This window comes from Passer domesticus, chromosome 11, assembly GCF_036417665.1.
Source record: "Passer domesticus isolate bPasDom1 chromosome 11, bPasDom1.hap1, whole genome shotgun sequence".
NCBI classification, from domain to species: domain Eukaryota; kingdom Metazoa; phylum Chordata; class Aves; order Passeriformes; family Passeridae; genus Passer; species Passer domesticus.
The window spans coordinates 625,589-696,717 of record NC_087484.1 but is presented as its reverse complement, the minus strand read 5'-3'; the positions used below and the strand labels follow the sequence as shown (position 1 = coordinate 696,717).

The 71,129-nt window shown below is 49.1% G+C and overlaps 1 protein-coding gene and 3 long non-coding RNA genes across 4 annotated transcripts in view; 1 reads left to right on the top strand and 3 right to left on the bottom strand.

Annotated features, from left to right (window-relative positions):
* Positions 1-15,507, bottom strand: part of LOC135278490 (uncharacterized) — a 21,451-nt gene extending 5,944 nt beyond the window's left edge. The window contains exons 1-2 of the long non-coding RNA XR_010345988.1: positions 15,406-15,507; positions 791-863 (exon numbers count right to left, since the gene is read on the bottom strand). This is a non-coding gene — a long non-coding RNA (uncharacterized LOC135278490). The remainder of the gene's footprint in view (positions 1-790; positions 864-15,405) is intronic.
* Positions 15,508-43,710: 28,203 nt separating this feature from the next.
* On the bottom strand, positions 43,711-49,288 carry RAP2B (RAP2B, member of RAS oncogene family). The gene has a single exon (XM_064385006.1). The coding sequence runs from the start codon at positions 49,053-49,055 to the stop codon at positions 48,504-48,506; it is 552 nt and encodes a 183-aa protein (XP_064241076.1). The 5' UTR covers positions 49,056-49,288; the 3' UTR covers positions 43,711-48,503.
* Positions 49,289-50,080: 792 nt separating this feature from the next.
* LOC135278487 (uncharacterized) lies at positions 50,081-52,365 on the top strand. Its single transcript, XR_010345986.1, has 2 exons — positions 50,081-50,484; positions 50,671-52,365. It is a non-coding gene; the product is annotated as an uncharacterized LOC135278487 (long non-coding RNA).
* Positions 52,366-61,582: 9,217 nt separating this feature from the next.
* On the bottom strand, positions 61,583-62,953 carry LOC135278397 (uncharacterized). The gene is made up of 2 exons (XR_010345916.1): positions 62,763-62,953; positions 61,583-62,392 (listed from the first exon to the last, which is right to left on the bottom strand). It is a non-coding gene; the product is annotated as an uncharacterized LOC135278397 (long non-coding RNA).
* Between the last annotated feature and the right edge of the window lie 8,176 nt (positions 62,954-71,129).

Sequence of the window (71,129 nt, the reverse complement as noted above, 5' to 3'; positions counted from 1 at the left end):
GGGAACCAGCTCCCACCCCAGGGGCAGTGTGGGGTGACTGTGCACGTTAAGGCAGAAAACATTTACACCAAGAATAGGAGGAAAGTGTGAACACCAGGAAGCCATTCAGAACTATTACTCATTGGTTAAGTTATTCCCCAGCTTGTAGTTCACAACTGCTCCAAATCAGAAATCCTTTCATCATATTCAAGGACTCTGTCCTCAAAGCCTGACCATTTAAACTAGAATATATGAAAGCAGTAAGAGTTACACATCGAAAATGAATGTGTTAATTAATTTTGACAACCACACCTTAACTAGTTGCTGCAGTGTACTGCAGCATGTTTACTGCATTAAGAGTTAGCGACCAAAACACACTACAGCTTTCCATATACTCTCTGTATGCTGAAAGGTGAGAAGGGGCTGCTGCCGGCTCGTTAGCCAGGCATCACACTGTGCAGTCAAAGAGAGCAAAGAACTTGTGTGTTTTGCTGTAATTATGCACATAGGAAAATCCTGAACACAGGTTACTAATAAAACATGAACTCCTGTAATTATCCCCACACAATTATATAATTATTTCATCTGTTTCTCTCCTGCTAACCACTGTGATACCCAGCAGAATGTTCTGCAGAGAGAATCAACCCGAGCTGGTTGAACCCCCAATGAGAACTGAACAGAAGCCACTTGCCAGGCTAAGTAATTAAAACTGTCTAATTTTAAGTGGATGCATTTGAGCCAAACGCTCTCCAAGGCCCCTCAGAAATTTTGAGGCAAAATTGTGATGATAAATTAAATCTTTGAAGCCTACCTGGCTTCAACAGCTGGGGAATCCATCCAGGACTCAGCATGAATTGACTCTTCCACCATGGAGCTTGGTGTTGCTATAGGAGGTAAGAACTATTATTATAAAACCAGGAAAAATGCAAAAGCAATAAGGATTGAAAATAAGACAAGAAATATTACCATTCCAATATATACATAAATCATTGCCCATGCAAAATACCAGGTGAAATAATTGCTTCAGCTTAAATCCCAGCTCAGAATACAGTGTACAGTTTAGGCCACAGAAAAAACTGCAGCTAAAAAAGCAGTGATAGCTCTTGGAAATGGGAAGCAAATGACTCCTGGACAGCACTGAAGGTCACATGCTGAAAGCTGAGGACATGAAAGACGTCCCCAAATGAGGTACAGTCAGCCTGGGGTATTTCTCACTGTACAGACCACCGAGCTGAAGAATTTTTCAAACGTAAAAATCAAGATGGGTTACGTAGTTAAATCATAATGAGAATTATAATGACTTACACAAGCAAAAAGTTGGGCCAGTCAGTAAAAAACACACTGCAGAGGCTGTAACTCGCAGGTGCACAACTTCTGCATCAACCATTAGCAACTCGACCCTTCTCTTCTGGTGAGGCATCTGTCTCCACTCTAAGCCACTCTCTCGCAAACCACCAAATACTGGTGATAATGGACTACACACACACTGCAACAGCAGCATCCTTATTCTCTGACATTATTAGCACAAACATGCCATCCCCTTCTCCTCGTTGTTCCAGTTACAGCTAACCCTTATAATTTCAGTACTGTTCCCTCAGCAGAGGAACAGAACGTGCCATTCCGAAGAAGGCAGGAAAACCAGCAGAATTCATCCTTCCTTGAAAAGCCACGGTGACTTTTGCTAAAGCAAGAGTGACTTTAGCTAAAAAGAAATCATTAAGGAAGCAATAATGATCAGATTTTATGAATTCACACAGAGGTAAAAATCTCTTCAGTTTCTATCCCTTTGTGGGTTTTATGCCACTAAAACCCAGGTGCTGTAATGGCCTGAATGGGGCAGAGCAGATCATTAGTGCTCAGCTCCCTGGTGCTAAACTGCCTCTTACTGCACCCCTAAATTTCATACACTGTTGCTATGAGCACAGCATGCATATGGTACATTAGATAAATGAAATTAATTAACCTTGGACTTGGGATTCTTAACTCCCTTTGCATGGCATTTGGGAAAACAGTTCCTCAGAAGCTCTCTAACCCATTTTTACATCCTCTCGGACCCTGTGGCTATGCTAACCTACAGGTTCCTTTAGCCCCAGGTTGTTACACCACCTCAATATAAAAATAGCCTTCTGCCGAAACAAATAATATTATTTTTCACTGCAAAGAAAGCACAGAAAGCATCAGTGTCCCCAGGCAGTCTCCAGGGTGCTAAACGTGCTATTTCAGTTTGGTACTGCATGTACTGTGAACACACTCAGTACTCCCACACGGAGTGCTGTCTGATACATTCTCGTTGGAGAATTCTCCAGGCACCAGGAGCTCTTTCCTTTTCTACCAGGAAATTCCAGGAGCCAGCAAACCAGCACTGGTTAAATAAAGGTTTTGCCCTTGCTATGCATACAAATGAATACCCCCATACTTATCCACAAAAATATATGCCTATCTACAAAGATTACCTGGGAGCTGTAAATCCCACCTGTTTGTAAGGAATTTTCACCCCTGCAGTGCAAGTCACCTCAAATGCCTTTGAGGGGGTCCCAGCATCTTTCCTTCTGCAGAATGTATTGACTCCTGGGGATCTCCTACACCTCTAAGCTATCCCGTCCTGTCAGGCACTGGAAATGACCAAGGAAAAGGGGGAAAGCAGAGCCTTCCAGCTGGTTACATCCACTCTGGAGAGCCAGCACCTTGCAGCTGCTGCAGCACCACACAGTCACTGCTCGCTGTGGCAGCCTGCCCTCCTCACCGCCCCCGCTGAGCCCAGGGCTGGCTGTGCACCCCCTGCCCCAGGCTTTACTCCGCTCACAGCCATGCTGCTAGCTCCATTCTGGAGCAGTTCATTCAGGGAGGCACAGAGCTCAGCCAGCTGCTCTTCTCTAGAGTATTCAGTTTCTAGGCCTCATTCATCAGGATTTCATTCTAATGTCTTACTAAACAGAAAAATCTGAATTCAGGCACTTGGTATGGAAAACGTGGATAAGCTTGGAATGAATGACCCTTATGGGAAGCGTGCCTTTTGAAGAGCTGTAATACAGGAAGAACTTCCTGAGCAGGCCAGTGCAGTTCAAGTGTGATGTCACGGTCATTATTCCAAGTTTTTACCAAAACATCCTGGATCAATGCACACACAGAAAATGAATAACCTTTATCAGGAAAGCCTGATGGAGGTCATGGCCTCTTGGCTTTTGCATTATCTACCACTGTTATCTTCTGTTCCACACAAACCACTGCAACAGTTTGAATTAAGCTTCAGATGCAAATGTTCTGTATTTTAAAACACAAAATAGGCATAACTGGATGTAAAACCCAGTATTCTCTAAAATCCTTTAAATGATCTTAAGAGAGCTGCAATTTCACCTTTCTTTTGATAGATGACCAGTACCATTGTTAGATTTATATTTGTGACCTGCAGAGCTAAGGAGAGGCAGGACTGCCCCAAACTCCCAAAGTCTCAGGAGGGGAGAAGACCAGAGAAACATCTTTCTTCAGCTACCAACCTCCCATAAAATTTGTCCTTTACTAAAAATGCACCATAGGAAATCTCAGGACAATAAAGAACAATACTGAGAAGAGATCCAATAATCAGTTACTTATTTTTCACATGGAAGTGTTCAAAGGGCTGCCAGCACAAGTGTGTTGGTATGCAGGAGCTGAGAACTAAAAATAGTAATATAAAAAGTGAATGCTTTTTCTTCCCCTTTCTTTATGCTTTATTTCTCTTCACTAAATGTACTTTGCACATTGTTAGGTAGATATAATATGTGTAGGAGGGATTGTCGAGGTTGCCATGGTTTCTCATTTTTAATGAGCTTTGAGACTTCATAACCCAACCAAATACATTAATAATTACTACATCTATTTTTTTCTCCCTTCCCCCCTCCCTCCAAAGCACTCCAAAAATTACTGGTGCTAAAAGTAAAACCAGTGATTTGAGAGACAATAAAACATCAAAGCAGAAGCCCACCCTCAAGGAGTCAGCAAACAAAGGCTTAGGGAGGAAACAGGAGAAAATTACCACCGTGAGTCAGGGATCTGTTCCACGGCCTCGTGTCTCTCTTAACATCTGAACTCAGCACAGTATTTTGTTCAGTTGGGTGAAAAGCTCCCCAAGCACACAGCAAAGCAAGCCACATCTGTCAGAATCAGAAGCTGGTGAACCACTGAAGGCTGGCTGCACCAGCTCTGGTGCTGTTTGCTAGCTCTGTTCAATGTGCAAGGAGAGACTGAAGTGCTCAGAAGTTCGTGGGCAGCCACTTCCCCCGAACACACAATTCCAGTGCTTATAGCCTGGATTTGGCAAAGGAAGGGAGCAATTGTCTGACTTCAAACCAAGAATCTGAGTGGGACAGCTCAGGCACTTACAGGCAAAGTCTTTTTTGACTAATTCACTGACTCAAAGTAAACAAGACTGAAGAGGCAAAAAACCACTACTCATTGAAAAAACAAACAAACAAACTAAATCTATTTCCTCCATAAAGTGTTTGCTTTTACACTACTGGATCAAGTAAACAGAGGTAAATAAGATTAAATAAAACACTGCCAGCTAAGTGTACAGCTAAGGAGAAAAGTGCTTAGTGCTTCAGCAACCATTGGAACATTTTGCGTGAGAGCTTGCTGGCTGAAGCCATTTACTGCCACATCATTTTTGATGGTCTCCTGATACTGATGAAATAGGTCAAGGTGTGGAGAGAATTTAGGCTCTGCTCTGTGAATAACTCCTTGACCCAAGCACATTAGCAAAGGTGGGTTTGTTACTTGCTGCCAGTGTTCACCTTACCTCAGGCAGTGGGGAGGAACAGAAGTCCTTCCCTTCCATTTGAGGGCAGATCAGATACGTGTACTCTATTTTTATACAGGAGAAGGGAATTGTAGCCCACAGGAAACCATGCAATTGGTACCACAGTGCTTACACAGCTCACAGGCTGGGAGCCCTCAGCCAGCAGCTGGGGCTGAGAGCTCTCAAAAGCATCAGGCACTGCACGGACAGAGGAAGAAACCTCCGAGGGCTCCTTGTGGAAATTCTAACACATGCCTTCTTACAAGGCACTGGTGTGGATAACCACCTCACTTGTGAGAGAGCTGGACACAGAAAGGCAATAAAGCACAGATATGGTAAGAGGCTTGTTGAAGGCCACACAGAAAATCTGTGCCAGAGCAGGACACCAAATCAGCTCCCAAATCCTGGAAACTTCTCTGTCATGGTACTCTGTCCACAGACCACTCCTCTCTGTGAGAACAAAAAAGGACAGCAGCACTACCTCTGGGTAGGGCAGACAGTCAAAACCCTGCTGTGATGTTAGAGATGAGAAGAGCCCTAGCACAGAAGGGCAATTTGGCAGAAATCTGGAGGAAAAAATGTAACTTTTTTCTGCAGTATGAATCACCACAAACTTAAACATTGTGAAATAAACTTTTGGTGCCAACTTCCTGCATGAAGTGTCTGAGGACTCTGACAGACCAGCAGTGCTTTTTTTCCCAATAAACTCTTACAGAATGAAAGAAAATTGCAATCAAATAAAAATCTCCATCCCACATTGCAGCATGAATCAGAAATTGCTGATTTCTCTTAGGAAGGTTGTTAGAATTTCACTTGGGAGTTTTGGAGAAGCAGCTCCTCTGAGCAGAGCTTGGCTGGCACACGCTGTCACCTCCCCACACAGCCACCTGCCCACTGGGATCCCTGGCAGTGCCCACGGCAGGAGGCTCTCCCTGCTTTCTGTGCAGGACACACTGGAGGCTGGTGGATCCACACCACAGCCAGGAAAACCAGTGCCACACACTGAGCAGGTTACAGAAAGGGTCTCAGTCGCTCCCTTTCTGCATTTGCTTATACCCTTAACAAGCCATAACCACCCTGGAACACACTCCCTGCTATGTGGCTTTTCAAGCCAAAAAGAGGACACAAAAATTTGTGTGTATTTGGTCTCTTTTTTCTCCCCTCCCAATAATATTTCCACATACATAGATTCAAACTTTAAGGAAAAATCAGCCTGGTCTGAGGTGATTCTTTAGGCACATAATAAATGTGAAAAGGGACAAACTGCAATGAGCAACAAAAAAGTTTGACAGTCATTCTATCATCTATGTTTCACAACATGATTTTTGATGCTGTCTGTGATTTGTTTTTAAAATTATATCTTGTGCTTTGATTTACAAGAAGTGCTTTTAAATCCATGAGATAAAACATAAAGAGAAGACATTCCAATTGGTATTGTCCTTGAAGACAAGCTACTTCTTCACAGCCCCTGTAGGTGACAGGTCCTGGCATCTTTCTGCAGGCTGTGGTGGCACAAAGTGAAATCTTCCTTCACAAGCTCTTACACAATTTCCTGTGCCAAATACACCACACAACTATCTGCTCTCATCCTTTCTCTGTCACATGCAAGAAGGAGCCCACACGGGGGATATGAACAGCAGCAGGCCCAGGACCCACTTCAGTAATTCAACTTTTAGCTATTCTTCAAGCTGTACAGCTTTAATAGCTTTTTCATTTGATATTGCTTCATTAAAGGTCATTTTTGTGTGACATTTGCAGAACTAGTTCTCTAATTATACTGCTCAGCATATGAGCTTTTTCAAGAACAGTTCATTCTCCTTTGCAAAGAGACAAAATTTAATTACAGAGTGGAAGATTTAAATAATGGTTACATAAAAAATACTTATGTAAATCCCTTTTAGTTTAGGCTTTGAATTCTGAAAGGTCAGGCTCTTATAAGGTCTGTAGTTTAAAAAGAGATCATGACTTAATTATAGACCATCATGGCATACTTCAAATTGTTTTAGTGGACATTGTTCATTCTCCTTTGTCACAAACGGTGAATTCTGAAAACAACTAGAGACTGCCAGTCAGAATAACATAACCACCATCCCTCAGGGCTGGGCTCTGCACCTGGACATTTTCAGCAGAGTCAGATTAAAACTGAAATGAGGATTGGCAGCTAAGCCTCCAGGAAAAGCTCATTGCTGAGAGGTTGGCAGTGGCTGCAATCACCTGTAATGCCACGCTGCTCCTCCTGAGGAGGAATGAGTTTGGATTTGCCCATACTGAGATAGAGAACTCTATTTCTAAATTTGCTTCCTGAAAGCTGATATGAGTGTTCAACTTCCCTGAGTGCTGGATGCCTTGGAAATCCCAGCCATGAAGGAGACAAGGTGCCTTTTGGCTTGTCAGGACACCTGCTAACAGGATCCTCACACATCCTGCACACAGACTGCAACTCTGGAATGGTGAAAGCCAGCGTTCATGTTCCCCTCGTTCACATTTTAACTTTTTAATTCATAAATGTATCAGAAAACTTTCTAATCTCATCGATCACTTTCCTAGAGCCCAGATTAAATTGCAACTGACCCTTCCAACAGCCAAATCCACCTCAGCTTTAAGGATTTCCTCTTAATTTCTGCAGGATGCTTAGGCTCTTCCAAAACATGATGTTAGCAAAGGAAATGTCCCATACCTTGCCTTACTGGTCCTCCATATGCTACTAAAAATAACATGACCTTTCATCTCTTCAAGGCTCCTGTGTATTCTTTATTTTTTTCTACTACATGACTATCATATTGCTTTAGTTTCTCGAATTTAGTACCCAGCCAGTATTGGAAGGTGGAGATTTTTACTCTTTCTTCACATAGTTCGGCTATTAAATATGTGAAGCTCAGAAATTCAGTTAGCAAGGAAGAACATAAATTCTTTCTCTGCTGAATCACAGGATGCTTGGAGTACAGAGCTCAGAAATGAGGTTAAGCAACTGTGTTAACACAGAGTTACTCAGCAGGAAACGTAACCATGTGTTCATTAAATGAAACTCCACGTAAGTTTGATTTCTCCCACACAGGGTCAGAAATTGCACCCTTACCTCCAAACCCAGAGGAGAACTGGATGCAGTCTGTCTTCTGAGTGGCAGGGGAGCTGCACAACTCAGTCAATGCATTTGTAAGCAGACAGATAAGGGCCTTGCAAGGCCAGACTGAGGACACTCAGCAGGCAGGTGGGCTGTGGCTGAGGGGTCACTGCCTTCCCAAAGGTAATGGTAAAGCAGTTTATGATATTTTCTGTTTGTTTCAGAATCTGTGAGATGTGGGGCCAAGCATCCTTCAGGAAATCTGCCAGAGTGACAAGTCTGCAATCCCTTGCAACAAGGAAGGCAGCCTTGGCACACAACCTTTCTGCTTTTCCTGCTTCACAGTGATTTCAGTTCCTCCTTATTTTAACCCCCAAAATAGGTTTGTACTGAATCAATCCCTATACCATTTGGAGCACTTGATGACTTTTGAATAGATGGACAGACTGCAGAGAAGGGCACATGCAACCACAGCCACAGTTCCTCAAACAATCTGAGAAAATGCAAAAGGAAAGCTCAGCAGCTTATTCTTTTTGAAAATGAGTATTGTAACATTGTGCATTAAGAGGTTAAATAGATTTTACTATAAAACAAGCAGAGCAGTTCATAAACAGTTTATACCAAATCCAAGCATCAGCTTCCAATGCACATTTCCCAGTTCTGAGCAGCCAGTAACAGCACATCTGCAACGAATTGGGATTACATTCAGATTTGCTCTTTGTACAGTGAAATTGATGTTATTCTTTTTTGTATCAAATTCCTTTTTTGATTGCAAGCTACAATCTACCCAGTGCACTTCTGTCTCTCCTGCAGCACACACTGCTCTCTCACACATTTTCAGCCCAGTGGTTCAATACAAACCCTGTGCTATTGTCCAGCAGCTGAGTGCACACACCCCACAGACATTCCCCAAGGCCATGCTTGTGAGGAAAACTCATCCTGGCTGGGTTGGTGACACCACCTGTGCCAGGGCCACCTGCCAGGCTCAGCGTGGGGCCTGGAAATGTCTCTGGGATGGCACCAATGCCAGCTGTCCCACAGCACACCTCCCACCGGGCACTGCTGCAGGTTTGTGCAAGGGCAATGACAGCAACAGTCGCCGTGCTTTTCGTCCCCATGGCAAGGCTGGCCAGGGAGGGAAGGTTCACACTGCAGCACGCGCTGCCCACGGCTGCAGCCACGAGGCCAGACCGGCCCTTTGTGTGGGCAGAGGCAATGGCACTGCCAGCTGCACAGACAGTCACTGCAGGAGCTCGTGGGACACCTGCAGCTGCAGCTCCGTGTCACCAGCTCTAATGGAAGGGACAGCCTGAGGCTCAGCTGCAGTTCAGGACAGAGGGACTCTCTGGATGGGTGCCAGTCGGGCAGGAGAAGTGGCAGAACCCACCAGGAGAACACAGCCCAGTCAGGAAAGAGTTCCCTAGGGACACTCTGCCTTTACCAGGGGACAGAAATGGCCTGGTGAAACAGCTATTTTTGTGCAGATCACACGCCCTGGGAGCAGCTTAGTGCTGGCTCCAAGGGCTGTGAACATCATTCTGACCCTGGATAAAGCAGGGCCTCTCCCTCAAAAGCAGCTCTCCCAAACTGGCTTCCTAGATCTAAATTTCATTCTGTACAAGAAGACTGAGGGCCTTTTCTTCCCTGCATCTTAGTGCACAGCAACCTTACCCAGTTCAGTTCCCTGCTACAGGTGCTCTTTGTTAGATTAGAAAACAATAAATAACTTCTGTTAATGTCTTTTCTAGAAAAAGACTCCAGAGAAAGTTTCTCTTTCCAGATTAATGCTGTGGAGAACCAGAAATCTTTGGCAAATTCTATCTTAAAGTCACTTTCAAATCAGAAAACTCAGGAGAGAAGGACATCTTGAGATCCCAGAAAGCAAATGCTCCTGCACCACAGCAACCTGGGAAGCTGTCTGGACACCCAAGAGGCACAGCCGTGTTATAAGAAGCTGAAGAAAACAATAAAAAACATTTGAGCTTAAATGACAAACACACAGCATATTTGACTGATGATAGAAAGCAAATTTTAAAATAGTGTTAAACAATAAAAATATATATTTATTTTATTACTCTCTAAAGATAAAAACCTTAGAATCATGCTGACTACTGCAGTTAAATGAAATGATGAATGAAGTTTTGGGGTGCATCTTCATCTTGTTTCCCCAGTTTTAAGCATAATATGAAAGAGCTCGTCCACAGAAATTTAGGTTAAATCATTAATTTGCTCCACTATTAAGCACATTTATAAATTTAAATGTCTCAATTAGACACCTTCATGATGCAAGGAGAGCCACTGGTGAGTGGGTTTTTTTGTTTGGCTTTTTTCCTAGAGAGATAAAAAAGTAGGGCTTCAATAAAAGTAAAGTCCACTGACTTTCATAAAACATGAAATAAAGGTCATGTGAAAAGGCTTTAAGCCCTCTAGGAAATAATCATTTAGTCCTGTTCTCAGAAAGAAAGATAATCAGTGGCAGGCCTGGTCTGTTCTTCTGAGTCTTTCTTGCTCAAAAAGTTTTATTTCCCCTTTTTTTCTGCTTATATTTCAGGAGCAACTGAAAATTTAAGACATATTTCAAATATTTTCCATTTTACTGCAATTCAAAATAGAGAAGTGGAAAATCCTTCCACAAAGAGTTTACAGTGGCTGAGAGGTGAGAAACAAGCCATGTGTATTCACAGGAACACAAATTATTTCATGTCCTGTTAAATTTTAATCTTTTCCACAACTGGCTAATCATAAATTCAAATGAATTTTCAGCTCTTGATGTCCCCAAATAATTTATGACTTTACACATTCATAGGGGAAGCAGGGGTGGGCGGAAATAGACAAAATACAAACAAAAATCAGGATGAGATTGATGGTTTTACTCCTGTTGCCCAGGTCAGTTTTAGCAGACTCAGCTTTGAACACATTCCCTTTACTGTTGGGGCATCTCTTGGAAGTTGTCAGAAAAAGTTCAAGTTTTTACAATAACATGGCTCCAAGACTACCAAAGCTATGAAAAATAGTTAGTTTTAATTTCACAGAATTTGTCTCAGGTTCTTAAATCTGGCACAAAGGTGGGAAAGGGATCTCCTCATTTTCCCTGAGATTCAGGAAAGGGTCTCAGAATCAGAAAAGGTGAAACTGCATTGCATCTTTCCCGATATTCTCTTCACTGATTCTTTTCTTTTCCCCACAAGAAATGCAATTAGTTAGACACTGAGCAATACAATGGAACAAATTTTAATTCACAGAGGAAAACAAAAAGATTACAAAACCAATTAATTTCTTCTTTATTGCTTTAGAATTTGTAATAATTTGTGTTCAAGCAAATGGCAATATCTTTCATCTGAAAAACATTTCAAACTAATACTTCTGTGGTTTCTTCTTTTGTTTGCAGATATACAGTGGCTTGTTAAGATCATGATTAGATCATGACACTTTCTAATTCTTTGGATGGCGGCTCAGAATTGCTCAGAATTGCTGCTGAGAGGCATGGCCTGGCCTGAAGAGTGAACGACAGAGGGGAAGACTCTTCTGGGACGGAGAAGCGCTAGGACTGCACCTAATGCAAACATTTAACAACCCATTTCCATTTTGCTCTGTTAAACAGCAGCAACTGCTCATTTCACTTCTTTTTAGGAAGGTGTTCAGAGCTGTGCAAGGCATTTGCTGTCTGTCCAGATCAGACCCCTGTGGCGGGGGGTTCAGCATTACGTTGTGTAACTGCCCTGCCTGGGGCTCAGCTCCTGGCTCTGCGAGCCCAGGGTGTGAGCAGAGAACGGCTCCAACAGCTGCTGACTTGTGCTGTGAGTCCGGAAACCTCTCAAGGATCACCCTGGGATGTGTCTCAGCCTCTCACAGAAGAACGTGACACCAGGTTTCTTCTAACTGCAACCTTGAGATCTAATAAAAATCCCTTCTTAGAAAAGAATTCTCTGTGTCTCCTGGCGCTCCCTCCCATCAGCCTTTCCCCTCCCTCCCTCCTGCTCTCCTCAGTGTTCACAGGCAAGGCTACAGCACAGCAGCTCTGACTTGCCTGCTGGGCCTGGGCAGAGGGAAAGCAGCTCGCTACAGCAGCTGCAATGAAAACAAGAATAATAGGGTTCTGAAGCTGTCACCAGCTTTTCTGAGCGTAAGAAATATATTCGATATATATATTCAATATATTTCTAATCAAGTCTGATGGCCCAGGAAGACGAATTTCATTATTTCAGATGGGGCCAACCTCCATGTTCACTGTGAGGTTTTTACCTTATGTTCTCCAAGCCATGACTGCAGAAGAGGATAAGGGACAAGACAGAATCCTGCTGAATATACATTTCCTTCTAGTAGCATGCTTGACAGCTGTAAACCATTGTGACACTCAACCAACACCATCAGCTAATCCCAGGAAATAGGGGATGGCATAAAGTAGGTGAAGGATGAGCTTTTCTCCAGCTTTCTGCAAGAGGTTGATACATCTTAGCTCCTTTGTGGTTTGGCAGCCATTCAAGGCCAGGAAAACTGCCACTCCTGCAACTTTCTTCAATATGGAGTGGTTGTCTACACAGTTGCAGAATAAGCTACTGCATGGACTGGGGCTCTTCTCTATTCTGGTCTCATGACTGGTTCAAAAGCACAGAAAGCCCAAGCTGCTACTGAATAGCATTCTCAATATGCCTTAATAGACCTCTCAGACATTCACACTGCACATTAACAGAACTAGTTTAAAGCACAGGAGAGTTTGGAGCCAGCGTGTCTGTGTGAGGGCTAGCACAGTGCGGGACAAGCCAAGGGGTAAGGACTGCCACCTGTTCTGCAGGTGTCCCAGATATTAACACTCAAGAGGCAAAGCAATGCTCTGAGCAAGCTGCACAGTTGTCATAACAACAACCACACAGCATGGCCCAGAAGATGAGTAAGTCGCCAGCAATCTGAAGAAAGAGAGAAATCAATTAAATCAAGGGATTCAGGACCTCTGGTTGCTTTGGCCACTGGTCCTGGGAATGGAAAGATTCTGATTCTCAGTATCTATTTGGGTAAATAGACACAATCATCCTGTGAAAATATGGCAAAAACTACACACATCTAGTTTTTAACCCAAGATCTTTCCAGCACATGCCACTGCCAGGCTGTCAGCAGCCCCTGGATGTACCCACACATCTCATTTGCTTGTCCAATCTCAGTTTATACCCTCCCAGCTGAGCTTTTCCACTGTAAAATACCTGTGCACTGATCTGCCCAGCCAGTAGGATCCAAGCAAAGAGCAAATGGTATCTGTTTTATTAGGGATTCATTATGAGGCTGGCCTTGCACATTCCTAAATTTTGTATTTTTCTTCAAAAGCTTAATATAGAAATTTATACTTCTTAAGGAGAGAACTGAAAGACTGATTCATTTTTCTTTGCGCTCAGGAATTTAGAATTTTGCAATCAATTTAAAGGCATATAGTAACAAATGCAGGTTGCACATTCCACAAGACCATTAAAAATTTGCAGATTTTCAACAGAAACTGGTAGTAGAAAATACTTCGAAGAAGTTAAAGAACTACACGTGGAGTAAGTTACCATTAGTTACTATTGAGTCTATTCACTCAGTGGAATTCCAAGAAGGAAATTTTGTGGGAGTGAGACAATCCAAAACATTACAAAATGGATAAAATCTTTGGGGTTTACAGCTTTAGCACACCACTCGTAGCTGGAAGTCTGTCAGAAATGTCTCCATAGGCAGCTGACTCTATAAACTGATGCTCCAGGATTTATTACAATTTCATCTGGAACATGCAGCTATTTTCAGTGGTTTTTCAGAAGAAACAATCATATTGATTTATGGCACATACTTTCTAGGGAGTCAAATATCCAACTCCCTAAAACTTGTAAATCCTGACAGCAGCCTTACAAACAGACTGCCCCAAGCCAGGGTAGGTAAAGTCCCACTGCTCCTACTTAGGAATTTAGCCTGTCCTTAATCACACATTCCCACTGTATCCAGCAGTTCTGATGAGCAGGAAGAAATGACAGCTCCACCTGAGTCCTGCAGCATTGAGACTGAGATAAACAGCTCATTAATGAAAGCAGAAAACAGCAACACTCATCTATTTTCACTCACAGCTTACAAAGAAGCATTGATCCTAGGTGCACGTTAATGCTCTTATCAGCACGTTAATTGAGCTTTCCATTTGGATCTAGTTGGGGTCTGAAAGGGAAAAATTAACTGGAAAGTTTTTGTAATTTCACAAAATCAGATCTGAACACTGGGAGTTAAAAGGAAATCATTTACCAGCCATGGCACATTATTATTCTTGGGGATGGTGCTTTCTAAAATTATGGGTCCTTATGGAAATGTATTTTTCATAATAACCAATCCACTGCTGAAGAATTTATTTCATAGCAGCATCCTCCCAAAGGCATTTACCAGGGGAAACATTCCAGCTCTGGCTGTATTACATTTGAAATAATGTTAATACCATCTCCTTGGCAGGGACACAAGTGGACACGGGGTTTTTCCTCTGTTCCCCTGTTTCCCCATGAGGGCTAACACATAGGTCTTCCTCCATCCAAACTACTTCTGCTATGTTATTTCTGTTTTAATGAGTACAGACTCACAGTCCAACAGCAGGGATGTAAAGCATAAGGACCTGGCTATTTAGCCAGCAGCCAAGTTGGTATCACTCTAACTAATAGAAATCCATAAATATGGTGAGGAGCAGCAGGACTCCAGCACTTTTTACTGGGTCGAAAAGAAATACTTCTAGAAGTAGCAACACTATCAACATCAGCCAGTGTACTCTAGTTACTCTCTTTCATGTGCTACAGTTTGGGGTCAATACTCGATTCAGACATCAGTACCTCTATCACTGAAACAGCATTTGAACAAAGGGCTGGTTGCCCCATGAAATGCAAACCCCTCAATGTGTTAGAAGGCACAGACACTCTGTGTGCCAGGGCCATCAGGGCACCACAAGATGTGGGCATGTGGCTGCTCCCAGCGATGCCATCACCGACGGGACTCGGTCACAGCCACAGCAGAGTTCCCAGAGAGCCAGCCCTGTCCGTGCTGGGAGCTGCCTGCTGCTGGGAGCTGCAGCTCCTCTCCACACCTGCAGTTTGATCCAGCTTCATGGAACTGGGGATTCCGCTCCCAAGGAATTCAGTAGCTGAACAGAGAACAGGACAGGAAGAGATGAGGACCCTTCTCACCCCTCCTTGGCACTGCAGCTTACACAAGAGCAAGGCAAGCAGTGAGGACAGGACAAGTGTTCAGAACTACAGCAGGAGCTCAGAGACCAAATCCTCTTCCCACACAACTTTGGAAGCTCTTTTGCTCACTATACCCATTTTCTGCATATTCCAAAGATCCTGTCAAGCCCCTTTGGGACACCCACTCTCAAGAAAAACCAGCCATGAACTCAACAAGCTTTCTGGTATTTCCCCCTCTATCTTATTTCTATCCCCGTTATCTACTCTACAGAGACTTTTTTCCACCACAAACATCTCTCCCCCTGCAGTGGAAGGACAGGCTCACTCCTGTATACTCACAGTCTGAAAACAAGGGAGGTTCTCACAACATTAGGAATTTGCAGCACCCAGCATTATTTAGTTGTATCATTCATTTGAAATACCATTTAGGTGAAGTGTCCCTGGTGTGAGAATCCCAGCTGCGGGCAGCAGATACAGAGCAGCATGATCACAATTGTGCCTCAGCCTCACTCACAGAGTTGTACTGCTCCAGTAACAAGTGGGAGGGGGAGGAGAAACAGCGGCAGCACAAGTTTCTTATCAGAACAAATCCTCCTGCAACCAGAGAGAAATCAGAGCTTTGCATTCACACCAATTGGGTCGCTTGAGTGTATCCATGGTAACCCCCATCCTTCAGAAATTCCAGCGTGCATCTACACACCACTTTCACATTTCTCTAACACACGAACAGAATTGAGAGCACTGGAGTGTCAGCTCCATTAATCTGCTTCTACTTCAGCTACCAAAGTGCATTAAGAGACAGAAAAGCTCCCCCACATCTACTCTTTAACCCAAATTCCTCCAGCATGTAGCTGGAATTTCTGGATTACTCTGTTTTTTGACAACAATATTTACTGCCCTGCATAAGGACAATGAGCCTTGCAGGATTCTGAACAGTCTGAATGTATTGTTGAGCACTGTTTACTAATGTCAGACTGATACATAAACTGCTGGTTATATAAAAAAGGGTGAAAATTATTTCATTATATTAATAGCATGTTGAAAAATTCTTAGCAAGAATATGGTGCAGAGTAACTTCTCAAGAAATTTGACAGTTTTAATAATCTTCCTAATCTGATTTAATCAAAGGCATCTTAAAAGAAAAGAAAGGTTTTAAATATGTGAACCTGAAAAAGAAAATTACATTGGCATTTTGGATTTCTCTATGGTAAGTCAAAGTGTCCTGCTAACTTAGCTTGTTATTATTGGATTATTTGCACAATTTCTTTAATAGCATATCATCACACAAAAATCAGAATGAAAATCAATATCTGGAACACTAGCCTGTGGAAATGATGATGGTTACATTAGTCAGTGAGCAGGACTGGGTGTTGTTTCACTGGAACAGAACAGTGTGATTTCATTACAATGTCATTACAAGTTTCAGTGACGGTGAAAGGAGGACAGGGAAGGATTTCTGCCCTGAAGGAGCTGAGCCCAGCGCTGCCATCTGTCCCCCACAGAGGCCGGCCACTGCCCGGACAGCAGCTCCAGCCCTGTGCAGCACTCCCTGCCAGGTGCCTGCCCACACCACGCTCTGCTTCTGCTCTTTGCTTCACCACCGCAAAATTCCCTTTATCTGAAACAAGAAAGCAGATTAATTCATGTTTAAAGACAACAAACAAACAAAAAACCGTCCCCAAAATCAATGCGTGGTGGATAAGGAATTGTTGTTCTTAAAGGAACTTGTTTTCCATCAGCTTTGTCTTTGTGCTGCTCTTTATAATTCAAATTCGGAGCAGTGACAGAAAATGGCAGGCATGTCCTTGGAACAACACATGCAAGACAGGACTATTTTTATCAATAAAACATTTCCAGTGATATCTTTGGCAAGACTGGAGCAGCAGTGTCCTGGAACCAGGTAAACCCAATGGAAACCTCCTCTCAGTTTCATTTTGGCACCTTTGAAATCTCATTTATGTTGCCTTTTCTGGTGAAAACAGATGGAGTTAATTGCTGCTTTTTTTACTTACTATGTGAGAAAAACGCTAAATTACCTTCTGAATGAGACCTGCATGTATGCAGAGAGCTAGCACGAGCTCTCTGCAGAATATAAATGGAACTTGCCAAACAACATTTGAATTTTTAGATTGTATTTAATTCAAATGCCTAAAATTTGGAAGAAGCTTTTCTCGGGAGGACTTTTGTTCAGTGAAGAAATTAGAGTTTTGCTATTTACACAAATGCCAGTCATTTTCCAAAGCCACCCCTCTCTGCTCTAGAGTCCGACTGCCACAGCAGTTGTCTGAAGCAGCTTTCTTTTCACCAGGCATGCTCCTGCAACACCTACAGAAATTCACAGAATGCTTTTTGTATTTACATTGGAAAAAGAAAAAAATAAATAACAGCTTCTTCTGCTTGGAAGAACAAAAAGGAAATCTTAGTAATCATAAAGAAACTGAAGCAGCTATAAAATTCTCCCTTGCCTCTTTGCACCTCTACTTGGTAAGAATTTGTGCAAAAGACACAAATGGGAATATTTTTGTTTCAGTAAAGGGCTTATTTATTTCACCTGCAAAGCCACAGCATCTGCATTCCTTATCAGAAAAGTACTGAGTTATTTTTCCTTTTCTTCACCTCTTTATTAAAACTCTAAATATCACCATTGTGCCCAGAACGTTGGGGGAAATCAATCTGATCTCCAGAAAGTCAAGGCCTAGACATAGGAATGCTTTTGTCTTTCAAAGCCGTATTAAAAGTAAGAGTAATAGAGCAAGACAAACTAAAACAATATGAAAGGAAACAGAATAGAGGAAATCATAAGATTTGGAAATGTATTTTAATTACAGAGACTGCAGATAAGGTAAATGCAGGGCAGACTCAGGAGATTCAGCAGTGTCTGAATTCTGACAGGTTTTCAGATGGCTCAGAGTCGCTGTGCAGAAGGCAGTAAATATTTCATGGTGTTTATTCTGAGTGGTTTTCCCTGGAGTCAGGTCCTGTGGGTTAGTAGAACCCATCCCTATGTTACAAACCAAACCCCTGTGATAGCACACCTCAATGAGAGCCCAGACTGAGTCCATTCAACGACCAGTCCCACTGGCTTTAAGGAGCTGTCAGAGCACAGGCTGCAAACCCCACAGCTCCAGCCACCTCTCAACTTTGTCCCCAAATTTGTGGAACAATTCAGCCACAATTCTCCAGCAGTTTCTTTGCAGGTCAAGTCAGCAGATCTCTGCAGGTAATCTTTCAGACCAGTATCCTCTGCCAGGTCAGAAAGGCCAGGTGAAGAACCACAGCTAATCATCTGCTGTCAGTATCCCCAAATGATAGTTCTAGAGAAGGAAATGAAGAATCCAGGCAAAATTGAGATGGCTCAGTGGAAACAGCCGCTCCCTGCCACAGCTCCCCTCTAGAATTTACACACCTGAGACCTCGCTAGCATTGGCTTGAGGCTTTAAGACCATTTGTTCTTCAAACCTGCTCCCCCATGAGCCATAACTTTATTTCCTTCTAAAACATGACAGACAGAACACTGGAAAAGGCAGGATGCTGAGCACATGCTGGTACCCCACACAGAATTACTGTATCCTAGGAATAAAGCAGCTGTGATATTTGGTGTCAAGAGGGATTTTCTCCCCCACCAAAGACTTGTTGTGCTGTCTTGTTTTCCTGGGTGGAAAGCTGCATGGGGGCAGCAGGGTTTGTTCATAGCTTGAAAGCTATTTGTGATGACTCAGTGTAATATCTACTTTGGAACACTAAATATTCCCCAGTAAACACTTGACAAACCATTCACATACAGAAATGCATTTAAAAATCAAAGAAAAGGGAGCAAAATGAAAATGTTTCACATTCCAATTGAAATTATGAAAAGGTGACACGAGATGTTTCTGCCTCTACCCCGCAGACATCACATTTTATTGTCCTTGGGGGCATTTGTACAGTTATTTTCTTCTCTAGTGAAGCCTTTCTGGAATACTCTCAGACACAGATGCTTGCCTTGCTCAGGCAGTAAAATTTTATTCATATTCTCCTGTAAACAACAGCAAATTACCAGTGCATTTCCTTCCCACCAAATCACCTTAGCAACCCCTGTGAAACAGCTCCAACTTTCAGAGGGAACTTGGAGTCTCACAGAGATCTGCAAAGCCTCCAAAGGAAAAACAACATCTCTGGTAAAAACAACAACAAAAGCTTTATGTTTTGCTACATGGCGCCTTGTAATCCTAAAAGACACAGACTGAGGTTTTGAGAAGGAAGTGGGTCAGTGCAAAGGTGCAAAACCTTCTGCCCAGGACACGGTGCTGCCATTGGCTCCTGCCCAACACGGCTTTAGACTGAGCCACGACAGTGGTGGCAACACTGAGCAAACATCACCAGCAGGCACTTCCCTGTCTCAGCTCCTGGTGTGACTCTGGCCACACATCTGGCAGAGAAGCAGCATCTTTTGCCTGAGGCAGACTGAATTGGAACTGGAGTCAAATGTTTTTTAGAATTTCCCATGGACTGGGAATGCTAAGAAAACTCAGCAGGAAGAACATACATGTGCATGTGTGCTTCCTGGCTTCTCAGTGAGATGTATGCTTTTCCCAATTCCCTGTAAGTGAGAGATCCCACATTCCCTTTTCTCCTATTTTTTTTTCCCCTCACTATCAGCTTCAGGAATTCTTGAATACTTTGCTAGACCTCAAGCCTGCCTGCAGATGATGGTTGCTGTTCAACAGCCACTGACTCCAGCCAGTGTGTGGCTGGGGTTAACTGGGATCCCTATCAGGCAGTTGAAATGCCAAAAATGTTATTTTACTGGGTTTTAAAGAACCTAAGTCCTGTGGCACTGTAAGGCGCTTCCTTTCCTGACACCTTCAAGATCAACCCTGATTATTTTTAGCTGCAATTCTCCTCTGTTCCATAGCATCCAGGAATCTCACAGATGAAACCCAAGAGGGGCTGCTCCCTCTGAGACAGAACCCACCCCTTCACACACCTCCCTTCCACCTCAGACAACAAGGCTGCCTTGCATTTTTACCAGCTTATATAGAAACACTGTGTTTCCAGCAGAATATTCCAGGCTGGAATACTCACACAGCTGCCAGTGGTCATGATTTGAACATGAGCCTTGGTGTGCCTTGCCTGGCCCAAGCGTGAGGGTCCATGGTGGGGAACACTGGCTTCGTCCTGGATCCCCAGCACACACCAGGCTGGCTGCTGGGATGGGAGACCAGCCAAACCCCTGACACCTCACCTCTCATCACTGCTGTCCTTCTACCACAGCAGGACTTCTACCAACAGCACTTCTAACTCACACCAAAATAGATCATGCTTTTAACTCTGACAATCCTTTGGCAGCGAGGTAGCTGTACCACCAGAACTCAACTCCAGGGTCGGCTTTTTGATCACGATTTTCTCAGCTTCTGTGGATAAAGAGTATGAAATCTGCAGGCCATGTCAAAAACGCTAAGGCAACTTTGTAATAACACAATTCACTTCCAATGCTCTGAGAACCTTGAATATTTTTGAACTATGTGTAACAGGAGATGAGGTAGTGTTTGATTTAGCTCTCAAATGAAATTCAAGCAGGTGCATTTATAGATAGCTAAAAAGAGCTGCAATAATTCCACGAGACCGTGCTCTACCTGATGACATCCATTAGCTGTGAGGTTTCAAACAACACGCTTTGCAAAGACGCAGGGCAGCCTAACAGATCCGCTTCAATTACAGATCTAACTCAGAGCCTCTTTCTGCCCGGTTCCGAGCAGCACTTTGAAGTGACAAGGATGAAAGGGTGCTCAGTGTCTGACAGCCTGGGGGCTCTGCTACAAATGAGCCAAAGATCTGACTCCTCACTGACCAGGGCCAGCGCCTGCTGCAGGGATCCCCAGCTTTAAGGAAAAGGTTCCCTGCCCACTCCTGTCTCATGCTCCGGTATGCAATGCTGCTTAAAACAAATTCTGCACCTGGATCAGACCAAGGATGGGCAAAACAGGCTTAAGAATGGAATGAACTTAGAAAAAACTTTAAGAACATGGTGAATTTATAGACTAAAACACTGTCCATAATTGCATCCCCGAGGACACAAGACATCCAGTAGCATTCAGTACCAGCACCAGTTTCTACCAGCACAGGCAGGAGAACCAGGTTAACAATTCCCACAGCCATTTATAAAGCTGCTAGCCTAAACAATGGCTTTTTTAGTATCTCGATTTACTATCAATCTGAAATAACAGATCAGCTTGTCTCCCACAGTTCAGAAACCCCAAAAGAGGACAAAACTGAAGTCACTCAGATTCACCAGTGCTCTGTAGGCATTGGTGGGGTTTGCAATTCTTTGGTAGCCATGCACCTTGACTTCAGCACATATTTTTCTGCTGAACCACAATCACAAAACTGAAAATAATAATCAGCATGTTCAGACACGCATGACCCCACATCCCCCTGCACAGATCCAGTACCCCTGGTTCATTCCAGCTGCTGAGCTGGGTATTGTTTGGTTTCTGAATGGAGCCAGACCTCTCAGTGAATAAAAACTCATTTCTTGTGAGTCAAAACTACCAAAGGATTTTGTTTCCCTCCCCCATCTTCTTTCCCCATAATTCTGGGATGCAGAAACATGTCATAATTGCCCTGAAAGCAGCAGAGGGAATACAGCAAGGAGGAAGTGGTCTCTACATAATTCAACTCCTTTGCTTTTTGGTCAGGACCCAATGAAGGGGTGTTGTCACTGTTATCAGCGTGCAATTAAAACCTTCCCAGAAACGTATTCAGATTACACGTAGGCATTCATACTTAAGGGACAAAATCTTTGTCATGTACTTTAGACCCCCTGCATAAACATTCAGCAATTGCATTCCTTTCTAACCAGCGAGATTTTGAGAGGGAGATCATTTTCTTCTAGCAACTAAATGGTTCTAAATAATGTTATAAATACAACAGCTCATAATCCAGCACAGCTTTTACATTTTGTTGTGCAGGATCTACAGCAAACATGTAAAATGAAGCACTGACGACAGCTGACAAATGCACGGGTGTTACACTTGCAGGATGGTTGGTACTGTTGTGGGGTTTTGTGTTTCCAAGCAATCATTTAGGAGTTTTTCCTCTAAATTTGGATAGATTTATGGAGCATTTACAGCACAAGCACTACAACACGGTGCTAGGGCAGGACTTAACTTAAAAAAAAAGAAAAAAGAGAAAATAAAAGGCTTGTCAGAAGAGGAATTTCTCTTCATTCTTCTCCAACTACACGTCTCATTTTTTTCTCCACATTTCAGTGCCTAGCACTAGAAAAGCATGGGAAGAGCAGACAGCATAAATGATGACCAAACAATTCAGTTGTCCCTGCGACTGGCAAGTTCACCTGCAGACCTAATTCTGCTGCTTTCCACTCTGTGAGCTCCCGGGCGAGCTGAGGAGACCACGGAGGGCTCCCACACCCTGGAGCCCAGCCACAGCAAACCTGGAGCCTGAGCTCAGCCTCACACCCAGGCTCATCCCCTGCAGTGGTGCTGTGAAAAAAGCTCATTTACAGAAACTCACAGAGAACATTGGGAGAGTTATGTTCTTAAGGGCAAGTTCATGTCTCCACTATGCAATTTACCATATATGGATTTTTTTTTTTATGTATAGTCCTTAAACTTACTTAGTTTTTTTAATCTTTTACTCAGTAATTCAGGCTACAGAAGGGGACACAGAAATTGTGGTGGGTTGAGAGTGCAGTTTTCTGAGGAACTCATTTAGGAATGTGTACATTTTATGTGAACATAGTTATGTTTGAATAAGTATATTTTAAAAATTCATAAAGTATTGCACTCTGAAGCAATAAACATATTGTATGACATTGGAAATACAGTGTAACTGCTGAGATAATTTTAATTAGTCAGCTTTTAAGCACTGCAAGGTATCTTGTGTAATTACAACTGTGTTACTTTTTGGCATATCAGGCTGCAGGGGACACATAGAATTTTTATTTACCTGAGGGGGAGTATCACCCGTCACCACTCATTTACTTTTTGAGACAGTTCGGTGGCTGTGGGAGCTGGCTTGCCTTGCTCTGAAGAGGACACAGGCTGAAAACAAAGGCGCTTGTAGGGACCGGGACGGGCAGCCATGCTCACGTAGGGCAAGCTGCCCTGGGCTGTGGGAGCGGGTCAAGCTCACGCGAGCTCAGGGTGAGTGCCGTGTTGCGGCTCCCTCACGTGCCGGACACGCTCCCCTCACACTGCTGCCGCCATCTTTGCTCCCCTCACGGCCCGCGCTCCCGCCACGCATCGAGCCTTCAACAAGGCCGCAGAGAGCACCAATCGCTGCGCAGGGCGGGAACAGCAGGCCAATCACTGCACAGGGCGGGAACAACGGGCCAATGGCCACACAGGGCGGGAACAACGGGCCAATCACTGCGCAGGGCGGGAACGCCAGGCCAATCACCACACAGGGCGGGAACGCCAGGCCAATCTCCACACAGGGCGGGAACACCGGGCCAATCACTGCACAGGGCGGGAACAATGGGCCAATCGCCACACAGGGCGGGAACAATGGGCCAATCACTGCGCAGGGCAGGAACTCCGGGCCAATCGCCACACAGTACTGATGGGTGCGTGCCCGGCCCTCTCGGCGGTGCACTGAGGGACAGGCACGCTGAGGGCTCAGCATGGTGGGCTCCAGAGCGCTCATTTCGCAGGAGCTGTTTTCTGCCCAGGGAAGATGTCAGACAGCAGCAAGTTCTGCCAAGGGCTGGTCTGCTGTTCACGGGTGCCTGAGCTGTGCGGCCCGGCCAGTGCCCCACAGGCGCCTCTGGCAGCAGCATCACCAGTCCCCCTCTGAATAACGGGCATTAATGCGCCTCCGCTCCCCAGTGCTCTCTAGATACTGTAATGTAAAATTCACTGAGATAATTGCATTTACATACATTGTCAGCTGAAAATCTATGTGCCTTTATGTCTGGTTGTTAAAACATTCCCCCTTGAGGAAATGACTGGCAAATGACAAAAGACACGGTATTGTTTACACTGTTTACTCTGATAAACTTATACTGTTAAATAAGTAGCTCACATTAATTGCACAGCAATACCTGTTCCTGAGCACAGGCATTTGCCGAGAGAGTCACAAACGGGTCTGGGTTAAAAGAGGGGGAAGGCAGACTTTTACAGCTGCTTCTTTTGTTTCCTGTGTGGGAATCTGCTTATAAGTCACCTTGTCTGTACCAATGTGGATGGAGGGAAAACAAGGGTGGACTCAGGCCTAGGCTGAAATTTAACCTTCCTTTCATGCAGAGGAAGGTTACAGAGGCATAAACTGCAGCATTTTGTAGTGGTGGTGTACTAATGTATTCTACTAATAAATAGAAAAGTAGATTCTGCACAATCTGGAAGTGATAACTGCTTTTCACACAACATGCAATTTCCATTTTTTATTAGTCAGATCTTCTCACACTTTTCCTCATTAGTTCACCACTGGATCATTGATTTTATTGCTGCAAGCATGTCTTAATTGTACTAAAGAAACCATTTTGGGTATGAGGGACCCTCACCCTTCCTCCAGTCTGTCTCCTTAATCTCCTTGCCACAACCATATTCCAGAATTTGCTTTCTGCAGTGCCTGTGCTGGGACATCACAATGGGCTTTTCAAAACAGAAAGCATTTCATACTTTTCAAAGCCTACGGCAAATGTACGATGCATTAAATTTGATGATTGTGTTTGTGCTTTCATTTTAATCTATTACTTGATTTGAAACTCTGATGAAAAATACTCAGTACAAAATGGAAGTGGGGGGTACCTTTCTCCCCACCTGCCTCAGGAACTTGAGGCAAAGCTTTCAGCTGGGTTCTGGAAAGATTATTCTCTGCACTTTCCATTACCAGTGACATTCCTGTCAGTGATCCAGATGTTTCACATGTTAACACAGATTCCTGCAGGGGTGGAGAGCAGGAGAACTGTGCAGAACCATCCCAAGTAACCCGCCTTCCTCCACGTGCTCTCATTCAGCACACCCCTGAGCAGGTACCTCGCACAAAGGGAAAGGCCTTCAGGTTCCGCTCTCTGTGCTTCTAGGTGTTTGGGGAAAAATAATTGTAAAATTAAACTGAGAAATATTGATAATCCTTTCTCAGCTCAACAGGAAGTAAAGTTAATGAAATCTATTTTGGAATGTGTTTCTGTGAGGCTTCTGTGGTGTGCTCTGTGCAGTTGCAGGCTGCCCCACTCTGTTCTGTGCCTCCTACATTTCTTTACTTCCTTGAATTGATTTCTCTTTGTTTTGCTTCTTGCTCAGGTCCCCAAAGGATCCTGATTTATATCTTAATCATCTTTTCTGCTTCCTTTGTTGAATGACTTGTTCTCCATTAAGCTGGGCCCCCAAATCCCAGTGCTTCTCCCCCAGCCCCCTCAGTCCCTTGCTTTGTCCCTGCTCCTCTCCCACTCCTGGCTCACACCCACTGTCCTTTCCCTGACCTGAGTTTGTAACCTCTCAGTCAGACATGACTCCACTTTCTCCATGTCCTTTTCACCACCAGGCATTAGTTAATTCCCACCCTACTCTTTAACATAATCTCTCAAAAATTTTTCCTCCTAGACTCCTTGCCAAAGTGATTCGCGCTGTGTTAATTTTGTGGCTCATTCCCTGCACCTCCCTTCCGATGGGAACTTGGCCATACCATCCCTCCTCTTTCAGTGCACCCAGATGCAGCTGCAAAATTATTTTGGTTTTTTGCCCTTCTGTGTTGTGGCTTCTCAGCTTCCTTCAAAGAATCAGCAAGATTCTATTTGCTGGTTAGGCCTTACCTTCTATTTCCTGTCTCACAAAGTACTGCTAAATAAAGTGGAAAAAAGGAGATTGAGCAACATATCCATGAATACACACTCTGGAATCCCTGTCCTTACCAGTGTGGCTGCTCCTAGGCAGGACAACAGCCATCTATCATAGCAGCGTTCCAGCACAGGTGTGAGAGGGAAAGATCACGGGGCAGAAAAACTCCACAGTAAACCCTTTTAGTTTCATCAAGGAAACAGGAGAAAAACCTTATTTTTCTCTCAAATATGTTACTATTTTCATCCTTTTTATTAATTCCAATTCACTCTCTGGAAAAAAAATCAACATGTAAAATTGAAAACTGTTGAAATTGAGTATTAGTCCTTAGAAATACTTCTCAGCCAAGCACTTTAGTTACTTCAACTTAATCCAAACCCAAATTTTTGGTTCCACAAACTGTTCACGTAAGTGTATCCAGAGTCAGATTCTCCAAGGATGTTTCATGTGGTTGTTGCTGTGAATAGACTCACACTGAAAGGCGTGGGAGTCAGGCACAGGTGGGAGTGCAGTGCATTCTCATCTCGAGGTATTCACATTTCCTTTGGAATGGGAAAGGGAGGTGCAGTGTTTGGGTCTCTGAGCCAGGGAGTTGTTTCTGGCAGCCAGACTGATGCGCTCACGAGTGTGTGAGCAAGGGAAGCAGCTCCAGCTGAGGCACTTCCCAAGGAGCTGGGCTGCCAGGCAGCTCTCTCCCCTTGCCTGCAGGCTGCTCTCCTGCTGCCCTCCCGAGCTCACGCCTGGCTCCAGGAGCTGCTCAGTGAGCACACAGCGCCGGCCCAGGGCAGGGAATGCTGCACCCACTGATCCACGCTCGCCACCCAGCTCTGCCACCCGTGATCAGCCCCACGGAACTATGAACAAAGAGTGGAAAGGGAAGAATCGGCTGGAGCAGTTGCTTGAGAATTACTGGGAGGTCAAACGTGCAGACCCACAGGCACAGGATGTGCACAGCTCAAATCTGGGACTGTCACCAAGCTCTTGTAGTAAAAGAATCTGTCTGGAATAGGCTTCTATACACTGACATCACTGTTAGGAATTTTATTCTTTATGTCAAATATATTTAGTCTTCCAAAGGCTACCCTGGGGACCCTGCCCCAGTCCAAATGTTATCTTCAGTCCATTCAGAGATGTTGGAGTAGCTCGACTGTTTGTCTAAGTTCAGTACAACACCTGATAACCCTGTGTGTAACCCACAGGCCTTTATTCTGTCCTTGACTTACACACCATTTTAGTCTACACCCCGTTCTTCCCAATGAGCCCTGTTTTCTCTGCCCTGCCCGTAGGTGTGAGCAGTATTTGGTGCTTTCCAGGAGTTTCTGCGAGGCCCAGCAGTGAGTGCAGCCGAGGTGTTCTCTGTCCACTGTTTCACTCCTTCCTTTGTACAGCCCTGACACATCCCTGCAGGCCACAGGACACTCCTGTTCTGTTGCCCATTTTAAAGCTCTGTGCAGTTCTCCTGTCATCTCTGGTAACACAAAATGTTTCCAGCAGCATTTGTTTGTTTCCTTGAAATAATTTGATCTGCAGTTGCTTCCCAATGCATTTTCCCTGCTTTGCATATTGCTTTGTCTGTGCCTATTAGGCTCTTCAGTTTCAAGAAATTCCAAAACTATTCTTAGTCCTAAATAATGTTAGACTCAATTTGAGCCATGAGCCAGTATTTCATGGGGAATTACACATAAATCAACAACACCTGTCTTCATAAAAGAAATTTAAGACTTTGTGTTCATGCTAATTTCCTTTGTGTCTGAAGAAGAAAGCGCAGCCATAAACCAAGGGCTGTTCAGCAAGGATTATTTCCAATAACATTAAAATTATTTACAACGGTATTTACAATAAACCTGATAGAATTTTCCTTTACATGTAAAGGAATGAACCCTCCAGAAACAACCACAATGTATGTAACTCCATCTCTCACATGCCCTTCATCCTCATCAATCCCAGGATTGTTTCTGTTACAGAGTTAAAGAGCCAGAATAAATCAGAATCTTTCTCAGCAGGATTTTAAATCAACACCATTTAAATTAAATGATACTACCAACAAAAAAATCACCACACTTTTGTACTAGTTATGCTTTGAAATTCTTGTGACAGGAATAGACATTTTAGCTTGATAAAAATCATCAACAGAAACTTTCTTTTTTTTGGAATGTTATTAAGAACCCATGAATTTTCAAAGTGTGACTACAGTTTTGAGGTTTCATGGGAAGTGTGAGGTATTTTAGATAAATTTAATGCTTTTTCATCACCAGAAATGACATTTTCTAATGAAAAAAGTATGTTTGATTTCAAATGTGGGAAATTAGCTACTAGAAGTATTACAGCTCAATTTTTAAAAATTCCAGACAGACAAAATTTCTATTAAAATGCTTCTTAACAAAAAAAAATAGATTTTAATTTAAGAAGTGCTACAGGTATTTTTAATTTCATAAAAGGGATAATAATTTTCTTAAGTTGTTATTTCTAATAAAAATAACCCTCTGTCTATGTATTATTCTTTTACATTGTTCTCCATCAGATCCCTCTTGCACTGAGGTAGGAATTTGCATAGAGGAGCACATAGTTTGTTATACAGTAAGCATGAATATTAGCAAACTTGCACATCCTTCTGCCTTGCATACCCATGCTTTATTCAGAAGTGCTGGGTTTGTTATGTTTAAAGTGAAAGATTTTTCAGAAAAGCTCTGAGCGAAATAAACCAGCCTCACTGGTCCTTTTTTGGCATTCACAGTGCATTTTGAAACAGCAATATTGTCTAGAGACTTCCATAGCCTTTCGAACATTTTGGAGACAATTAAGCACATCTTTCCTAGACAGAAATGCTCCTTGCTGCACCGCTGCATCCTTTGGAGAGGATGGGCCCTCTCTGCCAGGCCCCACACTTCACTGACAGCCTTCAGGTTCCCTGGCCGGGTTCCTAACTCACAGTGCAGGGGTGCGGGGATCTCCCGCTCTCCAGGGCTCGCAGACCTCGGCCTGAGCTCCTTAAGCTCTTGGCATTGTGCCCCGTGTCCCGTTACAAGAAACCACCGTGGAGAAGAATAGTATCAGAGATGAGGTAATGCTATTTACCGCGGCCGGAAGGAAGGTTTTCCTGTTTGTGTCTGAAGTCCACTGGAAACATCCCCACTGGGGTATGGAAAAGTGATGCTGGGCACGCACTGCAGGCTGGTGGTGAGGGGCTGAGCCAGGCAGGAGCCCCACAGTTAGAGAAGTTGCAGAAAGAATCACTAATAAGAGTTTGTTGGGTTTTTATATTTTCTTCTGGCCTGTTTCCGAGTGCTGTCTAGTGTATGAGATTTCCAGTTAACCATGACTGGAAATAAAAGACAGAAAGGATGTTCTGAGGGACTCAGCTTTCCCCAGTTCTGCTCCCACTGACTTTGCCAAGGAGAATTTGGAAATCCAACAGCCAGTGTAAAAGCACCACACCTGGGTGTCCCCAGGATGCCACCCAAGCTGATCCAGGCTCCCGCAGTTCTCAGGGAACATTTGTGGTGTGACTGTCAAAAGGAAAAACTGAGGTTTAAAAAAGCTTAAGGGAATGGGGTGGGAGGACAGGATGGCACACACACACGCTGCAGATACTCAAATTGCAATATGCAGACAACCTCAGATTAAACCCCAAAACTGAATAGCGACCAAGTCACGTTTTTGATGAAGTATGTTGGACATGTACATCTTTATTCTGGCTCAAGAGCTAATTACATCTTCCAAACTGTCTAAATGAAGCCAAATGGGGTCTCTAATTACCGTGCAGTCATTGCCTTCCCAAACTCTCTTAGATGAAAATAAAACCCAAATCCTGCAAACTGGAACAAAGAGGAAAATGGCATTGAATTGTAAAGCCATTTCACCTGGGTTTCTACACTGACACAGAAAGAAATAAAAATTAGAAATGTACATATTCTTCCTATCTCTGTGAGCAGCTGGCACCAGAGCACTTCAGGTGCCACCTCCCAGGGCAGGGAGTGACATGGAACCAATTTCTGTCACCCAAATGACTGGCCACTGACAGCATCTATCTGCCAGGTGTGCCTTTAGGGCTGGACTAGCACTGTCAGCCTAATGAGCAGCTTTCTCCACGTGGAAACAGCACAGTTCCAGACAAACCATGTTATTTGTGAACTTCTGGGGTTTGAGCACAGTATAATACGACAAAAGAGCTACTTGAAGGAAAAAGGTGTCAAGAGTATGTTCAAATCATCACAGGAAACTTCAAGAATTTCTCACTATTTCCAAAGGCACTGGGAAAGGATCCAGCTCACCGAATGTCCAGCAAATATTTATGATATTGGTGAAGATGAAGGCTTTTTTAGAAAATAAGCATCATAGAAATAAGTATTTACGCAAAAGGATCTGTGCTTCAACAAAAATTGTTATTATTGTTGGTGTTCCTTGGTTTTAGCCTTTCAAACAGAAGCAGAAATCCAGTCCTCACCTTTCTCCTTGGTTCAGTTAATGGCATGTCATGCAGATCTTGTAGAATAATTGTGAACTATTTGTTATCTCTCTGAATCAACAAACTTCAGTCAAATTGCCATCAAAGACCTGACAGACAGTCTTACACATAAGTACACCTTTCACAGGCACATCTCCAGCTTATGAAATGGACTGACAAATCTCAGGAGAGAGTTCTTCAGCCAACATGAACCACAGATCTGATTATAAGAGATTTGCAGTGACAGGTAGCATTCTTCCTATTCTAATGTTAGTTTGCATTTGTTTAAAATTATGAAAAAAATAGAAGAGGTGCTACAAGTCAAGCAGTCTGCCTTAAAAATGGAAATGGACAGAGTCCTTTCTTTTATGATTAGTCTGGAACTTGCATTGCTGGAAAGAGGAACCAAGTGTTTGTAACTGAAGAGCACTGAATTTTATCACTGGTCCTCTCTTGAGTCACCTGCCCATGATGGAAAGGTGCACACACATATAATATTAAATTCAATATTAATTCAAGGATTATTTAGCTGGTAGAAAACAGAAATGTAATTGGAGGTTTGTTTGTTACATTTTCAGATCTCATTTAATTTCTGAGGCTTAACATCATGACCAAATTCTAAACAGGACTTTGTGGTCCAGCTGCCTCACAGTGTGCCGTGTGAAAAAGTCCATCAGCATCCATTAATATTTGTTTACATCAGGCATCCTGCTCCCAAACTTATAACTGCAATGCCTGAGGTGACAAAAGCAGAGGGGTTGTAAATGCCAGGTGGGCTTAAATACAAAAATTCTTTCTCCCATTCATGCCCAGTGAAAACCAGAAATGATGGAAGGCACTGAACTCCCACCTGTACCAAGAGGCAGATCCTTTTTCCATTACTGCAGAAAATTTAGTGACCAAGGAGGTGCAGAGAGTTCCTGGGAGCAGGGGCAGTCCCTGACAACAAAGAGTGCAGACAGTGCTTGGCCTTTAATAAAGGGATTTTTCATTCTCTGGGGAGAGCTGTAGGTGTGTAACAGTGAGCATGAGGCATGAAGAGAGATTTGGGCAATGTAAATGCATCTTCCACCTATTTCAGGGGCCTAGCACCGTATATAGGAATCAGTGTGTAAAACACTAACCTTGAAGATTGTCACTGTTAAAACCAGGAGTGAGAAGGACCCTGGCACAGGTGTAACCCCCCACCTGCAGCTGCAGGTGATGATGGATCAGAGCCCACTGAACACCGGGGGAGCGCTTTCCACTCTGTCAGACCATGGGATGAAGTTTGCCCTGGTTTGCATGCTCATGGGCACTTCTGAGAGCCAGAGCATCATCATTTCATTTGTGTCTCATTTTCTGTAACAGCCTTCCCAAGCCTTCAGTCAGGCTGGGGAAAGCACAAACCTGACACCCCAGCCAACACAAGGAGCGAAGGCTGTCAGAGCAATGCACTCTGTCCTTGCACTGGGAGAGAGCTCCTGCGCTGCTGGGGTCTAGAAAATAATTGCCCAGCCTTGGCTGGTGGGAATTTGATCATTTTCTGCTTGGAAAGACGAGCAAAAATGCTCCCTTCCCACATTCAATTAGGAGAACTGTTTGGTGTCAAAGCGCCAAGGGAATTTTAAGGGACCAGTTATTGCTGCTTTATGCATAGTTCTGAATTTGCTGCTCTAATGAGCCCTCCTCTATATCATCCGTGACTGTCACTCAGCTCAGTGAAAATGGCTTGGCCTGACAAATCCTGTTAAGCCTCAGAAATTAAATGAGATCTGAAAATGCCCGAGTCCACACCCGTGGCACCACATGCTGCTTTGATCAGCAGTGTTAGTCAGGCAGGCTTGGAGGAGAGCCAGCAAACCCGGGGCTACCACCCAGCATCACCAGGAGCCACCCCGGCCCCGAGGATGGCAGGGGCTCCACACTCCTGGGGAGCACTGCCCTGACAGACAACAGGCACAAGCTAATGGAGCAGAGCTCCTTCCATTCATTTATTTTCCAGATGTAACTGCTGGGGAACAGGGAAAGTTGCAGGATCTCTGTAGAACTGTTTAGATTCTTTAGCTCTACCCTACAAAAGCCTTTTCATACAGCCCAAGCAGAAGTGCTGGCCCATCTTCATCTTCCATTGGCCAGCTGCAAATAGAAAATTTAAAAAAAACCCAGTACTGGGGGTGAGGGGGTGGGAGGGGGAAGTAATGGACTGGGTGGCCTGTGGCATTGTCCTGTCTGTGATGGCCAGGCAGGAAGAGCTGGAGCTGAGGGGGAACGTTCAGATAGAGTTTTGGATTAAAGACCTTTCTTCTGATTGCCCAAATCAAAGCATGTTTCCAGGAATTTATTCTGACAGTTATGCTTTTAATAATTTATTTTAACTAAAAGATCTCTAATAGCAGAAAAAAAAAAGCAGTAGGGTCATGAAAAAATTATCTAAAGGAAAATACAAGAAGAGGTTGAATCCTGCAGTGTTGATTTTAGAGCTGCAAAATAGAAACTGATCATTGAGTATTTTCTTGCATATCATCAGTAGACCAGGAGCACAAATACCACGAGAACACCTAGAAATTCTCCTCGAGGTCCATACTGATCAACTGAAACAGTAACGAGCTCATGGCAACTGCAGGGACAACCCATCTGAAGGCTGTCAGAGAAAGAATGCCAGAGCCCCACAAGATGCCCCAAACCCTCAGGACTCACCTGCTTCCAGGTGCCCTAACCCCAGTCCCTGCCAGCCTACTCAGGGCAGCCACGGGGGCCGTTTGCACCAAGAGGAAAACAATGGTGTTTTCTGTCTGTCTCACTGCTCTCCTTTATTTGATATCTTTTGAGTCAGAAAGCTCCTGCTGGGCTCACCGGGTGAGAATTCCTGGCCATCGCACCTCTCCCCATCACTTCCACCCAGCAGCTCCCCTCCCCTCCCTCCCAGCTGTCAGATTTAATCTGCTCCCATGTGGGAGCTGCCCTGCTAGTGCTCTTTTCAGTTTCAGCCAGGCTGAGTTGAGAAGATGCCCTTTAGGGCTGCGATGTGGGGCAAGGCTCTTGGGGCAGCAGGGAAGAGCCGGGTGCGGGGCAGCTGCGGGTCCGCAGACAGAGCCCGGGGCAGCTGGGGAGGTCACACAGGGCACCAGTGACGTGCTCTGGCATGTGATGCTCATATGAGCTCAGTGGCTGGACGTGGGGCCTGAGCACAAGTCAGCTTTTACACCAGATGACAGTCATTCAAGGCAGAGGTGTCAGTCACAAACTGTCTGCTGGAGAGACACCGCTCCTCGCTCCTGGTTCAGCTGCTCTGGCAGTGTCCCCGTGCAACAGAGCAACCATCTCACCACTCCTGTGGCACCGTGCTGTTTTCAACCCCAGCAGCTCCACAGGCTCGAGTTCTCACTCGGGGCAGCCACAGAGGTACACAGGTTCTCATCCCAGCAGGGTGTAGCTCTTACCTGCTGCAGCAATAACCCATCAGCACAAAGCTCTGCAGCTGGGTTTGCACATCAGGACAGCTGTCCAGAGAGGGGGTCACTGCCCTTGGCCCCTGCGAGCCCCATGCTGAGCCCAGGGCCCCTGAGAGCTCTGCTTTGATGGGAAGGATTGGGGTGGTCACAGAGCAGCTCAGCTGGGGGGGACCAGAGGTGCTCACCTGCATGACACTCGGGCAGAGGAGGTGCCAGGTTCACCAGAGCAGCTGACCTGTGGCAGATCCACATCCCCACATCACCACTGCTGTGCTGGTACTTCTGCTCCAGCCTCTGTGCTTTGTCCACTCACAACAGACGTGTAAATATGAAAAGAACCTGTGAGACCTGCCCTCCTCAAAGGCAGGCTGTGGCACAGCAAGAGGGCACAGCAATTCTACAAGGGGAGAGGGAAACCTGGGAGAGTCCAGCGAGACAGATTAATCATTCCTTATACATTCTGCAGTAAATCAGAAGAGAAGCCAACACAAATTCCCAGCGGCCTCATTTCCGTCCCTCCTCCTTTGGGAGAGCAGCTCTCCGGGAAAAGGAAAGCCTCTCTCTGCACTGATGGTGAATGTGCTCAGTGTGCTGTGCAGCCATGGTTCTTGCCCTGACTGCAGGCCCCGCTGGTGACCCTGGCAGCACAGGCAGGAGCAGGAGCAGCAGTGAGCATCGGCTCCGCGGCAGCACAGGAAACCTCCGGCAGAGCCGCCCTTCCTTCCTGCACACCCGGCCAAGTCCCGCACCCCCGGCAGGGCGGGCGGCCCGCTCAGCACCGCCAACGCTGAACCAGGCACTCTGCAACTAAATTTAGAGCTTCTCATCTCACACAACCACTCCGCAGCATCTCTGAAGAGCTGCCGCGGTTGTAAGTCAAAGCATGAGCAACACATGGGAGGAAAACCACGCAGATTTCTTCTTTCATAATGTTTCTCTGATCCTGGACTTTACCTTGACCCAAAGTAAATGAGTGCAGCCCAGGCTGACACCCTGAAAGCCACTGTTTAATTCAGTGTGTGCAAAGGACTGCCAGCCCCTGAAACCACAAAGCAGAGCCTGAGTGTTACAACATGCTGGAAGCCTGCAACGGTGAAGCTGACGCAGCAAATAAGAGATCTTGGGACAACATCTGGTCCTCTGACACAGGGGGCGTTTTCCTGCAGAGAGTCCAGGTCTGCATATTTAACTTGTACTCTCTTAGCTATTTTTTCTGTTACAAAGACAAACAAAAAGGCAGCACAACCTCCTGCACATCACCTCTAGCAAACAAACTTCAACAGTTAGATGTGACCAAGAGTTTTTCTTCATAATGAATATTGCATTTCTTGGAACTACAGAAAGCCACCCATCCCTGGGAGCTGCTTCTCGGTGTGCCGGGTGAGGGATCATGTTTGGGAATTTCCTGTGGCCAGACCCAGCTCAAACAGGACTGACCTGCCAGGAGCCTTTGGCCACAGCCACCTTCCTGCAGACCCTGCTGTGCAGAGCAGCCTTGCACAGAGTGCCTGGAAAGTGTTTGTTCTTCCCACCAGTAATGAAATCCACCTAAACCAACCTCTGGAACAGACCCCTCGGGCTGAGCTGTCTGGCCCTGCACATGGCTCCAGGCACAAGCCCACACTGAATCCAACCCAATCCAGCTCGAGGCTCCAGCCTGTGGGGCTGTTGGCAGCACACGAACACCACGTCCTTCTTGCATGGCAGAATGGCTAGGTTCTCATTCCCCCCTTTATGATTTCTCTTTGCTTTACCATGGTATCATTTAGGATCTATTTTTATTCAGATCCCCAGTGAGACTGGTTGAGGTCTGTAAAGCCCAACTGGAAACTCTTCAGCATAGCCAGGAGCATTACAGGCAAAAGTAAACAAGCTATGAGGGTATATTTTCTTGGTTATTTACCCTATTGCTGTTAGGACTTACAGGCAGACTGAAGTCACACCTTTTTCCTCTTCCAGCTTTTTCCAGGCTGATTTGCTACATATTCCAAGAAGCAAGTCTCAGAGTTACCGTGATTAGGCGTGCTCTGAACTCCCAGCACCTGACAGACACAAAGGCACCACCAGCCAGAACAACAGCCGTGGGCTCATGCTTGGTTTCTGGTTTTGTGAGTGACTAAAAACTGCTGGGCACACTTCTTAATCACAGGCTCTCAGGATGGCGGGGGCTGGAAGGGACCTTGAAGCCATCCCATCCTATGGGACACCTCCCACTACCCCAGGGTGCTCCGAGCCTGCTCCAGCCTGGCCTTGGGCCCTGCCAGGGATCCTCAGTGAGGGCTGCCTCATCGCTGCATTTCTGTTCTCTAGACCAACCCTCCCTCTCCCCCTGCTGTGCCCTCCTGCTGCCTTCCTGCAGGCAGCCCCTCCAGTCTCCAGGAGCCACGCTCACAGCGCGGGCTGAAGCAGCCCCAGCTGCCGTGGGAAGCACGGAGCACCCAGGGTCAGCTGCAATTAAAGCTCTCTCAGTGCTCATGTGCAGGCCAGCTGGAAGGGCAAGTACTGGGACTATTTATCCAGTCTGTGCAAGTGTAAATCAGCCTTTCCTCATCTTTTCATTTTTTAAGAAAGTCAACCCTTTTTCCAACATTCCTGGGAATCATTCATATTTTAGCCGTCAACAGTATGGCACTGAAAAAATTACTGATCAGTAGTAGAATTACCTGAGATTCTATGCAACCAATTGAGACAAGCTATAAAAATTCCCCAGCCCCCACCCCCCAGGAGAGGAGCTGGTGGGTTCAGGATACTTCAAGGTACTGAGAAAGACCCCACTGGGGTCTGATCAGATGTGGGAAAGACAAAACCACTGCCATGTTGAGGTCTGTGACAAAAGCCCCATCCCAGACAGGCAGCAGGGACAGCACAGCTGCTCAGGGAGGCTCCATAAAAATATTACTCAGGAGAAAGCCTGAGTTTGGGTTAAACAGGAATAGAGGCAGCTAGAATAAAGATCAGCTTTGCTAAAATAAAGAAGAAAGGCACCGCTTTCACCAGGCTTCTCTCCCGCCCCTTATTTGCATTTTCTGATGCCAGCTCCCTGCTACAGCATGGGAACGGTCGGACCAAGTGATGGATCTGCAGGTTTCTATGGTGATCAGCACAGAAATTGCCTGCCCAGCCTTGTGTGAAGGGAAGCATCCATGTCAGAAACTGCAGATTGTATGGTGAGAGAAAACCCTGCTCTGGACTGGGTGTTGGGGTTGTGCTGCAGAGGCCCAGAGCTCACTCACCAGCCTGGGGATGTCTGTGCAGGGCACTGAGGGCAGGTCACAACTCACAAGAAATACTAGCAATCACCACTGAGCAATTACACAGCATCATTTAAAAATACTGATACGTGTGAAGTACATAATATTTCTAAATATCTGAAATATCAATTTCCTCTCATCCTGTTCCCTGGGAGTGAGCCTGATCCCCACCTGGCTGCACCCTCCTTTCAGGAGTTGTGGAGAGTGAGAATGTCCCCCCTGAGCCTCCTTTTCTCCAGGCTGAGCCCCCTGCCAAAGGCACATCTGCCAAGAAAAGAAAGGGATTCAGTTCCTGTACTTGGTAACTGCTGATTGTATAACCCGTGTAGAAGGCTCTGAGTTCATGTTCACTGTCCTCAAGAACTACAGCACGAATCCTTGTCTCCATAAAAGTGTTAGTTCCGTACAAACCTGTGAATCAGAAAGGGAGAGAGAGCTGGTGGAGAAACAACCTCAAATCCCAACTGCCACACCCCTTAGGCAGAAGCACTGATTCCATCTATTTAGGCTAGTCCCAGAAGGGAAGGCTGGATAATAAAAATGAGCCCTGGCAACAGGACAAAGCTCGTTAATCGATCCAGACTAAGCCACTGGCTGGCACTTTCCAGCTGAGAAACATCAAGTACGTTCCTCTTGAAAACCTTCCCCTGCTGCTCTCGAGGAAGGCGATGGGCTAACAACACCAGTTAATGCACCTACTCCCTTTAAGAGTCAAACCTGGGACTTGTCAATTCAACTACAACTGGCAGTAGAACTGATACCAGTTTTGAAAAAAATTTTAAAAAAAGACGTGTTTACTCTCAGGGATTTTTTGCCCAAAATGGGCTCAGAAAAGCCAGCCAGTTTGGTGAAACGCACATGGAAGAACATTAATGCCAACTCCTAAACACGTTATGGAACTGGCGTGCCTGAGAAGAAGGACAGAATCACACAATGATTTTCTTTTCTGAAGTCAAGGCTGAGCGCAGCAGCTGCAAACCTCCCGAAGCAGCTGCTCCGCCAGCCCCTGGAGGCTCTGCCTGCTGGGGCCTGGCTGTGGCACAGCCCGGAGTGGCTCTGTCACCCCGGTGCCCGCGGTATCCCCAGCCTGGCTGTGCCAGAGCCCGGAGCAGCCCAGTGCCCGCGGTGTCCCCAGCCTGGCTGCGGCACGGCCCGGAGCAGCCCGGTGACTCTGGTGTCCCCAGCCTGGCTGTGCCAGAGCCCCGAGCAGCCCGGTGCCCGCGGTGTCCCCAGCCTGGCTCTGGCAGGGCCCGGAGCAGCCCCGTGCCCACAGTGTCCCCAGCCTGGCTGCGGCACGGCCCGGAGCAGCCCGGTGCCCACGGTGTCCCCAGCCTGGCTCTGGCAGGGCCTGGAGCAGCCCGGTGCCCGCAGTGTCCCCATCTTGGCTGCGGCAGGGCCTGGAGCGGCTCGGTCTCCCCGGTGACCCCGGTGCCCCCAGCCCAGCTGCAGGAGCCCTGTGCTGGCACCGCACCGTGCACGGGCAGGAGCGCAGCGCTGCGGGCACCGCCGGGCACTGCTGCTGCCGCACCGGGCACTGCGGGCACCGCTGGGCACTGCTGCTGCCCCACCGGGCACTGCGGGCACCGCCGGGCACTGCTGCTGCCCTGCCGGGCACTGCTGCTGCCCCACCGGGCACTGCGGGCACCGCCGGGCACTGCTGCTGCCCCGCCGGGCACTGCTGCTGCCCCACCGGGCACTGCGGGCACCGCCGGGCACTGCTGCTGCCCTGCCGGGCACTGCGGGCACCGCCGGGCACTGCTGCTGCCCTGCCGGGCACTGCGGGCACCGCCGGGCACTGCTGCTGCCCTGCCAGGCACTGCGGGCACTGCCGGGCACTGCTGCTGCCCCGGCAGCCTCGCACAAAGAGCCAGCGGCTCCCGACACAGCAGTTGCTAGCAGCCAGCACGGCTGGAGCCTGGCGTTACGGGGCTGCAGAGCCAGAACGTGCTGCGAGCACCCGAGCACAGGAATCGCCTCTGGGAAGCCTGGGAGCTCAGACGGAAACTCGAGCACCAGCCCTGCTCCCTCAGACGTGCCTGAAAACACACCGAAGAGGCGTGTGTTCAACGTGATCAACAAAGAGTAGAAATTAGTAGCCCATAAACAATGAATATATAAAGTATCCTCATTATGTTACAAATAATTCAATAACCTTAAACTTTTTAATAGCCAAAGGGAAGTCAACAGCGTGGTGACTGTTGCTCATCAGAACAAACCCTTTTAATAGCTTAAACCCTGAACATTAATCAGCATTTATTGCTTAAAATTAGTGTCTTTAAGTTCCCTCACCACAGCACAAAGCCTGAGGATCACGGGTCCCAGCCAGGTGAGGGCATTGCAACTCATCCACGGGCAGAGAGACCGTGGGCTTCCTTCCCAGCACCCCTGAATGCCACTGCAACCCTTGCCTTGGCTTCTGCTGGGGTAGGGCTGGAGGAAGCAGTGTGTCTGTGTGTCTGTCTGTGAAGGGGCAGAGCTGAGGAAGCTCAGAACACAGAAGTGTGCCGAGATCCTCAGCCGCTTCCCCTAACAGCTGCAAGCATGGAGCAGAGAGCAGAGGAAGGGGCACGGTGAGCCCCGCACACAGCAGGACCCACACACGCTGGAGCAGAGCCCTGGCTGATCCCCAGCTGGCCCTGGTGGCTCTGCAGGGACACCCCTGTGTGCCTGGCACAGCTCTGCAGGGCGCAGTTCTGCCCTCGCAGAGCCCCAGCCCAGCGGCCAGAGCTCATCCCAACCTTGCTGGAAACCCATCCTCAGGGAAACGTTGACTTCCCATCGCTGCAAAGCTAGAGAGTGCTGTAGTGTCTTCCAGAGAGAGTTTGCATAAATCAAAATCTGATTATGCTACATTTTGAATGCTAGATTTTCCACAAGATGGTGAAGCACAGTGGTCTATAATCTGTTTTGCATTGAATTAATTGAAATAAATTACCATAATCCTCCCCGAGTCCTGCCATCACTGTGTTTCAGATTGAACCTTTCCTAAGGGTTTTAAAAAAATTTTGCTTTTTCCATAAGGGTAGTTATTAGACCTAAAAATAATACCTGCCCTTGGAAGAAAGCTCAGCCCCGGCTGGGTACCTGGTTACCTGCTGGCTCAGCCCTTTGTTAATTTGATAAGTGCTGTGATGTACCACCACAAAAGCCCGTTTTGAAGCCAGAGTGTTTCATCTTGCAGAGATTGATTTGAAATTGACCCCGTTTCAAGTGACTAGAAATTGTAAGAGTTTCTAATTAATTCAATTTTGAGCCTACTCACATCATGCGTTTTCCATCCAGCCTCTGGATCCCAGAGAGTGTCTCCAGTTTTATTCAGAGGGGAGGGTGGGGCCACCCAAAGGAACTCATCCTTCCTTGTGCTAAGTTTCTACAGTCTAGTACTTACAGCAGGGCAATGCAGCAGGCTGGCTCCCTGAAGTATAGAGCTGAGACTTGCAGGGTTTTTAATTTTGGAACATGTGTGTTTTCATCTGTGTGGCCACACACCCCTGCAGTGACCCACAGACTCCGAGGCTCACAAAGCTCCTGGGCGCAGAGGAGGCAGCAGGGCAGCAGGGAAAGGCAAGCTCAGGGCACCTTTGTTCTCCCTCCAGTTCTGACATAGTTCAGGGGCTTATGTAGCTCTTGGCAGCCACTGGAAAATCAAAAAAATCAAGTGACGGCTCTGTCTAACTTGTGCTCTTTGATTCAGGCACAGCAGCTGCAGAGGGAGCCTTTGGGATGCAGCCTCATCCCTGCTCGAGCTGCTGGGGATGGTCCTGGGGCTGCTCCAGCTGCTCTGCCCACCAGCCCCTCGGGACACAGCTCCAAACCCTTCTCCTCCTGGCTGGCCACTACTGCCAGTGTTCCACAGCATCCCTGGCTTTTGAAACAGCCATATAAAAATGTTGGCATTTCAAGATAGATTCACAATTTACATAAGCCCAGTGTCACCTCAGGGTAAAATCACCCCTAGAAACGGGGAAAAAAGAAATTAAAGTTTACGCTATAGACAGCTGAGAATTCAGCTAAAGGCACAGGGGAAGGAAGGCTTTCTTTTCCAATGAAATTATAACTTAAAAGATATTCACACTACTAGGTGCATGTGAAATATTTAAATTCAGGCTGTGGTTAAATTTGCTTAAAAAGGCTCTGATTTCAATGGGGTTACAAAAGAATGGAGAATTAGGGACACACATCCACAGAATCAGAGAATATGTCAAGGTCAAATGCAGTGTTAAGTCAGGGCACAAACAGAACTTCAGCGATGAATTTATATTAACAATTCCCTTGTTGGCACTGGGGACACCAAACACATTTGCCTAGGTGTGTTTACATCCTGGAATAACAGAGTTTATGTCTCCACATGAGTATGCACAAACATGTTTCCCAAATGAACTCCAGCTCCTCATCAGTTAATTGCTGTTAAGTGCGGAGTGCTGAAACCCGAGCGGTGCCTCACCACACCTGGAGCAGCTGCACCAGGTGCACACGGGGCAGCCCCGCCTCCCAGAGCTGGGAGAGCCCAGGAAGATCCATCCCGGGCTCCCAGCAGCTCCTCAGACAGGGTGGCTGCCTGTCCCCAGGGGCACCGAGGTGACACAAGGCTGGTTTCCTTCAGACAGGGCTGCCACAAGCCAGACGGGTCAGACAGGCCAAGGCCTCACCTTAATCACCATGGGGACCTTCTGGTTTAGCAATGCTGAACTAATCTGTGCCAGGTCAAAAGTGCTTGAAGAGATTCCAGAAAACTCTCTTTAGGTGCTTACAATTGGCTAAATATACACACACCTCAATTTCTATGCTACTGGTCTGATACTCAGTGCCTTATTTTCTATGCTAGATGTAGAAAAACGTGAATGTTTCCCAAATTGTGGATACCAGATACAAGTTTGTACATGTGCATAAATATTTATGCTCAGCAATCTGTAACTGTCACTGCAGAGGCTGAAGTACAGTAATACTTTAAGGGAATAAATGCCTCAGTATCTGTGAACTTTAATTCACTCCAGGCTGACCCAGTTCTTTTGGAAATAATCTTTTCCAAGCAGTTTCTCTGCTGAGAGTCCAGGCCTTAGAAATACCTTAAGCATACAGTATTCTCCTAAAACTTTATTGCAAAAATATGTGGAGACATGGCATGTATTTCTGGAATCTGTGCAGCTTGTGCTACACAGCAACTCAGATGTGAATCTCCTCTCTATTTTTTCCTTTAATTAAAGGAGAAACCAAAAGATCCAACAACCAAAGGAAAAGCAAAACCCACACTAAAACAAACATAACATTTGAAACAAGAAACCCAGCAGAAAATAGCCAATCTGGGATGCAGCAGAGTATCCCAAAAAGAAGGGAAATCAGACTGCAAACATTAGAAACTCAATGACTCAGGCACTTTGTTAGCATGCTTTCATCTTAACTTTGGTAATCAGCAGTAAACTTGGCAGCAAGTCCCCATGTGAAATGGGGGTACGTGATCCTGCTGTGGTTCATTCAGGGGATACAATTATCACTAATCTCATCCTGCAGCACCACAGCTCCCAAGTCCCCTGAGTCACACTGCAACAATCATCACTGTAAGGTTCCACACAGCTTCAAAGAGATTTTGGTGATTCGTGGTGTAGGGAAGCTCAGTCTAAGCATCAAACCCACCCCTGGTGGAGAACACACGTTCTACAAATGTTTTTTGCACTTTTGAATCTGCTTAGCAATGTAGGGAGGGAAAAAAAACAGTAAATCCATAACACACACACACACACACACGGACATAAAAGGATGTTTTATACCCAAAACAGAAGAATGGAGCCCATCTCCCCAGCTCCCAGCAAGACATCCTGCTCCCTGCCCTGCCATGCCTGGCACCTGGGGAAGCTGGCACTGTGTGTCCTGCTTCCAGCCCCACCCCACAGCCACCCCAGAGCCCCAGGGCAGCTCCCACCCTCCCAGCCAGCATTCCACCCGTCCTGCTGCTCCTGCCCCAGCTCACCCCAGGAGCCCAGGGCAGCTCAGCTGGGGAGGGCACCACCAGCCAGCAGAGGAAGTTAAACACAAGGCACGTTTTGTGCTTTTCAGGACACATTTTGTGTTTTTCACAGAAACATGCAGTTCTGATCTCCAAAGTGCACCTATTTTATGCTTCTACAGAAAGTGGTTTTGGAATTTCTGCAGAGTTCTCTTTCAAGCTACCTCTCCGGACCAGAGTGGATACAATACATGTCCCCTGGGCTGCTGAAATTGGGATAACTGTGGGAACACTACAGAAACAAAGAATTATGAACATACCCAAAAATGAGAAAGTGGGAAGGGACATCTGCTATAAATACTGACCTGTACCTTCTGCAGTACCTGATCCAGAGGAAAGAACAGCCATCTTCGACTTCAGAGTCATTTTCACCCAGAAGTCCATTTACAGCCATCCTCAAAAGCAACATAAAACATCCCCTTTGGCCCCAGTGTAACAAATTAACACGATTGTATCAAAAGGCAAAAACTGTAGCAATATTTTGATCGTTCTGTCCAGTCTCACTGCTGCAGCATTTTTTGCACAATCATTATTGGTCTGTCAAGCAGAGGAGAAGCACCTGAGATCTGCCTTTACCTGGACATCAAATCTTTTAACTAAGCACTTTTTATAATGTTCCCTTATAGAACTTTGTAGAAATAAATGGGGGTTGAATCCTTGGGGCTGAAGTTACACGTCAGGCACAATTTTCCTAAAAAATCTCTCTGTCAAGGACTACAAAACAAAGCTATGGCTTCTTGATCAGTCTGCTCTTCACCCAAACCTCCAAAAGACCCAGGACTGCTAAAATGAAAAACAGAGTCAATACAGAACAGCTGCTTTTAATATTTTAAGATTTACTTGGATGACTTGCAATGGTTAACTGACTTCCAATTTTACAGTGGTTTAGGTAGGACTGGGACTGGCTGGATGGTGCAGATTAAGGATTTGAGTTCTTGCTTTATGCACAGTATGCACCTCTGGCACGGACAGCAGCAAAGCAGCCCCGGTGCTGGCTGGAGCAGTTGGACCCTTCAGAAATTTAAAACAGGCACAGAGAGAAAGCAATGGCTGCTCTGGAGCTTTCTGCAGGAACATCTCTGCTCATCATCACTGGCCAGGTTTTGCTGGGGGCTCCTTCAGCACCACAAGGACTGTCCCATAAGGAATGCTCCAGAACTGAGGTCACTGAGGTGAGATCATCCGTGGAAAGGGAGGAATTCTGATTCCAGCCCCAGAGAAGTCAGATCACACACACACACACACACACACACTGACTCTTCCTCGGGAAACACAGCAGGATTTTTGATGACAGACTAACAAACTCTACACAAATTGAAACACAAAATCAACAAAAACGCCCAAAACCCCAACACATGCAGCCCCAGCAACACACTTGCACTCCATTTCTCATCACTACAGCTCGCTTGAATATCTTTTGCTTTTTGCACTGAAAGTTTGCTCTCAATTCCCTCTCATCTGCTGCACACATGGTTACCAGGGACTGTAACACAAAGTTCTGCAGTTTGGGCAGATGCTGGATTCCTGCAAAAAGGGGTTCTCAAACTCTTGCAGCAACGTGACTGGAAGGAGAGTCTTTGACACACACATTTGCACGAGGCTGTAAGCACTGCAGGAACAGGCTGTAAGCTGTGAACACCAATATTTCAAACCATGTGCCCTTGGAGCTGAGCTCACACGCGTTTGCTCCGAGCAGGTCTCAGATCTCAGACGTGCCCAGGGGTGCAGAGAGGGCAGGCTCAGCAGAGCCCCTGGGCTGCCACACAAACCTGGCCAGGCACAGAGCCTCCAACAGCAGCTCCAGCTGGGCTCATTCCCCTCCTGGGAGCATCCACGCTCCCCATGCACCTGTGCCACTCCTCTTTGCACAAAATTCTCAAGGAACATGTGAGTTTCTGCATTTTGTCACTCCTGGAGGAAATCTGACCCCGAACAACACCTGCACACAATGAGTACCCAAGTGAGGAAGTCATAAAGAGCCAGCTGCCCTTTATTTAAAATGCCCTTTGCAAACAGCTCGCCGTACATTCTTTCGAGAGAAGCAGAACCAGCAGGATCCCACAGGCACAGAGTTCCACATCAGCTCCAGCACCACGAGGTCAGTGAATCCTGAGCATGGTTTGAGCAGAGGCACACCCGCCCTGGGCTGGGGCTGAGCACAGGGCAGGTTACAGTCACAGACACTGGCATGCCACACACGCTTCCTTCCACAGAACAGGCTTGGAGTTTTAAAAATACAATCATTATGTACAGCAAAATACGTGGTCACAAGACCAGCCTTAAACCAAGGCCTTGTTTACACAATTTCTGCGATGTCAGGAAGTATTTTGGCTGGGAATGTAATTTTTCTTCCAAAACAAGTAAATATTTGCAATTCTCACTGTGAAAAGAGTGATATACCACCTCTGTATTGACACGGGTGTAACATATTCCCACAGGGAAAAGGAATAAAGAGTACCTTTATATTGATACAACATTTCCCTCAAGTGTCGAAGCTAATATAGCTTTCATCACTCAGTCAAGTTAAAGCAGGATGATTTTTTTCAGACTTTTTATAGACAAGGCTTATGTTTAACAAGCACCAAAACACTTCAGAGTATTTGGAAGATCAGAGTATTGAGCTCTACGCTGTGCACTGTCCTCACCAGTCACAGAGAACATGGAATGCCTAAATACATTCAAAACCCTGATCAGACAGTGCCACGGCTGCTTAAATGCTTCACTGTTTTACAAATACACCTTTTTGGCCAAAACCAGAATGTAGCACAGGTAGGCCCAGCACAACACAGAGCTCAGCTGGCTGTCCCCAGCTGCTCTGCCAGGCTGAGCAAAGCCAGACTTTGTGTGCTAAACACCCACTTTTGCTTTATTCCTCAAGCACAGCTCAGGCAGTGGGGAAAGAGGCACTGGGGAACGTGAGGGGTCTGCTGGCTCCTGGGAGGGCACAACAAATACCTGCTTTTATCAACCACCTCAAGCTGCTGACAGTGCACTGATCGAGGCCTGGTGGGTGCTAAAAACTCTCCATTCCCATTGAATTTAAGGCAAAATTGAACCATGGCACTAACTGAGATGTAAATTGATTTTTAAAACATCAGACACGCAGTTTGTAAGCTGCAGAAGTGGCAGCAGTCAAGCTTCCTCAGCTTTCAATGCAGTTCTTGGGTTAAAAGACACCCCTTCTGTCAGACATTCCCTGTCTTCCAGCATGGGATCCTCTGCCTTCTAATGAACTTTTAGGAATTCCTGGAAGATGAGCTGCAATGAGGTTTTCAAGTTTCACTTAGAAACAGGGGTGAATTGCTGTGTTTATCTCAGGGCCCCAGCACTGCGGTTGCCTCCTCCAGCCCTCTGTTCCTCACTGAGGCTGACACAGCCCCAAACAAGGACACACCTGGGCTCTGAGGCAGAAGCATGCTTTCACCAGATAATATTTTACAAATTTTCGGTAGGTGCTTGATGTTATTACTAAAAGTACCCAATTGTGACTAGAGCACAAATGGCACTTTTCATTTCAGTCAGTGGGATTTCAAAACGTAGCATCAAACTGACCCTGCACACTGCCCTCCCTGTGCTAGGGCACACACTTTTCCTGCTCAAACCAGGAGAAATCACCAGAACCACAGAGGAATCACGGCAGTCACTTTTCAGCTGGCCTGACTAAAAACCCCTTCACACATCATTGCTCAGCTTCTGTTTTTGAGATGCAAGATCTTTTCAAGACTTCTTGGGACAGGGGGGAGACGGAAAAAGAGAGCTGCAGGTTTTGTGTGCAGACCTCTAAAGAAGGGGCAAAGAGAGAACAGGTAAAAAGCCCCTTGGACCTTCCAGCTGAAGGGAGGCACAGGTCTCCTCCCACCCCAGCCCCTCTGCAAACCAGAAAAGAAAAAGGTCTAGTTTATAATTTTAAAGTGATAATGCAATGAGACTAAAAGTTTGGATTTCATAAATAATTGACCTTTAGAACTTCACCCCAATAAACCACGCTGCCTCCAGGAGGGGAAAAGGGCCTGTGGCAGTAAGTCCCCACTGCCTCCTGAAAGCTGCCTCTGAGCACAGCCTTCTTCCCACAGCCTGGCACACTGGGCCAGGACTGAATACAAGCAAAAACCGGCATCAAAAATGACTAAATATTAGATAAACCAGCAATCTTGTGGTTTGCCTTTTTTTCACCACTGTTCTTAGCTAAATCGACCCCTCCACCTTCCACTGCTACTGAGATATAAATCTGGATTAAGAGCCTGTGTGAAAGTCAGTGTTTCATGTGATACATAACAATGCACAGAGTTGTTTTCTAAAAAACAGCATTTGTATTAAAATTCTTCAAATGGATAGACATCTCTTCAATGCATGTCTGCAATTAAAATGACAGTTGTTAGAATTTTCTTGGTACATCACAACGATAAGGTTTCCTTCTTTGCTGGCTGGAGGCACGACAAAATCAAAGGAAAACAGAACCAAAAAAATAAAAAAAAAGCCCCCCACCCAAAAATCCCAAAAGGCTAAATTCTTGTAAATTTGAAGTAAATTAGGCCCAAACTTGCAAGACATGGAAATAACAGTTAAAAGGCTCAGATGGAAATAAGAAATAAATTCCACTAACAATAGGCCCTTTTGTCCTGGCTTGCTCGGTGTGATTACTGCAAGGAAACTGTTAAGTAGTTTTTGGAGTAGTAGATAATGGGATTCTGTGGAGCTTTCACAGGTTGGCACCGGCTGGAACAGCTGAGTTTTGAAGGCACTCTACAGACACAGGGCTGCTGTTGGCCCTGCATCACTCAGGGGAAGTCTTTGCACTTGAGAGAGCTAGTCATCAAAATCAGGTATTGCCAACCCAAATCCAAAACCCTCGGCAAAAAAAGCACCACCGCCCTCCCCCCCGCCAAAGGAAAAACCAAAACCACAACGAAATCACACACACACGCACACCTAAAAAATTGTGCAGATTTGTAACATTTTCACAGCTGATTAAAAAAAAAAAAAAAAACAAAAAACAAAAAAACCAAATAAAACCAGGAGAAAAACCACCACGCTACCACTCTCCTGCAAACTCCCATCCGATACAGCAGGTAAACAAAATAGAGCATTATTCCAGGGATATCGGCGGCGCTGCCCGGCGCCCCGAGCCTGGCAGCACCGATCGGGTCACAGTCCCAGTTCCATGTGCAACTCTCCGGGCGGGACGGCCCCGCGCCGCTCCCGCTTGCATAGAGACGGCGGCAGCGGCGCCGGGACGGGCCCGCACGGGGCTGGCCGCCGGGGCCGCGCTGTCCCGGGACAGGGGCCGCGCTGTCCCGGGACAGGGGCACGCTGTCCCGGGGTACGGCTCCGCTGTCCCGGGGGTGCGGCCCCGCTGTCCCGGGTCTGGCCGGGCTGCGGCCCCGCTCCCCGCGGCTGTCCCGGGACAGCGGGCTCCCCGCGTGGCTCCGCTCCCCGGGCGGCGGGACCGGCTGCTCCCGCGCCCGCCGCCGACACTGACAGGAAATATGCCATGACCAAGACTGGACGAAACGTACATGCCGAGAAAAGCCACATTTCCAACACGACGCAATTGTTTTCCGCGCTGCTGTCCGCCCGAGCGCGCCCGCCGGGCCGGGGCCGGGCCGCCCTCAGAGGATGGCGCAGGAGGCGCAGCACGGCTCGTCCCCGTTGGGCTGCGCCGCGTAGTTCATCTGCCTGACGATCTCGGCGAACAGCTCGTCCACGGAGGCTTTGTTTTTGGCCGAGGTCTCCATGAAGGGGCAGCTCCACTCCTCGGCCAGCGCTTTGCCCTCCCCGAAGGAGACCTCGCGCTCGCCCTCCAGGTCCACCTTGTTGCCCACCAGGATCATGGGCACCCGCTCGTACCTCTTGACGCGGATGATCTGGTCCCGCATGGGCTTGATGTCCTGGAAGCTCTGCTGGTTCACCAGGCTGTAGACCAGGATGAAGCCCTGCCCGTTCTTGATGTAGAGGTCCCGCATGGAGGCGAACTGCTCGGTGCCCGCCGTGTCCAGGATCTCCAGCACGGACGGGGACGAGTCCACCTCGATCTCCTTGCGGTAGAAGTCCTCGATGGTGGGGTCATACTTCTCGATGAAGGAGCCGGTCACGAACTGCACGGTAAGGGCGGACTTGCCCACGCCGCCCGAGCCCAGCACCACCACCTTGTACTCCCGCATGGCTCCCGCCTCCCTCCGCCGCCTCCCGCTCGGGGCTGCCGCGGCGGGCGGGGACGGGGCGGAGGGAGGGAGGGCACGGGGGCGGCCCCGCGCCGGGGCGGGGAAGCGGCGGCCGCGCCTTGCGGAGCGGCGCCGGGAGAGCCCCGGCGCCGGGCAGCGCCGAGGAGGAGGAGGAGGAGGGGGAGGAGGAAGGGGCTGAGGAGGAGAAGGAGGGAGGGAGCGAGGGCGGCAGCGCGGCCGCTACCGGCCCCGGCCCGGCGCGGCGCGGCGGGACAGCGCTGCGCGGGCCATGGCGGCCCGCCCCCGCCCATTGGCTGCGGCGCGCGGCCCGCCCCCGCCCATTGGCTGCGGCGCGCGGCCCGCCCCCGCCCATTGGCTGCGGCGCGGCGCCGCCCGCCCCCATTGGCTGCCGGCGGCGAGCGGCGGCCCGCGCCCCGCCCCGCGCGTGTGTCCCCCGCCCTGCGCCGGGCCGCGCCTGGGATCGGGATCGGGATCGGGATCGGGATCGGGAACGGGATCGGGAACGGGAATGGGATCGGGGTCGGGAATGGGATCGGGATCGGGATGGGAACGGGATGGGAACGGGATCGGGATCGGGAACGGGATCGGAATCGGGAACGGGATCGGAATCGGGAACGGGAACGGGATCGGGATCAGGAGTGGGATCGGGAACGGGAACGGGATCGGGATCGGGATCGGGACGGGATGGGAACGGGAACGGGACAAGATCGGGATCGGGAACAAGATCGGGATCGGGAACAAGATCGGGATCGCCGCGCGTCCCCTCCCGCACGTGGCGCTCCGCACCGGGATGGGGATGGGGATGGGGATGGGGATGGGGATGGGCGCGGAAAGGCGGCCGGGCGGTGCGGCCGGCAGCCCCGGTGCCGCCGCCCCGTGCCCCGCCCGCTGTCGGCGCTGTCCCTCAGCTCCCGCGCTACCGCCGCGTGCAGCCGGGGCCGTGCCGGGCCGGGCCGTGCCGGGCCGTGCCGTGCCGTGCCGGGCCGTGCCGTGCCGGGCCGTGCCGGGCCGTGCCGGGCCGGGCCGGGCCGGGCCGGGCCGGGCCGGGCCGGGCCGGGCCGGGCGGGTCGCGGTGCCCCGCGGCTGCTGCCCGCCCCGCTGGCTCGGGGGCTGCCGTGGCCGCTGGAGCCGCCCAGGGCCCCGCTCGGGGCACGCCGCGTGTCCCGGAGCCCGGAGCGGCGGGCGGCCCGGCGGGGGCTGCGGCACTGCCGGGGGCTGATGCTGCTTCCCTTGGTGGCCGAGAGCGGCAGCGTGGCAGGGCTGAGTCACAGGGGCTGGCTGCGTGCCACTCCGTAGAAGTCGTGCCTTGGACTTTCTATTAGGCATTCCTTTCAAGAAAGTATCGTTGGTTGTTTTGGCACCCTCCGGTCCTTGCTGTTGCACCTTACTCAGTTCTTCACAATTCTCGGTATTTATTCACATGATGGTGACATTTAGATCCTTGCTACCACACCTTGTTTCCAAGCCTAATCTAAACACAGCGCTTGGGTAGGCAAAGTCTAAGGATTTGAAAATAATAAGTTTTGTAAATAATGTTCTCTTATTCCTGAACAATTTTCACAGAGGCTAAACTCTACTGCAATTATTTTTGCAGCATTCAGGTGCTGTAGGATCACCCCTGTGGTCACTGATCCTCTGGTGAGTGGTGCACCCCTGGTGATCCCCTGGAGCTCAGAGTGAGCCCCTCTGCTGCTGCTGTGTGAGTCTGCAGTAAAACCTCTCCCGAGGAAAAGGAACGTGTTCCAGCAGCCTGCAGTGGAATGGGCAGTGGTTGGAAGGGCTTTGTTGAGTGTGAGTGAAGCCCGCAGGGGCGGTGTGTGGTCTGCGGGTGCAGCCCTGGCAGCTGGCTGTCCCCAGTGGGGTGCTGCTCACCAGGCCCCACCTGGTGTCTGCCAGGTGCACATTCCTCTCACGCACCTCCACAGCCTGCGGGCTGCTCCTGAGCTGCTGTGCAGGTCAGCCTGGGCGTGCAGCAGGCATTTCATCTCCCAGCACAGCCCCGGGCTGGCCTTTGGTCCCCTCTGTGTTCTAGACTCGGCCCAGGTAACCCTTGGTGCTTCCCCAGAGCGGTGCTGCAGCTCCTGGAAACTCTGGGGAGGATCTCTGAGTGCTTCCAGCCTCTTGTCCTGGGAGCTGTCTGTCCATGGCTGCTTAGCCCATCCTTTGGAAACTGGATAACTGAGCTCCCCTGGAAGCTTTTAAGCCATTTCTCCACTTGTTCTTGCTGCTGCTTTCAGTGCCCATCTGATTCCCCCTCCTGGAAGTACTCTGGGAGCAGAGCTAGCACATCACCCAGCTTGCTGTGAGCCAGCCGGCATCAGTCACGGGCTGGCAAATTCTCTTCAAAACCAGCTGTAAGAGTTGCTGAAAGGCCCCAGTGTCACTGCAGAAATATTTTATTTCCTTGATCTGTGCTCAGGTTTTGGGTATGATGTGGGCTTGCTCGCCTTCATCACTTCTGTAACAAACCCACATCTGAATTATTCACATTACACTTACTCCCAACATGCCAGTAGCCAATTCTATAAAGGCCAGACTGTAATGTTGGTTTTAATCCTATCTATTTAATCCCAACTCACTGCTGGATTGAGGTGTGTGTTGTTTTTTTCAGTGACACAATGAAATTGCTCTCCATTTTGAAATGCTACACTATGCTATTAATTGCTGCTGTTCCTGAAGAAGGAAATGTATCACGTTCAAAGTAACAAACAATCTTTATGCTGTTGAGTTTAAATATGGAATGTGATCTCTCAAGTGCCAGTGCCCTACTACATGTATTAATTTAATCTCTCCTATTACCAGCCAGCTCTAGGTAATTAGTTAGTCTGCAGTGCAAGGAGTCTGTGGGAAGTAACTGAAAGAATCAAATTGGTTTTCTTGGAAATGAATTCTGGTGCATGGCTACAGACCACTGAGGGATCTGTGGGCTGGAAAGTTTGAAAATCCCTGGCTGAGGATTTAGGCACAGAAGTTAAATAAATCATGAGAGGATGCAACACATAATATTTGAATTATGAAGTGTTGCATTGCATTGGGTGGTTGTGCTTCATGAATGGTAGTGGTTTAGATTTTCAGGAAAAATATTAATGTATTAATGTTTTCCTGAAACAAGGTTTGGTTGGGCAACATGAAGGGATCACAATGCAGCAGGGTCTAGGCAAAATATAATCATCAGAGTTAGCTGATTAATTTGATTTTCAAAATGATCAAGCATATTTTAAAAACAATTTCAGGATGATTTGGTGCTGTCTTAAAAATGCCAAAATAAAAATCAGCTGAAAAGCATAAATTTGGTTACTAAGCAGTTCACCATACAATATTTGCATGTATTTGCAGCTTTCACTGTGCTGAGTAACCCTGCTCGTTCAGTGAAACTGCTCGTGCAGGCTGGGGTTATTTCTGTGCAGTTAGAGAGCGAGCTGTGAGCTGCTGCTCTGGAGATCCTTTGAGCAAGTGAAGCACTCAGTGGCTTTGGTGGGTTTTTTAATCTGTTGTGCTTAGATTAGACAAGGGTAGTTTAGATCAGTAGCAAGTGCAATATCTGGTTTGAGTGCCCTGAAAGTTTGTCAGTGCCTGGTGACAAGAAGATTTAATGCCACAAAAGGAGGTAAAATCTTCCTGGTGTTCCTGAAGGGACCTTCTAGGCAGCTCTTCTTCAGAGCTGCACAGCCACCCTCAGAGCTGTGGGGTCGGTGTCTGCAAAGGGATGTGTCACCTGGACCTGGCTGAGTCCCACTGAGCTCGTTTAGAGAGAGGTTTTACAGCAGGACTTGCTCTCCCTGGGGAGCAAGGCTGCTGTGAGGAGTGGGCTGAGGTTTGGGGTGTGTGTGTTCCTGCACAGGTTCGCTGCTGGATCTCAGGGGGCCCGGGCTCTGAGTGAAACTGAGCCAGAGTTCAGATACAGAAATGGGCTCTGGGTAAAACAGACTCAGAACGTGCCCAGGGTTAGGTGGGAGAGTGTGGCTGTCTGAAACCTGCAGCTCTCGGGCAGAAAGAGCTGCTTGCCTTCAGTCAGAGCTTCTCTGCCCCTGTCAGTGGTACACATTGAAATAAAGTTTGTTAATACGTGGGAAGTTCCTGTGACTGTGAAAGAGACTTCTGAGATCTTAGTGCTCTGCCAGGTACCAGCTAGGCAGGGTGATAATTGAATTTTAAAGCTACAAATCATACTAAATGTTGTATTTTAATTTCTCAGCACTGCTGCTGAGAAAATCCCGAGGGAAGTCACGGGCTGAGGATACTGCACATCATTTCATTCCTAAGATGGCAGTGTTCCCTGGATATAGCAGACATACCTTACCACTCAAGATTAAGTGACTTAGCTGGCTCACAGCCCAATATAAAACAGTTAAACTGAGAAGATTCAATCATTTGGGGAAGAGTTGCTGTCAGTTACTTTTATATAAGTATAATATATATAATATCAGTCATTAATATTAATGGTAAACCTAAAGGTAAAGCGAGAATAATTACCAAGGGAGACTAAGAAGATGAAATAATCTCAGAGTTCAAAGAACAGGATTGCACCAAATGTTTTCTGGCATTGAACAAATCTGGAGAAATTTTTCAATGTTTACTCATTTTGAATTTATGAAATTGAGCAACATTTTGGGCCTGAATTAGTTTTTAGTGCAGTGGTGTACAGAGAACTCTTCATTTTGGATTTGGCAGCAGGATGATTTAGGTTTCTTTGAAGGGGTTGAGGAAGGAAAAGATGACAAAAATAACCTGGCATCCAACAGCATTTAAATCTAATATTTAACTTATCTGCACCTTGAGAAATTCTCAATAATCTGGTATGTGAATCCATATCTGCAACAAGACTGCCTGACGTGTGTTTCTCTCAACCCGGTGTGCTCACTCCAGGATCAGGTGTGCTCTGAGCAGCCAGCAGCCAGGGTGACTCCAGGGGCAGGTTTCAGTGTGTGACATGCTGGGTGGCAGAGCCCCCGGGGCACGGGCTGGGGGGGACCCAGGCAGGGCTTGGCACTGGGCTGAGCTGGCTGTGCCTGGCTCAGCCCTGCAGCACAGCCCTCCTGAGCAGCACTGGCTGTGCAGGCACCCTGTCCTGCCTGCCTGGGAAGGAGAGCCCCTGGGGACTTTCCTCTGCCAAAAGATCCTCAAATGCAAAATACCAAACCTGCACTTCTTCAAGAAATAATCACAGCTGCTCGTGGGTGTAAATAAAGTATTTAAAAAAAACAAAAAACCACACAACAAAAAAAAAAAAAGAAAAAGTGACACACATACACTGAGAAAAGCGATCATTATTTCCATCAAAAGTCCTGCCAGAGATCTTATCACTATTGCTAAAGTAGCCTGTGCTGCCAGAACTTATCAGATGTTTCCCTTGAATTGGTGTCATAATGCCACTTCATGGTCCTTTATAAAGAACATGCTCCATGGCATGCTTATATCCCACTCCTAGACATTATATTTATATTCAAAATACGCACAATTGTCAAAGTTCAGGTCTCTTCCTGTGTTCGTTATTTGTTGTCAACTATTTACCCCAGGAGCATTTACCTGAGAGGTTTTGGGCTTTGGGTGAGCATGCAGAACAGGGAGAGCAGTTCTGTGTTCCTGTGTGCAGCTCTCAGGTTCTGTGTAGGTGTGGTGAAACAACTTTTGGAACCATAAATGTGATCTTGATAGCACTTGCATGGAAACAGTGCTATTGTATGGTAATGAAACTGGTGTAATCAGCCTGGAGTGAAACTGGTGACTAATTCAAAAAGCAAACTTCCTGTCTGCAGCAAAAGCCCTTCTGGAGAAAAATGCCTTTCCTTCACTGCCCCGTGGCACTGTGTCACATTGCAGCCTTCACTGCTGCTGGGAGTGCTCTGGTACAGCACATAATTATCGTTTGGGGTTTCACTCTTGAGTTTGTTTAATTCCTCAGTCTCCTGGGCAGGAGCAAAGACTCTCACTGACAGTCTTCTGTCAGGGCAGGGGGAAGGAGTGCTTCCAGCTGGGATCTTGGGGTGAGCTGGGAGAGCTCAGGGGTCCCAAAGCAGCAGCAGGGTCCCCTGGCCATGGGTTTCCCTGCGTGTCAGGAGCTGCTCTGGCAATCTGCCTTTGCCAGGGTCGGTGCTGTGCAGCTCTGCTGGGGCTCTGGGTAGGTAGCGAGGTCTGGGGAATTTTCCCACTCCTCAGCCAGCTCAGAAGGATACCAAAGACCAGATTTTGGGAAGGATGGCATTGTTTCAGTTTTGGGATGTGGGCTGTGCTCTGTATAGTGCACAGAACAGCTCCTGCAGAACCCAGCAGAGTTCTGCTGCCTTGGGGCCTTGAAAGCATTCAGCTGTAAATATTGATTGTATTTGAGCATTTTAAAGTAATTTAGGGGTAAACATGTCAATGAAGGAGAGAAGGATTTTTTGAGACCCATGTTAGGCTCAGTCTGATGTCAGTAGTTTGCAGCCTCAATAGCCTCCAAATCTCACGCAATCCTTAAACACAAAGCCGTGTTTTCTGATTGTTTTACAGGGGCTGCTGCTGTTTCTGGCTGGTCAAGGCTGAAGGGATTATTGTGACTGGCCACTGATTGTGTCACCAGCCTAAGGAGTGTTTCATCTTGCAGGCCTGCAGCTGCTGGGCTGGATCAAGGTGAACGTGGAGCAAAGGAGTCTTGCAACACGTGGCCCTGCAGATAACCCCACCCAGCAAGCAGCACACTGACTGATGGGCTCTGAGAGCGAGCCGATAAGCCGGTGGTGCTGATACCACTTGGTCTGTGAGCCTCCTTTGATACTGGGGCAGGGCAGTCAGGAATGCTGATGGGACCCTTGGAGGGTTTGGCTGAGGGCTGGTTGTTGTCACAGGCTGTCAGGACACAGGGCTGTGTCCCTGCAGGCTCCTCGCACTGTGGAATGAACACACTGCTCGGGTTCCTGGGGGCCTTTCTGCAGACCACAGTGCACAGTGAATGTGAAATATCAACAGTCCCTGCACGGAGGTGCATTTCCATTCCTGTGTACTGCATCTTGGTGTCAATAGTTCCACTAAGAGGACACTGCTGTCCCCCAGTGTAGTGACCTCCCTGGTGGCACTGAACTGCCCCCAGCAAAACACACCAGACCTGTCCTGTCATGGGAGAAGCGTTGTCTTGTCACGTACCAGAAAACCAGGGTAAAACCAACTTCAAACACGAGCTGGTTCTGTTTGTGCTCCCTCACTCACTTCACAGGCTGAGGGACCTGTGAATTAAACAGGCTCCCAGAGACAGGTCCTGCAGGTCGGCTGGATGGAGACTGACCCGGCAGTCCTGGCTGGGTGGGAGCACATCAGTGTGGAATCAGGAGCTGGTCGTAGTAAGTGGGGCAGGAAACACAAGGCACTTTATTTGCAATAAGCATATTTCCCAGGACAGAATTGAATTCAACTGGTTTGTCCCACTTGCAAACAGCCAACAAGATCCCTGAACCTAGGAGCTGTTCCCATTAATCCTGCTAACACTGCCCTTCATTTTATTCTTGACTGCTCAAGCAGAGATGAACTTTGAGGCTCTCTCAGTATCACTGAGACAGATGTGGCATTTTAACACTGTTGGCAAGACAAAATGTCAGGAGGGCCAGAGTTTCAGTTTTCCCCCTTGAAGGATTTTTGCCTGGGTTTCCCCAGCAGCCGAGCCTGTAGGCTGCTTCCCCTGGCAGCAGATCCTCTCTGGGTAGTGGTGAACTGAAGCTAAAACTCGATGCACCGTCACAGATGGCATCCAGGCACAAATGCCTGTCAAAAACCACTTTATCAAAATCACTGACAATTCTAATTCTGTTCTCCAGAGTGCTGACAGCAAACTTGATAGCATCAGCAAATTTTGGGTTTACACTCTGGTTTTCAAGGCACTAATACAAATACAAACCACAGACAAAGCTCTGGTATGTCTTCCAGTTTCATGGCAAACTATTGACACATCAGAAGTTTTTAAACAGGTTATTTATCTTCTAGGTGTTTTCCCAGTTTGATGAAGTGCTGTAGTGTTCAGGCAGGGCTGTGGGCTCTGAGGTTGACTGACTAATGCAAATAGATATCTAAGAGTCGGGTTTGATTTCAGTGTTAACAAGAGCCTTGGAACCTATCTTTGTTCAGTAAACAACATATTTCATAGTTTACATCAGATTGAATCCTTCTGCAAATATAAACAAATACACTCATGGAACAAGAAAGTAAGCTCTGTGGCACTCATGGCTGCAGTGACTAATCAATTAAAAAGTCTTTTTATTGTTGACTGTTTAAATCAAAGCACCCAACCCTGTAGTGCAGGGTGCCTAAAGCAAGAAGAGTTTGGGTTCTGCACAGCCTGGAGAAGTGTTAGGAAGAGGTTTGGGATCCCATGATTCCTGGGATCTGGAAGGAATGTGTCAGTTCTCTGTGCCGTGAGCTCAGTCTGCACTCATTGCTGAAATCATGATTTTCAAGCTCCTGTTAGGCTTCCTGATGGCAGACTCCTATGAAAGGGCTTGGGGCTGAGCAGGGAGGGTCCCGTCCTTTGGGGAGGGGGCTGCTGCTGCTCCTGCCAAGCTTCCAGCAGGCTGGCAAGGCTTGGCACGGGGTGTGGGCTGTGCTGTGTGTGCCAGGTTCACACCCGTGGCAGCCCCTGGCAGCTAGAAATACCCCTGAGCGTGAGTCACCCTCGAGTGGCACCCAGGGCCTTTCCTGCCACTCCAGGCAGTGGCAGAGCTGGGACGTTCTACAAGGTGTGGTGCTGACTCAGCTTTGGCAGCTGCAGCCAAATCTCACCATTTCCTGACCGATGAACAGCATGAATCAGTAGCCACCCAACGAAACCACACGACTTAAATCACACTGAGTGTCCTTCCGCCATGCCAGGGGAACACCGAGCTCCAGACCCTGCACCCACCTCAGGGAGGAGCCAGCTGGGGGCCTTGGGACACCCCACGGGCACTCAGCTGTGTGAGAGGATGTCCCGCACTGTGCTGGATGGGCCCTGTGGCTTTGGTAGCAGGGATTGGGAAAAAGGAGCCAAAGTCACCTGGAACATTAAAACCCTCAGTAAATGGTAGTGCTGCCTCTGTGCTGTAGCTGTACCAGGAGTCTGCAAACAGACAGCCTGTGTTCTTACTACAGCTACTTCACTTCTAAAATAGCACGCTGGTAGCAAAAGTACAATTTCAAAGTAAAGTTTGGTGTAGATAAAGACCAAGCCACCATTCCTACTCCTACTTACCGTATGGAGAAGCCACTGACTGTTACAGCTCTGCCAATGACTGAGCCCACAGCACAATGAAGCTCTGTAAATAGTGTTTAAGCGTTGACAGTATTTAAACATTTAACTCACCGAGCCTGGTGTGAGTACACTTTCTCAGCATTAGGAAATCTATTGCTTAATTAATGTTTTATGGCAGTTTGCATATATAAAGCACTATATATGAATGCTGAATATGATTCAGTTGTCAGTATCTGAACATGAATTACATTTCACACAGGGCTTGGGAGAAGAAATTCCATAACATTAGGCAAAATGGCTTATGCATTCCCAGTAATTTTACATAAAATCTATTCATAGTGCCCATTGACTGGAAACAATATATGGGATTCTTTTAGCTGAACTACTTAATTCAGCAGATAACCACTGCTGCTTCATAGTTCAGGGATGAGAATGTAAGGGAGCAGCTGAGGCATCCACTGAATTCCGTTAATGACAAAGGGACGTTTCAGAGGACAGAGGGGACACTGTCCACTGTGCCCACAGCACGCTCAGGGAGTGGAACTGACCACTTAGGGCTGAGCAGTAAAAATGAGACCTGATCCCGGCCTGGGAGCTGGTCCTGGCCTGGGAGCTGGTCCTGGCCCAGAGCTGATCGTGGCCCAGAGCTGATCCTGGCCCAAAGCTGATCCTGCCCTGGGAGCTGATCCTGCCCTGGGAGCTGATCCTGGCCCAGAGCTGATCCTGCCCTGGGAGCTGGTCCTGGCCCAGAGCTGATCCTGCCCTGGGAGCTGGTCCTGGCCCAGAGCTGATCCTGGCCTGGGAGCTGGTCCTGGCCCAGAGCTGATCCTGGCCTGGGAGCTGGTCCTGGCCTGGGAGATAATCCTGGCCCAGAGCTGATCCTGGCCCAGAGCTGATCCTGGCCCAAACCACTATTTCTCCTGGCACAGCAACAACTGAGTTTAAGGAAGTCACATCTATCTACATGTATATAAAAATATAAACCATGCTACTGTATATTTACATACACAAATTTTGAGTATATATTTAAATATGTAAATATAGATTGTGGTTTTTGTATGTAATACATGCTATCCATACATTTGTCTTTAATAAGAATACAACTATTCCACATTAAAATAGATCTAAAATTCTGTATTCTCTACAGTTTTTGCTATTCTGCCCTGGGAATTACAGGCATCATTCCCCCCCACCTTGCTGCCCAGGGACTGTGTGACCTGAGCCCACCACCCACAGTTCAGCCCACAGCCAGGCTGGCTGCCTCCTCCCACAAATCCTCTTTTTCTTTCTTTCTTAGGTTTTCTGTTCCTGCTAAAATTGTTATTCCAGTTTCCAGCTCTTCCTAAATGACTTGCAGAAGGCAGTGACAGGTTGCAATTTGAAATCCACTTAGCTGGGTTTTTCTGTGAATAATCCTGTTTGACAGGCTTTCCTGCCCTCCCTCCCTGCCATTAGGCAGGGCTGCAGCTCTGGCTGCGCCAGGGCAGGGCAGTGGCTTTGGGGACAGAGAGGGGGATTTCAGCTCCTGCAGCCGAAACAAACAACAGAACTGCTGTCTGGAACCCAGCTGGAAAGCACTTGGATTGGTTAATACATGAATATCTATTAATTAATGCTCGAGCTGACATTTCAGTATTGTATTTGAGTAACTTGCTCTGTGAAAAGTTGTAATTTTATTCATATCGTTTTAAACAATGATCTATTAGATATGATGAATCTCTTTTTTGTTAGTGCTCATGTTAATGCATTCCAATGGCAGGGATGGGGCAGCCACAGCTCCTCTGGGCAACCTGTGCCCCTGCCAGGGAAGAGCTGCTCCCCTGCCCACCTTTGGGAGCTCGGGGAGGACAGCCCAAGGCACGGCATGGCACGGCCATGCCATGGGGTACCCCAGGCAGGGACATGCCAAGGGGCATCCCAGGGCATGGCCATGCCACAGGGCTTTCCAGGCAGGGCCATCCCGAGGGGCACCCCAGGGCAGGGACATCCCTTGCATGTCCGTGCCCTGGGATGCCCTGTTGGATGTCCCTGCCCTGGATGCCCCTTGGGATGTTCCTGCCCTGGATGCCCCTTGGGATGTTCCTGCCCTGGGATGCCCCTCAGGATGGCCCTGCCCGGGATGCCCCTCGGGATGGCCCTGCCCAGGGTACCCTGTGGCAGCCCAGGGCCAGGACCCTCCCTGGGCACAGAGACCTCGCTGACAGCAGCAGCAGGAGCAGCCCCTGGGTCTCCAGCAGCCCCAGGCCGTGTGCCAGGAGAGATAACACCGAGCAGCAGAGCTGTTACCCGGCTCTGCCTTTCTGCTTGAGGCTTGCTTCCTACATGGAGCCCCTGCCCCTCCAGAGGGGCTGCCAAGGCCGTGACATTTTACTGAAAGCGGCCTCCGTTGTGCCACTGCCCTTTCCAAGCCAAATAAGTTCAGTCTTTTCAGCTGAGTGCTTTTGACAGGAGCTTTGAGCAGCTGGAGTGAATGAGGTGAGCGCTGCAATAACGGAGTCAGCTCCAGCCTGCCTGAGCCACACACGGCACACATCTACACTGCCGTGTCCCTTCATGTTGAAGCAGTCTGGGAAAATTAATTTATTTTGCTTCTTATTGATTAGTTTGAAAGGTTTTTGCTTACCCTGTGCTCTGTAAGAGATGTAAAGCCAGTTATTTTGAAAAACTAATGGGATTTTCCGAATTGTGACAGACACATTTATTGCCATCCTATTTAAGAACGATTTGCCTCACATCAAGCTGCCCAAGTAATCGGCGCACACGGCACATTCACTTGGGGATGTTTATTATTCTGGAGGGGAGAGAGGGAAATAAAAAAATAACCTCCTGTTGCCTTTTAATTGCTCATTTCCTGCTCGAGACAGCAAATGCCATTTGGCTGCTGTAGGAGAGATAAATGGGTGGGCCGGGTTCTGCCTGCTCCGAGGAGCCAGAGCTTTGTTCATTAGCACAGAACCAAGCGGAAAAATAATCACTAGGAAAGCAAGCCAGAGGTTGCATTACTTTCTTAAGCAGGGAATAAATGCAGATTATTTCCTCCAAATGCAGAAGGGCTCCAGAGCCACCTATGGTGGCACTAATTGCTTCAATTCCCCTGTGCTGCTGCTGAGCACAAAAAGCTGTGTTAGATGCAGTGATGCCAGGGAATTGTGGAGAATCCCGAGCTGGAAGGGACCCAGAGGATCAGCAGCTCCTGGCTGCCTGTGGGGTGGACCCTCGGCGTGAGGGTGGCTGGTGTGGTGCTCCCTGGCAGGGCAGCACAAGCAGCCTACGTGCAGCCTCTGAACGTTTTTAGCACAGCAACACCATGAGCGTATTTTTGTTTGTGTTATAAAATCTCTGCCTTTAATTTGAGTCGGGAATGGGTTTTAGATTCAGTTATATTTAAAAATGAAAAGAACAAGACCCCGCAAACAAGCTGCTGCTCCTCACTCAGAACTGGTAGTCAGAGAATCAAAAATGAGGGTCCGGTTTTAAACAGCATTCAACACCCTGAACTAAGGAGCTTAACCTGCTGGGTTTAACAGAAAGATCGTGACAGTAATTAGATTACAGCTTATGCCTGTCAGGAGAAATGAGAGGCTTTGTGCCTGCCTGCCCTGGCACACAGGTGTGAGCTGGGACACAGTGAGGGCAGGCTGGAGCTCCAGAGTGGGACAAATGAGAGCAGCCAGGATAATCCAGCACAGAGCAGTTTCCTGAGCACGGGAAGGAGCCTCCTGCCCTCCTGGGTGTGTGACACCCGAGAGCTGTTCCCTGCAGGAGCTGCTGCAGGAGGGCAGGGAGGCACTGCAGCGGTGCTGCAGTTCATGGTATGCAGAGGGTCACACTGGAAACCTTCAGTGATTTCTTCTGGGTTTGGATTCCTTGAGTGTAAACTCAGAGCCCACAGCAAGCAGAAGTGCAGCCCAGGGTACCTGGGCTAGCACAGCAGAGGTGGCAGCCGTTGCTGGAAGGTGCAGAGCTCAGTGTCTCGTGCTCTTTATTGCAGAGATAAGGCCCTGAACAGCCATCCTGGCGGGCAGGGCTCGTCAGCCCAGCTCCATCTTGTGCAAGATGTGATGAATCACATCCTGGGCCAGGAGGGGAGAGAGCACGACTGAACCAGCTACAAATCCTCGAGGTACTGAGGCAGAAAAGACACTGAGATCCAGGAATACCCGAATGCCAGACTGGTTTGTGTTGCAAGGGGCCTTAAAATTCACCCAGTCCCACCCTTGCCATGGCAGGGACACCTTCCACTATCCCAAGTTGCTCTAAGCCCTGTCCAGCCTGGCCTTGGGCACTGCCAGGGATCCAGGGGCAGCCACAGCTGCTCTGGGCACCCTGCCCACCCTCACAGGGAACAATTCCTCATTCCCAATCTCCCATCCAGCCCTGCCCTCTGGCAGTGGAGCCATTCCCTGTGTCCTGTCCTTCCATCCCTTGTCCCCAGTCCCTCTCCAGCTGTCCTGGAGGGGGCTCTAAAGGCACTGGAATGGCCTCAGAGGTCTCACTTGTTTTCTCCTGACGCCTCCGGGTGGGGGCTCAGGCAGCACAGGCGGTGATGGCAGGGACAGATGGCTCTGACCGGACCCGCTGCACTGTCCCCAGCCCCACTGTCCCTGTCCCGCCGCGCGTGGGACCCCCAGGAGCATCCCCCCCACCCCGAGCACCATCCTTGTTTCATTCCGATCCGTTCCCATCCCGCTCCTGTTCCCGTTCCCGTTCCCATCTCGCTCCCATCCCATCCCGCTCCCATCTCGCTCCCGTCCCGCTCCCGCTCCCATCCCGCTCCCCTCCCGCTCCCGTTCCCGTTCCCATCCCGTTCCCGCTCCCATCCCGTTCCCGTTCCCGTTCCCATCCCGTTCCCGTTCCCGTTCCCGTTCCCATCCCGTTCCCGCTCCCGTTCCCGCTCCCATCCCGTTCCCGTTCCCGTTCCCGTTCCCGTTCCCGTTCCCGTTCCCATCCCGTTCCCGTTCCCGTTCCCGTTCCCGCTCCCATCCCGTTCCCGTTCCCATTCCCATCCCGTTCCCGTTCCCGTTCCCGTTCCCGCCCCGCCCTCTCCCGGTTCCCGGTTCCGGGGCCGCGGGCGCCCCCTGCTGCCGCCGGGGGGAGCGGGCAGGGCCGGGCCCCGGCGCGCCTTGGGGTGACCCCGGGCCGTGACTCCCCCTGCCCGGACCCCGCACGGCTCCCACGGCGCGGGGGCAGCCCGGCTCCCCAAAACAAACCGCAGCTCCAAAACGGGGGTTCTCCCCCGGTCCCACGAGCCGATGGCACTTAATTCCTTCACGCTGAGAACTGCACCGTAAACGGCAGGAGGGCGGCCAGGGAAGGGCGTTCTGTGTCTGTTTTGTGTGTCTCTCACCGCCCTGGGATGCTGCCGTGGGCAGAACCCCTGCAGGAGTCACTGCCCGCGCTGGGCTGGGGTGACACCAGGGACACTCTGCCATGGATCCGCGGGCACCGTGCCCCTGTCCTGGCCCGGATCCCCCCGGGGCCGGCACCCCCGGGCTGTCCCGGCTCCACCCAGGGACTCGGGGAGGAAGGCGCTTTGATGGATGCAGGGAAGCAGCGGGAGCGGGGCCGGGCGAGGGGCAGCAGGGCCGTGGGGACAGGGCAGCTGCCGGCACAGCGCTGAGCCGAGCTGGCAGTGCCCGGGGCCCGCAGAGCCACCGGCAGCCGCTCGGTGCCGCCGGGACCCGTCGGAGCCGCCCTGCCCATCCCCGCGGTCCGTGCGGGACGCGGCGGGCAGGGCTGGGCCGGGCACTGCTGTCCCCCCAGCACGTGTGCGGCCGCTGCTGCCTCGCCGCGGCTCTCCGCCAAGCCTGACTCACCGCGCGCTGCAAGACTTTATATTTAGCCGCTGCGCAGACAATATCACCGACTTAAAAATAGGTGTGAAGGAGGCTGCAGCGCTCATGGGCGCTCTGGGTGCCAGGAGGGGCCGTGGCCGCGGCAGGGCAGTGTCACTGTGGCACCCACCATCGCTGTGCCGCCACCGAGGCCAAAGCCACCTCTGCCCTCGCACACCTGGGGCGGCACTGAGCCTCGCTGGTGCTGGGGCAGCCCTTGGGAAGGGAGCCCCGTCTGTGCCCGGGCTCCTTGCGGGCGCTGGCCCCCTCTCGGAGCCCCGTGCCACCCGAGCCCAGCCCGTGCGGAGCCTGCGCCGCGCTGTCACCATGGAGATGCCGGCGGCTCGGGTCCCTCCTTCGGGGGGAATGCAGGGGAACAGAAAGGCTGCTTTGCAGCAAAATTGTTAGCAGTAATCTTTATTTCTATTTAAATTGTTATTTTCATTCATCCCCTTCTCGTTCTTTGTAGATACTGGATACCCATCCCAGTGGTGCTCTGACCGGGCTCTGCTGGAGCCCTCTCTGCCCCACGCAGAGCCAGTGTGCCACAGAGCCAGTGTGCCACCCACCGAGCCAGGCCTGGCTCCCCTGCAGCATGGCTCACGGGCAGCCTGTGACGGGGACAAACTCGCCTCAGCTGTGCCCATCCCTTGGAGCCCCTGTCCCTGCCCAGCTCTGCAGTGCCAGCCCTGCCCAGCCCTGCAGTGCCAGCCCTGTCCCTCAGAGCCCCTGTCCCTGCCCAGCTCTGCAGTGCCAGCCCTGCCCAGCCCTGCAGTGCCAGCCCTGTCCCTCAGAGCCCCTGTCTCTGCCCAGCTCTGCAGTGCCAGCTCTCGGAGGCTCCACGAGGGCTGCTCAGGGCTCACCCTGGGGATTCACCCAGGTCCCCAGTGCCATCACACCTACCCCTGGGACATTTGGTACAGAGCAAGAGGAAGGGAGCACCCCACTGTGCTCAACACAGTGAAAATCCGAGTCAGGTGAGACCAGCTCCATGGAGTAGTGACAGATGCCATTCTCTGCCCACACTTTGAACTGCCTCGAACTGCCCAGCAGCTCCTGGGCTGCCCCTGACGTTCTGAGGGGAGCAAGAGTGCAAGTGGCACTTGCAAAACAACCCATGGTTCCCACAAGTCCCTCACTGCACAAGACAGATCAGCCTTGGGAGGCACGGGCCCCTCAGAAACAGCAACCCAGCTTTGCTGAGCATCTGTGAGTGGTGGGCAGAGGCAGCAGGCACTCGCTGTACCTGCGGCACTGGAAGCCAAGGGATGCATCACCATTCCCACAGGGAGTGAAACCCCTCCACACAAAACCATGCTTTGTCGTGTATTTGTTAATTGGTTTGTGAGACATTGTTTAGGAGCTCGCATCACGAGACCATCATTCTTTCGGTGGGATTAGGAAATTGTTAAGATCAGGAGGAGCAATACATCATCTTTCCAAAAATAAAACACCTCATGATTTTAGTGTGACTTCTTGTTACTGACACACGTGAACAGCCCATGATGCCAGAGCCTCTCCCTTACCCTGCCGAGGCTCTCAGAGAATGTGGCATTTACCCTGCTCCGTCCCAGTGGATTTGCTTTCACATCGGGTGGCTGTTTGCTGGGTGTGCTGCTAGAGCTCCGATCTGCACTCCCAAACATCACGACTCCTCTCTCAGCCCGTCCCACCCACCTCGTTCGGGGGTGCTCATCCTGCCGCGCTGCAGGTTCTGCCTGCACACAAGCGCTTCCTCTGCCTCGGCTCCCCACGCTGCCGGGCTTTCCTCCCTCTGCTGCCTCGGGACCTGCTGCCCACAGCCCCTGCCAGGCCCCCAGCCCGAGCCCTCCTGTGCCGGGCTCTGCCAGCCCCAGGAGAGCCGAGGTCAGAGATGCCAGGGGCCGGGAAGGGCTGGGAGCTGCCAGCGCCATGCCCAGCCCAGCCCGGGGAGTGCAGGGGCTGCTCCTGGCATATGAAACCCAGCAGCAAGGCTTGATTCCAGCCCACGAGTTTTCCTGGCACAGCTGCTGCTTCTCATGAAGTCCAGCTGGAGATCAGCAGAATCCAGGAGGTTTCTAAGCAGGAGAGACACAAACCCTTCAGTTGTGCTAAGTGGGACTTGCCTAAACCAGCAGCGGGTTTGTGTCCATGAAGGTGACACAGAGCTGCTTTGACGTCTCCTTTCCTCAGCTCCTCACAGCTCTGACATATTTTCCCTGAGTTTTTATAAATAACAAGTGCAGAACACACAGTGGTTGTAGGGAACTGGCTCTGGCAGCAAATCTCCCCTAATGGTTTCAGCTCCCGTGGGAAGAGGGATTCTTATCCTCAATGCATTTGTCAAAGAAGCTTTGCAAAGACATAAAATTAAGCTACTTTTTTTTCTTTTTAAATGGTACTAATCAGCTTAACACCGTGAAAGACACCATGGAGAAGTTGCTTTGTAATTTCAGAAACCTTGGAATCCTGACCTCACTGTGGAATTACCCCAGGGTGCTGTCTCCACAGCCGTGTGTCAGCACTGGGAGGGGAAGGAGCTGCAGAGGGACACACTGTCCTCCCCAGTCTCTGCCAGACATCCCCTGGGTGGGGCTCAACACACCTGGGATGGACATGGGGACCCCAAGGTAGCATCCAACGTCCTGGGGTGTCCCCCCAGCTCTGGGGGCTCCATCAGAGCTGAGCTCCCTGCTCTCAGCCAAGGGAAACGTTGCACTGCTGCCTTTGGGGCTTCTCCAGAGCAGGTTTTATGGTAAAGGCACATCGGTGCAGGCGGGGATGTGCCCTGGTCCTGCACTGTTTGATTCTGGTATAAACAGGTCATCTGCTTCATTTGAGAAAGGTTTGCCCACAATTATTCCTTCCCGAGGTCTGGGCAGGAGCGTCTGTGCGCTCCCAGCTCCCTGGCAGATCCCAGGGTGGATGTGCCCTCCCTGGCTCCGGGAGCAGCCCGGGCCCTGCAGCAGCTCCGTGCTGGCCAGCAGGGAAACACCCTGATATCAGCTAACGCCGCAGGTAAATATGGGCACTGCCATGGAGCACACCGCGCCCTCCCGCGCTGCCCGGCTCCCGGAGGGTTTACAAGCCCTGGAACGGGCATCTCCAGGAAAGCACGAGGCTGTGCCAGCCCCTCGCTGCTGTGCCAGGCCAGGGGCAGCAGGGCTCAGCCCAGACCCCACAGCCCACTCGGGAGCAGCTCTCTCCTGAAGAGAAATCACATTTCCAGGAAAAGGGAGCCTGCTGCAATGTCTGGGGAGCAGGAGGTGCAGGAGCAGCCGTTTCAGAGATGGAGCTCAAGCCACAGGCAGTGACTGCCCAGCAGAGAGAGATGTGTGGAAGGGAAGGGAGAAAAACCAAGAGACAAATAAACCCAGCAAGGGTCCTCCTTCCTTAGGAGGTCATAAATGCAGTCTTTGGAGACCCAGGGATGCTGATTAACTTGCACAGGCAGATAAAGACCTTGACATCAATTAAATACTGCTGATGAGGTGAGGTCAAGAGTAATTATAACCTGCACATATCTTCACACATTAAAGGCATGTTTAATCTTTTCATTGAAAAGCTTTTTACTGAAATTAAGTAGTATGATAATTTCCTGCAGTGTCCTGTTTTTGATTAAGTAGGTGGAAAGACAGTGGATTGCCCTCCATCAGCTCTGCTTCTGTCAAGTTCCTGCTAAAGAAATACCTTTAGGGCTTGTTTGGTGTTTTGGCTGTTAACTTTTTAAAAAACTCTTTTAAGTGGCTTTGAAAAGAGGGCTCACACTTGTATCACTATTTATACCCTTTCCAACACCAGCCCCAAGGCCAATGGCCGGGACCATGGGACAGTCAGACTGTGCTTGCCAGGGCAGACCCCACTGTGTTGTGGCTGCTCTGAGCCCCGGCCATGCTGCAGGGGCAGTGCTGGGCTGCGGGGGAGCTCTGCCTGTCCTGGACACTGCTCCGAGTGTGTCACAGGGAGCTCTGCCTGCCCTGCTCTGTGCTCTCAGTGTGTCACAGGGAGCTCTGCCTGTCCTGGACACTGCTCCGAGTGTGTCACAGGGAGCTCTGCCTGCCCTGCTCTGTGCTCTCAGTGTGTCACAGGGAGCTCTGCCTGTCCCTGGACACTGCTCTCAGTGTGTCACAGGGAGCTCTGCCTGCCCTGCACTCCCTCTGTGCTCTCAGTGTGTCACAGGGAGCTCTGCCTGCCCTGCACTGTGCTCTCAGTGTGTCACAGGGAGCTCTGCCTGTCCCTGGACACTGCTCCGAGTGTGTCACGGGGAGCTCTGCCTGCCCTGCACTGTGCTCTCAGTGTGTCACAGGGAGCTCTGCCTGCCCTGCACTGTGCTCTCAGTGTGTCACAGGGAGCTCTGCCTGTCCCTGCACTGTGCTCTCAGTGTGTCACAGGGAGCTGTGCCTGCCCTGCTCTGTGCTCTCAGTGTGTCACAGGGAGCTCTGCCTGTCCCTGCACTGTGCTCTCAGTGTGTCACAGGGAGCTCTGCCTGCCCTGCACTGTGCTCTCAGTGTGTCACAGGGAGCTCTGCCTGTCCCTGGACACTGCTCTCAGTGTGTCACAGGGAGCTCTGCCTGCCCTGCACTGTGCTCTCAGTGTGTCACAGGGAGCTCTGCCTGTCCCTGGACACTGCTCTCAGTGTGTCACAGGGAGCTCTGCCTGCCCTGCTCTGTGCTCTCAGTGTGTCACAGGGAGCTCTGCCTGCCCTGCACTGTGCTCTCAGTGTGTCACAGGGAGCTCTGCCTGCCCTGCACTGTGCTCTCAGTGTGTCACAGGGAGCTCTGCCTGTCCCTGGACACTGCTCTCAGTGTGTCACAGGGAGCTCTGCCTGTCCCTGGACACTGCTCTCAGTGTGTCACAGGGAGCTCTGCCTGCCCTGCACTGTGCTCTCAGTGTGTCACAGGGAGCTCTGCCTGCCCTGCTCTGTGCTCTCAGTGTGTCACAGGGAGCTCTGCCTGCCCTGCACTCCCTCTGTGCTCTCAGTGTGTCACAGGGAGCTCTGCCTGTCCCTGGACACTGCTCTCAGTGTGTCACAGGGAGCTCTGCCTGCCCTGCACTGTGCTCTCAGTGTGTCACAGGGAGCTCTGCCTGTCCCTGGACACTGCTCCGAGTGTGTCACAGGGAGCTCTGCCTGCCCTGCACTCACTCTGTGCTCTCAGTGTGTCACAGGGAGCTCTGCCTGCCCTGCACTCACTCTGTGCTCTCAGTGTGTCACAGGGAGCTCTGCCTGTCCCTGGACACTGCTCTCAGTGTGTCACAGGGAGCTCTGCCTGTCCCTGGACACTGCTCTCAGTGTGTCACAGGGAGCTCTGCCTGCCCTGCACCCACTCTGTGATCCGAGTGTGTCACAGGGAGCTCAGTGTGTCACAGGGGCAGGTCCCGGCCCCGCAGGTCCCTGGCTCCCCGTGCAAGCCCAGGAAGGAAAATCCCGGTGTTTCCTGGCTGGGGACGTGCTGCACGCCCGGGGAACGGCAGCACCGGGTGCCATCGAGGGCAGGGATGGGCACAGCTGTGCCAGCTCCTGCCCTGCTGCAGGGCCTCTCAACCAGCCACCATGCCAGAGGTGTTCACCCAGCTCTGTGAAGTACCTGTGAAGCCTCACATCCCTTAACCCGGGCAATTCAGAGAGGGAGCTGTGGATAAATGCAGGCCTGGAGCAGTGACAGCAGCAGCGGGCACAGACTGTGCTCCACCAGGGCCCCAGGTGTGCCAGCAGCTCCCCTCTGCTCCTCAGCTCCCCTCTGCTGCTCCAGAGGCTGTGGAGGGGTTTGTCCACAGCTTCTGTCACCTCACACAGAGGCAGGAGCCATCACAGCATCACTAATCATGCTGTGGGCACAGCAGAGTCAGGGGCTGTGCTGGTGCCAGGGTTTGGGGCCAGGGCAGGGCTGCTGCCCACACCCAGACTTGTGGCATCATCCGGGGCTGCTGGTCCTGAGGAGAGTCCCTGCTCCCACAGGATGGACCTGCTCTGCCCCCCACCAGCTCCTGTGCCCGAGCTGGAGCAGCTGCAGCTCCCACACACTGGGCTGGCATCCCTGGCACCCCCCCTCAGGATGGGCTAATGTGGGTTTTGGATCGTGTTCCCTTAATGGTCACTTGGCACCGAGAGAAATGTATTGGATTCATCAGGAAAGTTTATGTTCCAGTTAAGTGGCTTTCACAGCCAGCTGATGGGGTTGGTGCTCCTGACTCAGTGCTTTGCTGCTCCTCACTTCCCACATGGTCTGGGTACCCCCACCACTCCTTGGCACTCTTCTGTCCCGCTGGCACCATCCCCCCAGCCCAGGGGGCAGCTGGGGAGAAGCAGATCCTAAAGACACCCAGGCTGAGATACAGCAGCGACCAGAGGGATTGAAACACTTGTGGTGGCTTTGGTGACCCTTGGGGGAGGCAGGGAGTGCCCAGCCAGGCTCAGGGCATCCTGCAGGACAATGGCAGTGCCAGAGCCTCGTGCCCTCTCAGAGGTGTCACTGCCACCTGCCCAAAAGGCACCTCATTCAGCTGGATACAACGTGTGAGCAGCTCTGCAGGTTTGGAGCTGATGGAAATGAGCACCACACTTTAATCCATTCAAAGCAGGGACCTCGTAAACCACTGGAGCCTGACACACCCCTCCAGGGTTATGTAAGTGACTGTTCACAGCACGAGCTGACAAATATCATGTACAGTATCTAACAATGAGATGGCACTGAAACATGACTCATGTCAGTGACTCCGTGTGGATGTTTCTACCTTTGCAATGGTACTGGGAGAGAAGAGCAGGAGCCTCTGGAGGAGCCCCAGGCTGGCGTGTCCCGGTTCCCAGGGTGGTTCTGGGGCACACAGCCTGCCCAGCCCCCGGGAATGCAGAGCTGGGGCTGCAGCCAGCCTCACACCCGTGGGGTGTCAGGAAAGAGGGGAAGAGGGGAGCTGGGGCTGCTGCTGGAGGCACCCAGCCTCCAAAACCCATCTGGGAGCCTCCACGCCCCAGCAAGGCTCCTGTGGGCAGCCTGTGCTCTGCCCTGCCCCAGTGCAGCTGCAGATGTTCAGTGTGCACTCAGGGGTGCTGCC

Excerpts from the sequence above, each read along its gene's own strand:
- RAP2B (XM_064385006.1), bottom strand. The coding sequence starts at position 49,055 with ATGCGGGAGTACAAGGTGGTGGTGCTGGGCTCGGGCGGCGTGGGCAAG.